At 40.8% G+C, this 63,455-nt stretch overlaps 5 protein-coding genes across 7 annotated transcripts in view; 1 reads left to right on the top strand and 4 right to left on the bottom strand.

Annotated features, from left to right (window-relative positions):
• Positions 1-1,951, bottom strand: part of SQOR (sulfide quinone oxidoreductase) — a 9,702-nt gene extending 7,751 nt beyond the window's left edge. The window contains exon 1 of one of the 2 annotated variants that reach the window (XM_065733905.1): positions 1,499-1,951. In XM_065733905.1, coding sequence (XP_065589977.1) covers positions 1,499-1,531 — 33 coding nt within the window. In that variant the 5' untranslated portion in view covers positions 1,532-1,951. Of the gene's footprint in view, positions 1-131; positions 1,200-1,498 lie in introns of those variants that run through there. The other variant, XM_065733907.1, reaches the window with a different exon arrangement.
• Positions 1,952-7,611: 5,660 nt separating this feature from the next.
• Positions 7,612-11,922, bottom strand: BLOC1S6 (biogenesis of lysosomal organelles complex 1 subunit 6). Its single transcript, XM_065733904.1, has 5 exons — positions 11,771-11,922; positions 11,240-11,384; positions 9,927-10,014; positions 8,995-9,081; positions 7,612-8,250 (listed from the first exon to the last, which is right to left on the bottom strand). Exons 1-5 carry the CDS (start codon positions 11,823-11,825, stop codon positions 8,131-8,133), a joined length of 495 nt encoding a protein of 164 aa, XP_065589976.1. The 5' UTR covers positions 11,826-11,922; the 3' UTR covers positions 7,612-8,130.
• Positions 11,923-13,504: 1,582 nt separating this feature from the next.
• Positions 13,505-27,620, top strand: SLC30A4 (solute carrier family 30 member 4). Of its 2 annotated transcripts, XM_065733927.1 has the most exons (7): positions 13,505-13,960; positions 18,480-18,626; positions 22,238-22,391; positions 22,641-22,854; positions 23,148-23,253; positions 24,919-25,053; positions 25,702-27,620. In XM_065733927.1, exons 1-7 carry the CDS (start codon positions 13,582-13,584, stop codon positions 25,854-25,856), a joined length of 1,290 nt encoding a protein of 429 aa, XP_065589999.1. In that variant the 5' UTR covers positions 13,505-13,581; the 3' UTR covers positions 25,857-27,620. The 2 variants fall into 2 exon arrangements, with proteins under 2 accessions (XP_065589999.1, XP_065590000.1); XM_065733928.1 differs by lacking the exon at positions 18,480-18,626.
• Positions 27,621-38,363: 10,743 nt separating this feature from the next.
• On the bottom strand, positions 38,364-40,462 carry CUNH15orf48 (chromosome unknown C15orf48 homolog). The gene is made up of 4 exons (XM_065733935.1): positions 40,407-40,462; positions 40,193-40,281; positions 39,457-39,517; positions 38,364-38,797 (listed from the first exon to the last, which is right to left on the bottom strand). The coding sequence occupies exons 1-4, from the start codon at positions 40,446-40,448 to the stop codon at positions 38,729-38,731; spliced, it is 261 nt and encodes an 86-aa protein (XP_065590007.1). The 5' UTR covers positions 40,449-40,462; the 3' UTR covers positions 38,364-38,728.
• Positions 40,463-40,932: 470 nt separating this feature from the next.
• AFG2B (AFG2 AAA ATPase homolog B) lies at positions 40,933-47,392 on the bottom strand. The gene is made up of 8 exons (XM_065733923.1): positions 46,325-47,392; positions 45,643-45,828; positions 44,243-44,401; positions 43,533-43,742; positions 42,900-43,127; positions 42,265-42,399; positions 41,486-41,611; positions 40,933-41,110 (listed from the first exon to the last, which is right to left on the bottom strand). The coding sequence occupies exons 1-8, from the start codon at positions 47,387-47,389 to the stop codon at positions 40,958-40,960; spliced, it is 2,262 nt and encodes a 753-aa protein (XP_065589995.1). The 5' UTR covers positions 47,390-47,392; the 3' UTR covers positions 40,933-40,957.
• Positions 47,393-63,455: the final 16,063 nt, after the last annotated feature.

Below are 63,455 nucleotides of genomic sequence, written 5' to 3'. Positions count from 1 at the left end.
TTACATCAGCAAAACAGCTGCAAACAAAGGCCAGAAATCCATATTTATCCCTGCTTTACAACTACATTTTTCATTTGACAAACAAGAGTTAAACCCATGAAGTGTAGCACTGTGTAGTGCAATTGTGTTACCTGAAGTCAGTCAAAGTTGATCTCCGTAAATTTCCCTCTCTCTGCTACAGTGAACAAGATCTTTTCCTCTTATGAATACATAGCTCGCACACAATGAATACAAGTTTTAAGCTTTTCAGCAATAAAGCAGGTATAAACTCATTTTAATTCATTTCCTCATTGCAGCATCACCAATAAAGTGTTATAACTTGAAAGGGAATTTACAGCACAATTTTCTTCTACATCTTTTTGTTTAATTCCTTGAATCATCGTGCAGGAACTCCAACTTTTTCACATTAGAAGTGCAGAACTTGTCTATGGCACTTACAGAGAGGAGTCTGAAAACTAAATCAGAGAATTCAAATATTTTGAAGAAAAGTTCCAAAGGTCAACTTCAAGAATTCTCTACAAAACTGTGGATGTAGTTGAGCAAATTGTTCTGCACCCTCATGAGCAGTCTTAAAATCCTTCACTAGGGTACCCCAATTTCTTTATAAGTGCTATTATTATCCCCAAAGCATAAACAGCTTGAGAAGGAGAGGAAGAAATGTGGGAAGTATCCTCAGTATAAATTATTTTACCCACTTTGTTTTAAAGGAAGTTCCCGAGATAAGATGGTGTTTTTCTGTGGGGAAGAGGAGAAGAACGCAACTCTGGTTAATTTAGTTTCACTTCAGCAGGCTGCTTGCTGTTTACCCAGTGCAGGCTGTCATTTGTAGCAGACAGCCTCGCTCAGCCATGGGGAGGGAGCTGTCTAGCCCTAGGAATAAAATCTACCTAGTGCAGATGATTTGTGCTCTCTCCAAATCAGAAGGAGGAATTTTTACGATAATTTCTGCAACTTCCATCTGTGACAGTTTTAAGGACAGTCTGTTTCTGGAAGTTCACGAACCCAGGGTTTAAGTTTTGTTAAGCAAGTGAAACAGGCACAGTGACCAGCTGGTTGGCCGCCCACAGCACACCCGACCAAGGCAACAAGACTTGTTTTTGTAATGCTAAGTAAGGAATAATAATCCTCCCTGACTGAACAGACTTTGAATTAAGCATATTTACAAACATACATGCAAGATGTGCCTTAACTAACAGCAGTCTAATGGACAAGAAAGCAGCATTTCTTTGCTTTGAAGTTGCTTTAGAGCACACATAAACAACAATCTGAAATGTCATTTGTAGGCAGATGTTCAGCAACAAACAGCAAAATCCTTAACATTAAACTCTCAAACTAACAGCTGCACTCCATCAGCAACACATCAGTCCTCTGGGTTGGGTGCAGGAGAGAAAGAGAGGAATAACAAAATGGAAAGAAGTAGAAAATCACTAACTAGTCTACAGAAATGAGCTGAAATCTTACGCTTTTGGGTGACCACTGCAACTTATAGCACTCTTACCAAGCATCCTTTGAACTGTACACAACAAAACATCCCTTATGTTGCATGAAATCACATTGCTGACAAAGAGCCTCATGCTTTGGAGCACTGCCTGGAAAGGCAAAGCCCGCAGCACTTCTCCATTCAGTGAGGGCTCCTCTTCACCTGTGACAGATCTGTTTAAAGCTAGTTCTGTCGCTGTGAGAGGTAAATCTATTCTGAATGCTTTCAGAATGTGGTTTGTTACAGTGATGGAAGCTTGCGTAATGCTACTGCAGCACGACTCCTGTAGCACCAAGTGAAAAACAGGTCAAAATGTGATTCATAGCAAGTTCACCAAAAGTGGCATTTCTATGAGGAAAGGCCTCTTTAAAACAAAGACTTAGCTTGAAGATAATCTCATAACTATTCTGTGCCCTTTACTGTAAGGCTATTTGTAGAAAAAGGAGATTCTGAAAAGGCAAATTATTTTACGTGAGAAGAAAATAAAGACTGTATACTGCACACTTTTGGAACTGCTTAATACCAAAGAAAATAAGTGCTGAAAAGCCACAGTTAGACTGACCAGGAGTGCTCAATATCATTTAGTGCCTGAATGCCATTAAGCAGATGGAGATCATATCAACAGAACAATACTGTCTTTCCTGTCAAAAACAAATATAGGAAACATTTTTCCAGAACTAGCAGCTTACAGACCTTTAAGGGATTGAGAAAACAGAACACAAGAACCATCCTCATTAACTTGCCCTGAAAAACAAGTGAACCACACTTCTATAAGCATAATGGAGAAAGTCACTGCAGACTTTCCATTAAATTTTGTTGTAAAGAAAAATCTGCCCGAAAGTTGACCTATTGGGCAATGCATTACAATATTTTTGTGCATTGTAAACAGCTTCAACCCCCACCTGATATGACAGCAAACTCAGCAGAACAGAGATGGTGTTTCTAAAGTCGTATCACAGAACAGTTTGGGTTGGAGGGGATCCTAAAGCCCCCAAGCCCTGATCTCTGCCGTGTGCTGGCTGCCTCCCAGCTCAGGCTGCCGGGGCCCACCCAGCGTGGCCTTGGGCACCTCCAGGGACGGGGCACCCAGTACTTGGGGCCTCACCTCCTTCTGAGGTGCTTCTCCCTGACATCTAACCTCAGCCTCCCCTCTTTTAGTCTAAACCCTTGTCCTGTCACTATCAGACCGTGTAAAAAGTCGCTCCCTCTCCCGCTCATAAGCGCCTTTCAGGCGCTGGAAGGCTGCTCTCCCCGGAGCTCTACAGAGCCCACGTGGAGAGCGGGTACCGACAGTGAGAAGTCAGCTCGGGAGCCCTCAAACGCAGGGAGCCGAGCGGAGCCGGGTGAGAGGAGTCTTACTGCCCACAGTAAACACCGCGCAGCCACCCTCGAGCAGCCGGCCGCGCTAACATGGCAGCCCGCGGCTTCTCGCACCTCGGAGCCGCGCACCTCCCTCGCAAACCCCTCCATTCCCCCCCGAGCCCCCGGCCCCGTCCCCCCCACGCCGCAGCCCGCGGGCTCCGCTCGCCGCCCCGCGCTCGCCTGCCTGCCGTTCCGCCGCCGCCGGGGCCCCTCACGCGGTGCTGCCCCGGGGGCGCGGCGGGGCGGAGCCGAACGCCGCCAGGTGCCGGCCGGCTGCGGGCGGGCAAAGGCCGAGAGGGCGGGTGGGCGCCCAGCGGGGCCCAGGCTGCGGCTGCTGGCTCCGAGCCTACCCCGTACCTCCGGCTCTGAGGAGATTTCGTTATCTCAGCAGCTTCGCCTGCTGGTACGCTGTGACTTATTTTTCCGCCCCGAAAACTTCTAGAAAGCAAACCACGAGAGCCTCAGAGTGAAACGAGGCTGTAACTCACCTCAGTGCGCCGAGCGAAGGATCCCGTCAGCCTGCTACAAGCTGCTGAGCTCAGCCCCACTGCGTTTTCCCCAAAGTCTTTATAGGGCCTTTGATTTATGGCACGGTGAAGTAGTAACAGTCGTTAATCCACTGAGTCATGTTTGTTGAGCCAAGAAAAGTCATGCAAAGATCAGAGCTGAGAGAAGCATGCAGAGAGAAAATTACACCAAATCATTGTAGGAATTGAAGAAAAAAAAAAAAAAGTTATCCAAACCATGTGGCAAACGTTTCCTTCTCTGGCTTGGCCTTCCCCTCCTGGCAAAGTTTCTGCATAGGTAGAACTGCTGAGCTGATAACAGCATTTACAGGAAGCTGTAAAGAATGGGGCAAAGGTGTAGAGAACTTAAAATGGAAAATACCATGAAGCTTTTCCACAGTCCTCGTGCAAGTGAGAAGCTGGAGAAGGGAAGGGATCACCTCCAGGGTGCTTCCTGCTGCCCAGCTGTACTCCACACTGCCTTTTTCACATTTTTCTTCTAAGAAGCTGATGCTTAGCTCTGTGAGAATATTTTTAGGCTTGTTTTTAAATATCTTTCTTATGTTTTCCCCACAGAGTTCTTACAGAGTTCTGCAATATTAATAAAGACCTTAAAAGCATTCCTTATACAACTTAGAATGCACAGACCAAATACAAGGTAGCTACCTTGAGCACAGAGCTGCCCTGTAGCTGCCTGGCTCCTACAGCAGCCAGGTCCAGGTGGGATAAAGGAGGCGTGCAAGGGAAGGCATGCTGCTGCCACCCCAAGGGGCAACACTCCACTCAGCAGGCAGCTGGGAAGCTTGGTGCATGCAGCCTAAAGCTCTCTTGGTCTGCTCATTATACCAATGCTCCACAGGACAATTTGGTGAAATCTAAGGTAAAAATAATGAGCTTCCACAAACAGCCATCTGCTTTAGTTTAGCTAAGGTGGCCAAGGCAGTTGCTGTCTTTGTGGGCAAGGGAACCCAATTCTAGTCAGCCCTGCTTTCCCAGCACAGCCCTGGATCTGCTGAGCATCCACCAGCAGCAATGGGTTACTTTTCTCATCAACTCTCATCTTCAAAGAGAACTGTACCTCCCTTTGCTTTTCTAAATGCAATTTATATACATCTCTGCCTAGACTTCAACTATGAGCTCTCCAAAATGGGGATTATCTTCTGTTGGAAAGTGCCTACCTGACAATAAGTACAATATCAAATGAATTCTAGTAACATCAGATAACATAGAAGAAAGCGGTAACCCTTTCACATCATCTCTGACATTTTCTTTTGAGATATTCCTCTGGCATAGCTCTAAATCAGCATCTGTAAGGCTAGCAAAAGAGCAGCAGTAATAAAAGCAAAGAAAAGCAGGAGTGGAAATAAAAATACATTCTTATACGCTACATACCTGCACGATTTCTACTCAATTTTAAGAACAGGAAAATCAGCAACTTCTGTAGAGCTGCTGAAGGACTGGAACACTGGCTTCAGGTGGTGGGGCAGCAATGGGTTCCAGTTAGCTGTTCTTTAATTATTCTTGCAGGCTGTATCTGCACAGGATATTCTTACTCATTACCTGGCACTCTGAGTCCCAGATGACAGGAAAAAAAAATAAAACCAAATCAAACACGAGTCTTGCTCACCAAGGCAATAAGCAGGACTATTAATTTGCAGGTCTAGTGTTTTCCTGACCAACACATGAACAGATGGTCTTGTTTTCACAGCAGTTCTGGGACATAAATTTATTATAATATGTCAAAACAGAGTAGCTCAGCGTTTTGTCTCACAGCTCACTGTTAATGACAGTGTCAAACTGATTACTGTTACTGTTTTAGAGATTAATGCTTTCAAATATGTAGATTTTGAAATTATTTGAAATTATTCTACATCAAGCTTTAATTGATTTGCTTCATTAAGCTGCAAGCTAATATACTTGTTGCAACAGTTCTACAGATTTATTTCCTCCCACTTTCATTCACATTTGCTAGGCAGGATGTTCAGTTGTTTTCTTAAACCCCATAACTTGACATCATAAATATAAATGGATGTCTCGTAGCAGAAACAAGGAGAAATGGAAGTACTAAGCAGGCACAGCCAACATCTATGCCTTAAAGCTTCATGACACATCCTGAGCAACACTTAGACTAGGGATTGGAGGCAGAGTGGTAATCTCCCAGATCTGTCACTGCCAGCAGTTGCTGTCTGGGAGAAAACAGTTACAGTTCTCCACATTATTCTCTGTTGTGACTCCCTTAGGTCTCAATTGTACAGTTTCACACTTTCCTGACAATTTTAGTCAGCCCAGATATTATTTATATAAGCCATATGCATCACATCATGCATTCGCACAACTAATCCAAGAGGGGAAAAAAATTAGAAAAAAAAAAACAATCAACAATTAAACCGCTTAGATTAAAAAAAAAAATTACTCCAGCAGGGTCAGAGCACTGGAAACCCAAACACTGAATTAAAATAACCAGCAGTGTTGCAAAGCAAACAGTAGGTGGCAGAGAGTGTCAACTAAAGCATAACTGGGACTAAATCATCCAGATGACTCCCAACAGAACACAAGAATCCCAACAGAACAGCTGCATAGGCAACCTGTACAGTGTTTTTTATACCCATTACCAATTAACAGGCATAAATAATAATGTAGCGTGCCATAACTTATCACTGAAGTCATAGCACACAGACTAAAATCAGGTAGAACATTGTTACTATTTTCCAAAAGGAAAATACAAGACAAATATTTGTCTTACAGGCATGGTAAAGTTAACACCATCAGCAAAAAAGTCAAATTTCACTGAATTAAAACAATTGGCTAAAGGAAACCTGAACAGTGATGGGAGTGGGTACCCAAATTAAGTGTACAGGTTAATTCTAGTGATAAAAGCACAGGAAACCAAGATTCCTCAGTCAGCATTTACAACCCATAAACGTGTATAACCTTGGAAAAACAAAATTCAAAATGGTACTGCACATTTAAGTGAACTCATTCCACTGCAATGACTTTATAGTTCAAATTAGCTCATTGGGATAATGAGTAAGAAAACATATAAAGGAATAAAAATCACTCAGTCCAGCAAAAAGCATCAATTTTTATGCTTAGAACTCTGTATTTCAGTAAAAGTGACCATGGCATTTGGGGGGGGGGGGGGGGGGGGGGGGGAGGGGAAACAATCAAACAAAACTCACAAGCTTCCCCCCTTCCCAAACAAGTTAACAGAGAAGCAACCAACCAAGCCAGAACAGGGCACAACACGAAACACTAAGTTGGATAACAGATGAAGTAACATCAAACAAGAAATATCAAAGGAAACAAATCCTGATTAGAATACTTCACTAAGGCATCTACTTTCATGTTATGCTTTAATAAGAACTGCTTAAATTCCTAAAATCTAATTTGGAAGTTACATTATAAAACAAAAAAAAAATCTTAAACAATATTCAGTTACATACATTTTGCTCCAAAAATGGACTGTAAAAGTTCTTTAACATTTCTTTTAGAAATACACATAAACCATAGCACAGATCAGCAACCCACTGGTAATTAAGACAAAACAAAACCCAACTTCAGTTTTAACCTATTGCTACTTCAGAAAAGGCATTACAGACTACTTAAATAGTTTGCTCTCCTTGCTCCAAACACACTAAGTAAACTGCAGTAATGTTTTGATGACAACATAACAGTAGATCTTTCAAAGAAAAAAAAATATATATATTATGAGTGGAAATTAGGACTTCAGAAAAATATAGCATATTAGAGTCCAGGCAGGTGTACAATGTTTAAACCACCTAAAACTGAAAGTAATATTGACTGTACCCTTTGGATGTCTTACCATACACAGTGTATGGAGAGCTTTACAATGCTTGGCCTTCATCTTGCGTACACATCACTCACACTACTACTTAAGTAATAGAGACAACATAACTTCTTCATTAGACTGTAGGTACAAGGAGCTTAAAGCTCTTTTACCAGTCTAGACAATGTGTACATTCATTTGAATGGGAGTTCACACCAAGCGCTGCAAGTAATTCTATTCAGAGAAATGGATATCAACATCCATGCAATATTTCTCATTGTGTTTGTTAATAAATATCATTTTAAGTAAGGACAGCATAAGACACTAGCTCACGTAGCCCCTAAATGCATATGAATAAATGAAAAAAAAAAAGTAGCAACTTTTTCCTACAGACAACCAAATTTAACCAGAGCTAAATAATTTCATCTGCATTATATGCCTCAGTTAGTCACACAAAATGAAAAAACAACTGATTAAATCTAGGTTGAAAAAAAAAGTCTGTATTTATGACTCACGGCACTGAAAAGAAGTTACAACTGCAAGAATCAATGCAGATTCAGTATAACAGATGGGCTCTGAAGTCCAGGGACCAGAACTGAACTTTAACAACTACAACACTGTATTTTGTGTGGAAAAATATATATGCCAATCACCAAACAGCTCTCAGAATTCTAAGCACCAGAACAAGAGATTAAGTAGTTTAGGTATTTAAATACCCGTGATGCCTAGGATCCCTAATATACATATATATATTTATATATAAAATTAACTTACACTGTAATAGTATCAAACTGCATAACATTACAAAAGAAGGCAACCTGAATGACTGAAGTGAAAAATTTGAATGTTACCCCCTGATTGTTAACATTCTGGAATTTATAACACCAGAGTAGACTGTTGCTAGTAATAATTATAGCCTGCTTTAATCAAAGTCCGCCTTAACTCTAGAGAATGCAGAAATGATTAATTTGGACAAGTTGTTGCAGGCTCCGCTTTCACGTCCTCCTTGCAGGTTTTGCTGTTAGTTGCTTCTCTCTCTCAAGTTCCTTCTCACGTTGCTGTTCTCTTTCCAGCTCTTCTTTCTGCTTCTTTTGTTGTAGTCTAAGTGCTCTTTTCTAATCAGGGAAAAAAAAAAAAAAAGGTTTTACAGTGGTATTTGATTTGTAACTAATGCAAAATCCCTCCCATTCTCTTAACACTTTATTCTCCAATTCACGGTGATTATGATTGGAGGTTCTTCCTCTCTTCTACTTCCATTCTTCTTGGAAACAGAAACTCTAATCTACATGATGAAAATATAAACTGTTTTCCCTTCAATCCAATTAACTCAACCTTTACATGTACCAGACAAGGCGTGTACTGCACCCAGCATTCTTTTAATTGCACATACTGAAGGACTGATCTTGCCAGAACTAACTAGCAACTGCTTACATAGCAAGAAGTTGGGGAAGCTGTGCCACTTAACAGCACATTATACAGGAAAAGATCTTACATTTATGACAGTCTTGTTCTCATTGTAAGAGGCACAGAAACTGAAACAATGAAGAGAACTAGTTGGAAAGGAGCAGATAAGAGAGAGAACAAAGTATGATTCTTGTAATGTACTGCTTAACCATGACAAAAACTCTGAGTCTTTCTGATAGTTAAGATATTTAAGTTGTTAAAAATTCGAAAACAGTAAGTGAAAGTTTAAAGAACATGGCTAGGTGCTACTGAAAGCATAGAAAAAACATTTATGAATGGTATTTAACACAGATTCTATTTTCACAAGAATTTCCACCATATACCCAGAAAGAGTTAAGTCAATAATACAAAACTAAATTGCTATGTTAGAAAGTAAGAAAAGTTACCCAACTCACTTTTAACTTAGATGTCTTCTCATGAAGCATCATCATTTCATTTCTAATATTCACTAACTTGCTGTGATAGTGTTTAGCTTCTGAAAACTTAAAAAAAAAAAAAAAAAAAAAAAGCAGTTAAGGCAGTGTCTTTCAAGTTGAAAAAGCTGTTTATTTATTTTTTAATAAAGATATATATCAAAACAACAAGTACAGACAGCATCACCAGAACAGTTTGATAATGGATTAAACATGTTCAAGTTGATGTTTAAAGCTTACGTACTACAAAAATACAGGAAACTATCTGTAATGCTACAGTCTGATGGAAATCACAGCAACAACAGCAGGGTAGCAAAGCCCTAGGCTGCAGCAGGTGAGGATAAACCTAAGTCCACTTCATAGGTCTGGGAAGGGGTGAATCCTGGCTCCATGCCATTCAGTCACTCAGGTGCACTGCATTGCTTTGCACTGCATGCACCTGGGTTGGCCCTGCCTTCCCACCAGGTGCTCCATCACTGCTTCAGCTGTGACATAGCATTTCTGGTCCGCTATTCCACTATCATATCTCAGTGGGTACACCTGGCACTCTAATGAATTCAGATTAACTGTAATGGAATAAAAGTATTCCCAATTTATGCACCACATGTTTTAAGCACCTTTTCTGCTAGGCTGGAGATGTACACAGAGCTCACCTTGGAACCTCAGACCTGCTGAACAAAAGCATACATTTGCTTTGGCTATTGGTTTTGAACAACTAGACTGAGTCTGTTCCTTCCTCCCACTCCCCTTTCTGTTTAAAGGAAATCTGCTGGCTCTGCATCCTCTCCAGGAGGAATTTGTCCCACATATCTCAACTGGTTGCTAACCTTCCTGCAAGTTAGGAAGTAAAAAATTAGGTTGCTACTAATATTTCAGCACTAGTAGGGATTTATACAAACATTAATTGTACTTACCAAGGCATTGATATCAAGAATGGAGTTACACTCTTTGAATTTCGTAATTTCTTGTTCTAATGTTTCTAGCAATACCACTTGGTTCTGTCTGAAACAAGAAAAGATCCATAAAACTAGAGTTTTATGCAGCACAGATGGAGTTTAGAGATATACTGCAAAAGCTAGAGCAGCTGTTTCTCACTCAGTAAACCAGGAGCTTCCCCTTATCAGCAAGTTCTTATAGTGTTACACTTAAAAAGGGAGTAAATTGTGTATTTTTTTCTAAACTGGCCCTTTAAAAAATACTGTCTTTGATCATTACGGCATAAATTAAGTGCTTCCCAGCATCAAGTTCTTATGGATTGCCTGCTGATCTCAGTAAAGATGCAAGAAAATGTTTTTTGAAAAATCCCAACTGAAACACACAAATTCAGTTTTTTGCTGCCTAGTATTGTACAGGCTGCTAAGAAAACCAGGATGACAACCCGAAAACCCTCAATGACAGAGGCACTAGGCATGTTTCAGCAACTAAACACCTCTGTATAGGGACAGGCTGAAAGAGTAGAAAACAATTCCCGTTTGCCTTTCTACTCAGTTGCCTCTGAGTCATGCTGCAGCATGAAGTTATTTCTGCATAGAACTTGCATGGATCCACAGTGCTTACTAAGAATCTTCCATCCCACACAGATCAGCTAAATTCCTTCCAGACACAAGCTGTCCTTGGAAGCAGCATAACCACATTACGAATCATGAAACTCAAAGCAACATACCCTACAGAACTGAGATGGCTCTGTGTAACTCCCTCCAGTAACTTCATATGGCAGACCCAGCCTACATTTGAAACAAAATAATCTCAACTATCAGTAAGATACCAGTGCATAAAGAATTTATATCTGCTTAGCACCTTAGCAATATTTTCTTAGAGCATCTTTTGCGACACAGTTCAGACCACACAGCAACAATATACTGCACCTATACAAGCTGCTCTGAACACAAAAAGGTTACTGCTACAAAGTAAGCCCATCGTTTTCAGCAAACACTGCACTAGGGAGCAAGTGGATAAGAAATCTGCCCATCTGCTGTGCCTGACTGATGGAAATTAAATATGCAAGTGCTGGACACTCTTCAGCCAAAGTTCCACCAGGCAACATTGCAGCCTGCACACCTCTCAGTACTCTGAGCAGCACTTAACTGCTCAAAATAGTTGTAGCACTTCTGTATTCTGACAGTACAAACTATCTTGCATTTAAGCTAGAACATCACATGAAAAAAAATAAGTGCCAAACAGCATGCACATAACACGTAAAGGGAGCTGCATTTAAAAACCCACTTACGTAAGTTCCTGCAGAGCTGATTTTGATCTCTGAAGATCAGGCAAATAGTGAGAAATCAGCCCTTTGGTCAGCTGCTCCACTGCTCTTTCGTCTATAATAGGCAGATCTGCTTCGACTCCTTCATCTGGGGAGGCATCACCAGCATCTGTGCGGAGAGGAGCAAGGTGGGCGGGGTCAGGCAGCTCTTAGGCTATCTCACCCACAGCAGCAGTACTTTCCTGCTCAAAAATAAAAGGCATTTCAGCACTGCAGTCGCGCAGATCTTCGCGCCGCTCTCCTTCCCTTCATTTTCCCCTCCCTGCGAGCTCTGCCCGGCGCGGTCATGTCACAGCCGGACAGCAACAGAACGGCAGGAGGCGGACGGGGCGTTCCAAAGACACCCGATGAAACCACGTTAGGTACCACAGCACGCAAAGCGGGGTGGGAATCCATTCCGACAACGTGGAGAACGCCCCAATTGCTCAGAGCACGCACTCACATCTGCCCAGTGGTGCTCCTCGGCCTCCCCGGGCCCGGACGCCCCTCACGTACCCAGCGTCCGCCCGCGCACGGCGGCCTTCTCCTCCTCGTCCTCCGCGCCGCTCATGGCCGCCGCTCCCGCAGGCGCGGGGTCCCGGCCGTCCCCACCGAGCGCGGCGTGGAGACTCTCGCAGCCCCCGGGCGGCCCGCACCGCGCAGCTCCGCAGCCGCGCCCGCCTCTCCGGATGCGGAAGCGACGCGCGGCTCGGGGCGGTGCGGGTGGGAGCGCTGCGCTGGAGGGGCTCGGGGCTCCGCGCTGCTTCTCGGGGGTGGCGGGAAGCTCCAGGTTTTGAGAGCGAGGACTGCCCGGCTTCCACATAGGGTTCCAGTGAGGAAAAGTGAGATAATCCTTCTGAAATAGCCCTGCTGGAGCCGTGGGCGGTTTGGATTTGTGCCCTGCAGGAATAGCCTGGGTTGGGAACTTTCATTTGGTGTCTGTTTCTCCAGAGGGGTTAAAACTTAACTATTTCTCAAACACAACGCTCCAAAAAAGAGGTTGATGGAAGTTGGTGTTTTTCCTTCCTGTGCGCCGCAGCGGTCCTTGTATCGCGCACATGGGGACTGCTGTTACAGGTGGAAGGTTTGGGGCCGGGACGTGCTGAGTCCGTGGACCTGTGAGGGGTTCAGTGAGAATTTCTTCTGCCAGGTGAAGGTGTTTGGAAACCTGCAATAAGAATCGTAAGCGTTTGGTTAAGAGGCACGCTCACCTGCTGCTCTAAATACTTAATTTCAGGGAGCTGTGAAAAAGCATTACTTAACATTACCTCTCTTATCTAAACCGAGCTCAAAATCGAGCTCTTTTTTGCAGCCTTACTTGGTAACTTCCTTTGACCATGACAAAAAATGGGGTGTGTGTTTTCCCCTCATCATGCTGCACTTTTTTTTAGCAAGGCTTATCAGTTAGGAACACGACAGTAACAACGTTTGGCCATGGGTATGTGTAGACCGGCAGTTAGACCATCAGCCATCAGAGCAGGCCAGTGCTGTTCTGTCAAAATCCGTAGAAGCAAAACTCCTTGTAAGCCACGGAAGGAGTTAGATGACGCTGGGCCCCTGCGGCTTGCTTCTCCCTGCATCCTTGAAGGAATGCGAAGAAAGGCGATGCGTCCTGCCGGGACACACCACCACCCTGCGGGAGGTGTTGGGAACCGTGCAAGGAGCGGTGCTACGGGGAAAGAAAGGCTGCACACTGCAAACCTGTGACCGGAATTTGGAGCCACAGCGCTGAACGACACAGTCGGGGCATTCGGCGCACGTGACAACAGCTGCTCGTGTACCAACACGTCGCGCCCGAGCTTTACAGCTTTCTCAATGCAGCCTCCCTACCCCCGCCGCCGCACCCCAGTGCTGCGGTACACCCCGCGGCGCTCTGCGGGACGGCGGCAGCGGGGCTCGAACCCGCGTCCTCCGGGCGAGCGGCGCAGGCGCAGTGCCGTGGTGGCGTCCGGCTGGCGATGCCAGCTGCCGGCCCGCCCCGTCCCTCCTCGTCCGCCGCCGCCGCCGTCCTCCGCGCGGCTCTCCCGTGGGCGTCGGGCTGAGGCGCGGTCACCGCGGCCGCGATGCCCGGAGCGCGGCGCTGAGCGAGGTGACGCGGATGGCGGCGGCGGCGCTCCCCCTGCGCCGGCAGGGAGGCGGCCCTGCGCCCGGCGCCGCCTGCCCGGCCGCGTCGTGACCGGGCTGCGCCAGGGGAGCCGCGCCGTGCCCCGCCGCGCTGCGTGGGACGGCCCGCGGGCTGACGGGCACCGGAGGCTGCGGGCGGCCGCGGTAGGGCCCGGCGGCGCGGGGCGGGGGCCATGCCCTGAGGGACGTGGGGAGCCGCCGCTATGGCCGGGCTCGGCCTGTGGAGCAGCATCAAGTCCGCGCTGCGGAGGAGCGAGCCGCCCCTATTCCTGAACGACTCCAGTGCCTTCGACTTCTCGGACGAGGCGGGGGACGAGGACTTCCCTCGCTTTAACAAGCTGCGGGTGGTGGTGGCGGACGACGCGGCGGAGGCGGCTCCCGACGCTCCGGTCAACGGGCTGCACCCCGCGCCGCCGTCCGACGACGAGTCCGCGGCCGAGCGGGACATCGCGCTGCGCGCCGGGCCCGAGCCCTGCGGCCGCTGCCGCAGCCGGAGAGAGCTGTGCAAGCTGCGGCTCGTCAAGAAGCGCCTGGCGGCCGCCGCCGTCCTCTATCTGCTCTTCATGACGGGGGAGCTCGTAGGTGAGTCGGGCGCCGTTCTGGCCTCGGGGTTCAGAATGGTTGCAGAGAGCCCTTTGGAGATCGGGGCGGTTAGCGGTGAGCTCCGGGGGCAGCGGGAGCGAAGTCCGCCTGTGCTATCTGTGCGAGGAAAGGAAGGGGAGCTTGCCACCTCCTCACCTGGAGCTCATCGCCCCCCCGAGATGGCACAGAGCGGGCGCGTTGTTGGCTCGGGGCTTTTTATTGTTCCTGCTCTGTAAGTTTCTAAGGTGTCGTTGGTGAGGGAGGACTGCACGGTGTCGCCCGGGGATGCGTGGAAGATGGATAATTTCATCTCCAATATTTTTTATTTACTGCCATAAAATCTTTCTGCTTTTGTGAGGACAGAAGGCAAATTCAGTTTCCAAGGGTGACCCTGACATTACAACAAAACCAGTATTAGGAAGTATTTTTCTTTAGCGATACACTCTGGTTTTTGCACCCAAGGAGACAGACTGCCCAACAATACAGTGCAGAGCTCTCTCTTGACAACTTGCTGATGTCCTGCAATGCTCTGGACTGTACATGCTCCAGCCAGACATAAATCATATGATAGAAGTTCAAACAGGCGTCATTTTAGCACTTCCTAGTATAGCAGTTCACAATGCAGGTTTCTTGCTTAAATCACGTTCTTTGTGAGCTTTATTTGTTAGTGCTTGGAGAAGGTATGCTGATTTTACCTGGAATAATGAACCTGGTACTCAAGTTCAGCTTTTATTACTCTCTTACAAAGACATATCATTTGCTATTAAGGTTGAATAGAACCTGTGCACAATAGAGCAGTCTGTACAAAACACAACTGTATTTATTGGCTACAGTGGCATGGGTTTGACATAAAATTTAAAGTTGAAAGTCCTCTGGATGTGTAACTAACCTATTAAATGTTATGCCTTTGCCATTATCTAACCATTTTTACAAGGCATGCTATTTGTCATGTGATTGCTTCCTAATGCAATGGTATCGGTGCCCTGTTACCACCTGGTTGTGGACGTGCCTGTGACGTTCAGTGTAAGCACTTGGAGCTGCTCAGCCCCCTGCAGAATGCTGAAACTCTCCTTCTCTTGGGCTGGTTTAAAGCACTGGGGAGCGATTCACAGTGCTCACACATGGATGCCACACACCCATCAGTCAATAGACAGTCTGTTGAGCCTGATCTTTCTAGTATCAAACAAAAACTGACAACTAGTTTAAATGGTTTGTGTTTTAACATACAGGTCCAAACAGTAGCAAATTTAGTGGCTGTAATTCAGCAGCAAAAAAAAAAGGAAAGATGCCTCAGGTACTGTGCCACAGAATGATACTGTTTGTCCCACATTCTTAGAACAAAATAAAAAGTTCTAGGAGAAATGGTCGTTTTTTCACAGAGAAACCTGGTAACTGACTGCATCTGCACCACAGTTTTATTTATTTGGGCCTTGTTTCAGGAATGCAGGTTAAGAGAAAATAGTGGCTTTGTCTCTCAACACCTCTTTCAGTATGTGGTTAGTTATTAGTAGCACTGCCACAATACATCAGCTCATCGTGGATCAACACTCGGATTCAGGCTTGCAGGGATCTGGTTGAATGCCTTCATTTGTCCTCCAGCAATCATTTTTTCTCTGGCTGAGATCTTGGCGCAGTGTGAGCTCAGGTAGATTTGATGATGGATGTAGTGTTGCATCTCAGATGCAGACATCATCTGTGTTAAGTGTGACTTCATTTGATTGTACTCATATCAGCATTCTGATACACACTGAATTTAGTCCATCCGAAGGGCACGTTACTGAGTAATGTTCCCAAGCTGTTGGCAGCTTGATGCTGAAGTCACAGAGCCTGTGTTTTACACTGTTGTAGACATCGCCATATCTACTGCATGGTCAGCTCTGAAAATAATAGATGCTGAGAGTAAAAATACTCTCACCACTGTCATTTTATCCGCTGTTTCTCCCTCATGGACAGGACTTCTGCAGCCTCAGGTCAGGGTGACTGATTTCTCCTTACGAAGCATTGCTGCTGTAGTGTGGACTCATCATTCTCAGGTTCCTGTATGCGGTTATCGGTACCGGTGCCGTCTGTGGGCACTGCGGCAGGCTGCACTAAGGCCCAGACCCATAAAATATTCAGGCATCCAACTTCTAGAGAGAATAAGTAGGACTTGGGTATCTATGTACTTTTGTACATCTTGTTGAGAAAGGTTTGTCACAGGACAGGCAATCAGCAGCTGAACAAGTGAAGATGGAGCCTGCAAGCCCTGGGTCAGCATACAATTTGTTCGGTGTATTTCACTGCAGCCCAGCATTGAATTCTGTCCCATTTGGTTTGAAGTTTTGACACTTTTTGGACAAATCTATAGCCCAAGTATGTGGGAGACTTCAGCTGTGTGGGACAGTAGTGGACCTCTTCCTATCTTTGCCAGATGTGAATTTCTGCAGAAAAGGCAGAAGTGCCTGTCAGACAGTTAGGTTGTTCAGTAGAAAACTTTCTGCTGTTTGGTACTAACATCAAGATGAAGGCAGTTGTGTTCCAGCAGCTGCTTTATGAAATCTCAATTGGTGTATGTTTTTTTTTTCCAATTACCACCAAGCTCATTAATCCAGCCCACATCAGCATTGATTATTTAATTGATGAACAGTCATTGTAGAAGTCAGAGCACTTTGTGGGAACCATTTTGCATGAGCAAATAGAAAACAAAGCAAATCCAGATACTTCTGGCAGGTTTTTGACGTGTTCAGTTACGTTCAGAGATTTCTAATTGATCATTCACAAGGAGGACCACTGTCCTTCAGTTTGGTGAAAACAGCACTGAGCCATCAGGGCTTCTATTGGTAAAGGTCATAGCTCTCTGTTTTCCCCCCCTCAAGTTGTTGATGGTTTCAGCAGCCCCTGGGCAGCGCTTCACTAAGCGATGAGCCAATACAGTTAGAAAAGGAGAGCCTTCAAATTCAGAATTTTATTCATCTCAGTGATACTTTCTCAGTCCACATGCTAAATTAAGACTACTTTTAATATCCAAATTCTCTGTTTATAGTTTTTATAGTCTGGAGAGACTAGGTGAAATAGAGTTTGCTCTTCTTGAGCCAAAGCACTTCTCAATTTAATACTCATGAATTAACATATGTATTGTAAAAGATCATTCACAGAAAGTGTTGAAGTGAATATCCTTGGATACAGATTGTTTTCTTCTGTGCTGACTATAAAACAGGCTGAGTTGCACATTCCTAGGGCATAATTTGCTTTCCCACATAATTTCAGAAAATATCTTTGAGCTGTGAGCGCCTGTGGAGAATTTCAGCCTGTGAAGAATGTAACTCCCAGACCTGACTTCGATAAATAAAGGGTTTGGGGGACAGGATCAGGTGGAACAGTGCTGTATTCAGTAGTTATAGGCAGAACAAGCAACTCCTGTCAGCCACGCTGCTTGTGTGTGCCTGGGAAGAAGAGTGTAGCTCTGTCTGCAGGTGGGCACTCTCACATGGATGGATGCACATGTTTTCTATTAATCTTGAAAGCAGTCAGCCTGGTGTGAATTTCCCTTTGCCCTTTCCTTGTGGTCAGCCTCTTCATTAAGAGGCTTTTAATTGTGTACATAGATACCTTTACTTGAGATGTTGTCTGGAGCCTGAAGCCTGCCAAATGGCAAAGCAGCTGCACCATCTGCTTGGGCACTCTGCAGTTTGAATGGGTCTCAAGGTAAAAGGAAAAATGAAATAATAGCTGAGCTGACACTGAAGATGAAATCTTTTCTGAGAAAGTGGGCTTATCTTCATGCAGATGGAAGATGACAGGGCTTGTCCTTGATTCCCCATTTGGATAAGGGATGCTTGAGAGAGAGGTGCATTGTTTAAATCTCTCTCAACCCTCTATCTAGTGGTAGCATTTAGCAATTGAATTTTGAACAAAAATATTAACCTTTGATCTGAGATTGTTTGTCCCAAAGGGCTCATAATTATGAGAAAAAAATATGGTAATAAAGAAAAATGCTGTGAAAGTTATTGAGGTTAATATATATTTGCAGAATGTATATACTTCTGCCCAGACAGGGAATGATGAAGGTTAAAAGATAATGCAATAGAACTGAAAAGAGAGCAGGGTGAATTACTTTACTTTGCTGTCCTCCATTCTGTGAAAATATTTAACAGCCATAGTTCAAATAAAGAAAACCATCAACCAGTTAAACATATTTAATAACATACAGAAAAGGTACCAAACTATTTTGCAAATAGGAGATCTTGAACATGTTATCAAGCAAGTAAGCTCAGTGAGAGTAACAGGACTAACTCCCTTCTATGCTGCTCTTACAGAAGGCACACTTCACTGCATTTCTAACTAATGGTAGCTGTAAATTATAGCATGGCATGTTGATTATAATGGCAAAAAAATAACCCACAATCCTGTTCAGTGATAAGAGGTACTCTCATGCACTTAGTGCAGTGTTCTGAAAATAAGTAAGTGTAAATTGTGCCAAGAGGATAGCATCCAGAATCACTAATATCATCTCTCTTGACTGTTCCAACTTTGTTTTCAGGTGGATATGTTGCTAACAGTCTAGCAATTATGACAGATGCACTGCACATGTTAACTGACCTTAGTGGTATTATTTTGACCCTCCTTGCTCTCTGGCTGTCTGCAAAGTCCCCCACAAAGAGGTTCACTTTTGGATTTCATCGCCTAGGTATGTAGATATCAGCTTTTGCTAATAACAGTATTTTAAGCAATAATGCTAAAAATATGTAATTCTGGAAGAAGAGGTAACTAGAAGGAAAGCAGCAACAAACCTAAAAGTAACTTAAGGTTTAACTGCCTATCTGTTGTGCATCCACTACATGGGTTGTATTACCACAGGGGAGTAAATAATTTGATCAGAACAGTACAAATGTTACATCTGGAAACAGAGTCCTATGAAATGTGATTAATGACATTTTAATCCTGAACTTGTGGAAGTTAGAAGTTCTATAGAGCATAGGATCAGATAGCTCTGCAAGAAGTCTCATAAAGCGCTATTCTTGATTTCTTCTTTGTGCAAGTTGTCCCTTTGTATCCAATACAGTAAGTTAGTTAATTTGTGCCCATTTTGGGTGTTCGTAAAAAGAAATATAAGCAGAAATATGTAGTGAATGTTGGAAGTGTAATTTCAAGACTCATTACTTCAACATTTGGAAGTGTAATGATGATAAAGGGTCCTTTCATGTGGTTGCCATCTGTACTGGGTATTAATAATTTATAACATATAGATGAAAGTCTAGACTTTTCCCCAAAAGTTTCAACGTATGCTTCACCAAATAGATCATTCTGGATGTTAGAGCTTGCTATCTCTATGCTTTCTATTATAGGATGCATTTTTCAAGCAATTTCAAACTCCTGTGTGCCTTTACTTTAAATTCTTACGATGTCTGCCAGAACAGCAGTAGAATTCAACAGCTCCATCACTCCTAGTCATTTGTCATCAGTTAGTCACTAATGCATGAATGCATAACTGTACACCAGCAAAGATCCTTGGGCTTTAGCAAGAAAGCATTAACAATGCCAGCATTTCCCATTACAAGCTTTTCTTTCAAGAAGTTTTAATTTTGTGTTAGGAGTTCCCCCTAATACTGAAACCTGACCTTGCAGGTATGTCCCTTGCATTTGTTCATGCTTTCCACAAAGGTGTTTGCTAGTATTCAGACTAATCTTAACCTCATTTAAAAATAGTTTTAGCTTATGTATTTTTAACTCTTCAAAAAACACATAGTACAAAGAAAGAGCATGACATAGCCTGAAAACAGAAATTATTCTTAAAGAAAAAAGCTTTATAATATATTACTCAGTTTATAAATTTTCAATTATTAATTCAGGATCTCCATAGCATTCTGCAAACAGGAATCCCTTCAGGCTTCTGCCACCTCACCTTAAAAACAAACAAAAAACCAAACTACTTTTCTCCCCATTTTACTGCCAAAGACAGTACTGACCAGATCGATCTGGTGGTGGCCTGTGGGCTAGATCTGGTCCATATCTGTTATCACCCATCATTACTCCCTAGAGAAGAGAGGTAGTGACTTCCCACTTCTGCAGCAGTTCTTCCTCTCTTTCTGCTGCCCAGTGGCAGGAGGCTGTCAGACACTGGGTGAGGTTGCACAGATAGGTCATGAAGTCTCCCTTGCTGGAAATACAACCCAACACCCCAGAACAGCCTGCTCTGGTTGATCCTGCCTTGAACAGGGCACTGGACTAGACCATCTCCAGAGGCCCCTTTCTCATGCATTCTGTGTTAGCAGAAGCAGTACAGAGATCTGTGTAGGAAGAAGAGGACTAGAGCCTGCGAGAGTGGGAAGGAACTTCTGTGGCTGCAGCAAGGAATGGGAAGTTGATAAGGATCCCACAAGAAGCCATCAAAAGCTTGATCTAGGCTCTGTGAATACTGATGATGGGATGGTTGAAAATGATGGTACACAGTTTTTTTTTTTGTGAAGCTTATTTGCATGATTTTAAGCACCCTTTCTGTATGCTGTAGCTTGAGCTCAGTTTCACACATCAGTGAATGCTGACAGTGGAACAAAGCTGAATCTGGATTACATCCTTGCTGCAATATATTTTTCCAAATATCATCTACAGTAAGAAGCTTCTCAGCAAAATAATTTGAGCCATCAGTGGCCTGAATTTCATGTGATGTTAAAACATGACAGCATGTTAAAAATAGGGTATTGATAGAGCATCTGTCACAGAAAAAGTTGGAGCATTTGCTTAAAGCTGGGAGTATGTACAAGAACTATCTCATGACCAATCTGCTTTGTGTTAAATTTTAAGATAATCTGTACGTTCACAAAGCACAAAAACATTCCAGTGAATAGTGTTTCTAGTGCTCATTTTCACTTTTGTTTGCAGAACCATGAATTGTCATACTTGTACTCAAAAGCGTAGCTTTGTCGAGACAGCACACCTATTGGCTGTCTATTCAAATTCCAGCAGAAAGCACTGTTCTTCATCTTTTTGAATTCTCTTTGAATATATAATACGTATGCTCCATCTTTAATTTCTTCCATTTTCTGTGGTGAAAGGGAAGCTGACAGATTCAGGAATGAACAAGAGAGGTGAAGATGAAAAAATGAAAATTACAGTCTTATCTGAACAGAGTTATATTCTTTAAGCCAAAAATAGTTCTGTTTCACTGAGTTGAGATACCTCCTTCTCAGAAAGACACTGAACAGATTTAAACACAGATATGGAACTTGGCATTTTTCCACTGCTGCAGAGACAGCATCAGTAATGACAGATCCATCAGTCCATTGATTCAGTGCATACTTCATTTCACAAGATCTTAGCACAAATCTGCAATGTCAACATGATAATGACTCTGTGAAAGCTACTGCAAAGAGTACACTGGCTTCCACTGCAGAAAACATACTTTTAGATTGTAAAACTACAACATGTTATTTCTCTGATAGATACCAGCTTACTACAGTTTCACAAATTCAACCACCAGCAACAAACACTCTGCAAACTGAAGAAATACCCTAAAACATGTAAAAAATGGCTGTTGCCCTGAATAACCTTCCTGATCTGTAATGAAAGCTACTGCTTGCACGGATGTTTCCAGGATTCCACACTGCTCTGCAATCAGGAATTAGGATAGTTGCTTTTTGAAGCCTTGTTACTGCCTGGTATCGCTGGTGCTCATCCAGGCACTGACACACTGCTGAGCAGCTGACTGCTTCGGTGTGAGTTTCCTCTCCCATAATGTTGTTACCAATTCAGTCTATGGATCAAATGATTCTGATGCTATGAAGTGCACGTTCTGTACTGTAATAATGCCTTTTTCAATGAATAAGGGTAAGTCTGTGTTCGAACTGACACCTTCAGTACTCAGTACTGTGCTACACACTGACAGATTCAAAGCAGAGGGAAAATGAAGACAGTTCTTCTTACAGCTCCAGTGTAGCTAAGAGCTGATTCCTGGGGAATATATCAGGGCAAAAACGTGCGGGAGCAGGGAGGAGAACAACAGGTAGAATTCAGTCCAAATAAATTCCAACCCTGATCTTTGAATTCACAGAGGAAGTTTAAGATCCCAGCAATCCATCTGATAAGTGACACTAAACACAAAAGGATATGTATATGTCATCTTTAAATCTATAGCTTAATACTGTAGTTCTGTGATTAACCCTATTTGTTACTTACAATTTACTAGTTGTTCATTACTGCTATAGTACACAAAAGTTTAAATAATAAAAGCTTTGTCCATATTACAAATAGGAAATGGAAGTAGGTCTGAGACTCACTTTCATGTTTCCTTTCTGTTTGCAGAAGTATTGTCAGCCATCATTAGTGTATTGCTGGTCTATATCCTTATGGCATTCCTTTTGTATGAAGCTGTTCAAAGAACCATCCATATGGACTATGAAATAAATGGCGATATCATGCTGATTACAGCAGCCGTTGGTGTTGCAGTTAACTTAATGTAAGATCTCCCTTTCTCTCTCTATTAACACAAATGTATTTCTGAATAAGCTGTTAATTCATTAATTGCCTGTAACTTTCTCATGGGATGTCATTTTGCTGGACCTCTTCCTTCTCATAAAATAAGACAGGAAATGATACTCCTTGCTTGTTTGTTTTTTGTTCCGAATTAAAGAAATCAAACAAAATCACCAGAACCTCCCACCAAACTCCCAGACTGTTTCTTGGAGCGTTTTTCTTTCAATTTCAGAATGGGTTTTCTGCTGAATCAATCTGGACACCTTCACTCCCACTCCCATTCGCACCCTCAGTCCCACGTACCTCAGTCAAACTCTCCTAGCACAGCCCGCAGCAGTGGCCATGGACACAGCAGCCTTGCAGTGAGAGCAGCATTTGTACATGCCCTTGGGGACCTGGTACAAAGCATTGGTGTGCTTGTAGCTGCATACATCATACGTTTCAAGGTAAGGAATGGCTAATCTTTGAGGCAAGGTGTAATATTTTTGTTTAAACTGTAGTTATTACATTAAAATGGACTTCTTCAAGTGATAAAAATGGCATGCTTCATTGTGTTCTATTATAAGCTCCATATAGTCCTGCAAAAATAAGCTATGACTTATATATTTTGCAATTATTAAAAAAAAATTCATGGAAGTTGTAGCTCTAAGTAACTGTATTTCCAAGTCACTTTTTTTTTTTCTTAATAAGTAGGTTTACTTTCATGCACCTTCTAACACTTTGGACCTTCCTTTTCCAGCCAGAATACAAGATTGCTGATCCTATTTGTACGTATGTATTTTCCATACTGGTGGTTTTGACAACAGTCCGAATTCTGTGTGATACAGGAGTTATTATTATGGAAGGTAAGATCCTCACAGCATGCAGTGCTTTATATGTCAAGTGAAGCACTGGCACTTGGACATCACAGCCACTATCTCTAGCAATGGGAGCTATGTCTGGAATTTGGTTGATCTTGCTTTAGGGTTTTGGTTATTGCTGGTTCATCTAAGTTGCAGCAGTCTTCAAGAGTCCTTAACCTTTACCAGAAAGGCACAGGCCTTAGCGTGGCTCACAATTTACCATCAGGAGATGGTAGAAGAATTTATAAAGCTTTCATCTAAAATAAGTAAGCATCTGCCCGGACTCAGCTACACACTTGGTTTAATTACTTGTAAAGTTAATGTGAATACATGTAAAAGGAGGAGACAAAAGACAAATTCAGGCCAAATTTCTGAACACGTGGTTCACATTCAGTCCGTTTCTCCCTTTTCCACAAAGGAAGTAGCTTTACTTACATGTCAGATAAAACTGGAAGTAAAGACTAGTGTAAAAAGGAAGGAGGTGAAGAAAAGAAGCAGTTAAACATTAAGCTTAACTTTGGACCTCGTGTGGTGACTTAAAGAGAAAAATGCCAGCAACATTCTTTGCATTATTGTAGCTAACTTGCCCACGTTACTGCTTAATCCAGTACTTTCATGTTACAAAACTGAAAATGTAGGGATGAGGAAAAAAGCATTGTTTTTAATTTACCTGCACCATCTCATCTGTTTCATATGAGTTATCACTGACTTTTGCAAGCAAGGATCTCAAATCTTCAAGTGCTTTTCTTATCATTTAAGAATGGAATTTCACTGTGAAGGAAAAAATGGTGAAATACATTTAAATCTCATTTAGCTCCAAGGCAGTGGCTGAGATTTAGCTGAATAGATGAGGCAAATTACTGGTGTATTGAATTCCAGATGTTTGAGTTGTACCTGTTTGCATAGGTATCCCAGATGTTACAAAGGCATCTGAATTAACAATGTTATTAAAAGTGACAAAGGATGGTTTTAATGTTAGAGAATTTTTCCAGCTAGTACTCGGGAGCTCCAGAGGATGGGCTTTCAAGGCAGACTTTCTGAAGTATCGTTTCAATTTTAAATGGAATAATTTTTCCCACTGTAAATAGGCAAAACCCTAGCTTCTTGAAGTGTTCTGTAAAAGCAGCAAAAGAAAACACACAGACAAACCTGACTTTGATATATCCATTCTGAAGATTATTCAAATACTTCAATGAAAACATTCAACAATTTATCTTTCAAACGTATCCTGTTATCTTTGTCAAGTTCTAGTAACACAGCAAAGTGCTTTTCAGGATGAAAAAGTAATTATGGGGATAATGATTTATACTTTTTGTGAAGTGCTTGAGCTAAGCAGTTATTAGGGACTAGAAGCTATAATGAAGTTGTATCTACACAAATACATTGCTCTAAGGAAAGCGGTGTTGGCTACTGTCAGAGACTGGATTCTGGAATGGACAAACTATTTTTGAGACAGCAGTGCAATTCATGTACTACTTTGGTATCCATACTGGAATCAGTGTCCCAATCTGCATATTCCTCTCTAATGATAACTTAAAGTTACTGAACACTCCAGAAGGCACAAATTATAAATCCCTTTAGTGTTTTGAGAGCGATCATGACATCTTATTGGAAAGACTACAGACTTTGCAGAAGACTGTTAATTTTATCGTGCATTTGGCATCACAGGAGTTCCGAGGCATTTAAATGTGGATCGTATTAAAGAAGACTTGATGAAAATTGAAGATGTCTATTCTATAGAAGATTTAAATGTTTGGTCTCTCACTGCAGGAAAAACAACTGCCATAGTCCACTTGCAATTAGGTAAGCTCCTGTATACATAATTTCAGATTCAGTCCAACCAGAGGTAGAGAGGATGACAAAACTCAAGTCACTTTATCTCCCATCTTGATATTCTCACTTACACACATCCAGGAAATAGCATTCTGGTGAGAACAAAGGTCTATTGTTTGTGCTTTCATACAGTGAGGTCTAGAAGCTGTTAACCCATAAGGACAAAGCATAAATAGAAGTTGGACAAAGAATAAAATATGTTTATACTGAGACATACTGATTCCTTACTGATCTATACGGAACAATTTTTTTTCTTATTTGATGGGGTTAAGTACTTCTCTTCAAAAATCCCCTTACAGAACAATCTGAGTCATAAAAAATTGAATGTTTTGACAAAGCATGACAATTTTGACATCTAGCACAGCATGCATATCAGTTCTTAGATAGAGAGCTCTCTCCCTACCCCCACCTAACAAAGTTTTACCAAGATATAGTTCTGGGCAGAAGACAAAGATGTAAAATACAGTGTATCATGGCCATGGAACAAGAGAAAATTAATAAGGGGATTCAAACAAAGACATTTGACTTGGTAAGATCACATGACAAATATGAAGTCAGTTGGACTGTCCAGTTTTATTAAGGATGGAATTGTATGAAATTATTTCCTGATTTTTCCAGTTCCTGGTAGTTCATCGAAATGGGAGGAAGTTCAGTTCAAGGCCAGACAACTGCTGCTGAACACGTTCGGAATGTACAAGTGCTCTGTCCAGCTTCAGAGTTACAAACAGGAAACAAGCAAAACCTGCGCAAGTTGTCAGAGTTCCAGTGCCTAATCTCATGTGTTTTGGGAACTGCTGCCTTATTCTTTATCTTGTAGTCAAAGACTGAGAGCAATAAATTCAAAATGAAAGTGAAAAAAATAATATGTGGATTTGTACGATTTAACGTGCAGCAGGGAGAACTGGTGCTGCAAGAAGTGCAGTGGTTGCCCTACAGAACATGTATTTCATTCTCTCCCTCGTGCTGGTTTATTAAATTTATTATGGTTTTGAGACAACATTGTTTTCAGATTGTTTACAAACTGCAACATGGTTCTGCAGATACCTCACAAATTACAGTTAGAGATTGTCTTCTGTGTACCACAAAGTACCTGCACTCCAAACGGAGCAATGAGTATTCAGTATTTCAATTAACATCTCTAATATTATTGATCATGCCAGGGTTCCATATATTATATGTCCAAATTCAGACAGTATTTTTACAATAGTCATTTTCATATAGTATTTTAAATTATGATGCATGCAGTGCTAGCTTAATTCTTTTATAAACTGTCTTGGAGACACTGCAAAACACAGGATTTACTGTAACCAGATCAGAAACTTAGCTTTAATCTGGACGTTCAGAGATCTTGACAGGACGATCCTTGCCCAGACTTCTGGTGTTTAACTGGCGAGCCAGCACTGGACCCAAAGTGTTTTCAGCAATCAGTTATCTTTAATGTATTTTAGAATAGGGTTTATACTTTAGAAGGAAGTTATTTATTTTACAAAATTTTGAGCTGTAAGATGAAATTTATTATTAATAATTTTGAATGTCTGAGCCAGCATTTGATTCACATTAGAAGGCCAGTTAATTAGCATGCATTCTAATTATAGTTAATACATGTGCTATAATTGAACATTTTCCATGATTGCTTTGTAGAAAGAAATAAAATGATAGGAACTATGCTTGACATGAAGGTACTCAAATACAATCTACAGACGTGTAAAATACTTAGATGTACTAAAAGGCAAGGGAGAGCAGAAGTTTTAGATACACTGTTCCCTCAGTTTTGGATGCCTGACCTTTTCACCTTTGCTGTGAGGACAGAATGGCAGTATGTATCCTCACAAGACAGGAAACATGAGGAAATCCAAGCAAGCTCAGTGACCTCACGCACACTGGACAATGCTATCACAGCAACCTACCAGGATAGAAAAGCCTTCTCTTTCTTATTGAGAATCAAGGCAACATGAAAAGACTTTTCACATCCTGATGCTTTAAAGTCCACTGAACTGAATTGCTTTTCCTCATAGTATAATCCCTGTACTTTGAATGTATGCAGGATGATAAAACACAAGCCTTCTACCTGCCACTACTCTACCATACATCAAGGTTCACATTTATGCCCATTACTGACATTAACTGCATTGAAGAAGCTGAGGGCAACAAGAATGACCTGCAGTGTTCAATAAACAGACAGAACTTTACTGTGAGGATTTTTTGCTTATTCCACACTTTGATTTTTATGCAGAACTTCAGCTGACATCAAAAGTATTTCTGTATGGAACAGAAAGGAAAGTTTTGGATCAGTAAGGGATATAGTGATACTCAGCTGTGAACACTTAAGCTATTGTCTGCCTTGAAACTTGTTAGAGTTTAACATGTTCATCAGGGTGATTTATAGCTGCAATTGGTGGTAACAGTCTCTGCTCATTTTCTCTCTTTTTATTAAGATAGGGACCTCGTGATGAATTTGCAGAGGTGAAAAATCACAATACAGTATTACTAACACTGGACTATGTTTGTATTTGCTCTGGCAAGCACTGGGAGCACTTGAGTACGTACAGCACAGACACAATAGAACACTGTTCTTGGAAAGTTGATGCTTCAATACAAACATTACCACTGATTAAGCCATATCACAGCTCATGAAAAACGTGCGTCCCATTTTTACAAATTTCCTACAATCCAAGTAAAAACCTCCCACCACAACAGGTATTTTGCACACACTAATACTCAAGCAGGTTTTAATTAACTTGGGATTTACAATTGATGTAATTAGAAGTATGGTAGATATGTAATGTATTTGGAGTTTTTTATCGTAATGATTTACTACACTTTTGTTTAATTGAAGAAAAAACAGGAATGTGTTGCTTTATTGTGGGTTTTATTAAATCAGTTATTAAACTTAACATTCTGCCTTGTGAATTATTTGTTTGCATTGAGGCTCTTTGTTTCTTACAGCATTTCTTTTTCCAGGAGCCTACAGACACTCAAGCTTGACTCTGCTTGGTGGCACTATTTAGAATGAACTATGGCTCCCCCTCCAGTCAGAGAAACTGAAGTCTTGTTATTTCCTATGCAGTAACAGTACTTATATATATAAGCTGACAAATTATAGTGAAGGAGCAGCTTCACAGCACCTGGCAAGGCAACCCTGAGGCCATTCAGTCACACTCAAGGGGCCCTTGTTATCAAGGCCTGCAGGGTAACTGGAAGGACTTCAGAGAAAAAGCAGCAATACAAAATCTGAATCTAGGAGAAAAGAATCAGCGTGGCTATCGGGGAGATCCTGATGTGGAGATTCTCTATCTTAAGGCCTATCTAAACTCACATGGAAATCTACATCTGTGTGGTCCACCTCTAATTCATTTTCTTGGTGTTCATAAATTCGGGCAAAAGCTGCGTAGCACTGCTACATTTCACATAAGAACCCAGTACTCTTCTGAACCTGTTATTAATCAACACCAAAAGGAGTACACGTAATTTGTAACACTCCCAGTGATGGAGAAGAGCACAACAGAGCTATAACCAAATAAAAGCAATCAGTACACTTTGAAGGAAAGGTATGCAGAAAGTAGCATCACTTAGAAATCAGCTACTGGGAACGTATGGTTAAATATGCATTAACATCTGCACTCCAGGAAGCGTGAAGTATATATGAAGAAAGTGAAGTTTATAGATATTGAAGGGTCATTCTGAGTATCACCTTAGAGGAGAATAGCAGTAGTAGGAATAAGAATCAGGGCTTGTACCTTCCCATCCAGCTCTACAGCACATCAGTTTGTTTTCTCTGTCCATCACCAGAACATCTACATGTTTCTATATCACTACAGGAAATCCTTCTGTAGGAAATGAGGATATGTTTATTTTTTGTGATTAGTCTCTAACCAATAGATACCTAAGATCAGAGGTTTCCACAGAGAGCTTCCCTACTTTCCAGGGCTGTACCAGATTGCTATTAGTGACTGAACTGCTAAAATCCTGTGAAAATTCTGCCACCTATTGCAAACTGCATGGAAGAAATTTGTCCTGAACTATGATTCTCATATATCCTTCCCTGAACTACAGATATAGCTTTAATAACATCTGTAATAGAATAGAAAGCACAGCAATAACAGCGGAGCAGCAAGGTCCCAGGCTGCAGCAAGCAAGAATTCACTCAAATGCAACAGCCATGAACACAAAAAAATAAACTGCTTACCTCCAGAAAGCCTCAGATACGCAGGGATATGCAGCAAAACCCCCCCTTGCCTCCACTGCCAGCCCATAAATGAGATCTGGGAGGGGGTGGGTCCTGGCACTCAGGTACATTGCACTGCATGCACCTGCACTCACCTGGGTCGGCCCTGCCTTCCCCCCAGGTGCTCAATCACTGCAGGGATTTTAGTGCAGCAGAATAATTCACACAAGGAGCCAAGCAGCAAGCACACAGCAACTCTTTTTCAGCTCGTGCACGTGGAGAGACCACAGTTCCCTTCCTATTCCTATAACACACACAGAACTTCACTAATCAGTCCTCAAGGGAATTGATGAGGTGCAAATAAAAATAGATACTTGATTATAGTAATCGGCCTTCTAAATTCAGATTGAGTTTTTGAAGCAAAAACACCATAATTAAACATTTTCACAGCCGAGATGTCGCTGAATACTTGGGCCTAGAATTACAGGTATTTGTTATTTTTATAGATTTCATATGGTCCTTTCTCCCGCGGCTGTTCCCCAGCTCCCCAGGAGATGGTGCCCTGCCCGCAGCCAGCAGGAGGGGAGCGCTGCTTAGCGGGATGCCACTTGGTGGGGGTAGTGAGGGAAAGCACAAGCATAATGCTCGTCTGCTGTTTGATTACTGGGGAACGTTTAAGATACTTCTTAAAGTTATATACAAATAATATCCATAGGATACAGAGAAGAGTTGCTACCTCCACTGCTAGGTGTGCAATAAAACCGTTTTATGACTGGAAATTGGCCGGGGATATGGCTGTCAAAGGCAATTAGAACAAAGTATATTCATTAATCTAAACAGCACTACCAATCGTGCAAGCTGTCAGTTTCTACAGGGTGCTGAATTCATGTTACCAGAACAACTCTTCTAAAATGTTTATTATTAAAATAAGTGATCTGATGACACTTTGAATCAAAGCCATACGCAGAGCAGTAATTTTTCTTCAAATTAGGGAGGAACAGAGATAAATATGGAACACCACTTGCAGTGCTTACACTGCTACAGTTGCTAGCATTGTTTAATCTTGCCCTACAGGCTTCACACAGAGGTGGAACATCTCAGAACCACATCTTCCTTCCTGTAAAGTCTTCTTTCATTTCTTCAAGCTATTAAGCAATTCTGTATTTTCCAAGCTTATGTAGAGAACATGACATCAGTCAGAAACTGAAACTGCCCAACCAGTTGCACAGACTGTTTTCTTAGGGCTTTGATATTTCTTTTAAATGTTGTTGATGGTTTTAAGGTAAGCTTGCTGCTTGGACTTGCCATGGAGCAAAGGTCAAGGCATAGCATGGAAAATACAAAAGCAAGCAACTCCTTGGTATCAGAAGTTAAGGAGTTCATGATTACAGCAAGCTGTAAATGAAGATGTGCTTTAGATACGCTCACTTGTTGATAGCCATACAATATATCTTACTACATTAGATCGATAAGCTGCCTTTGTAAATGAGCAGTGAAACCTGAATGCCACTGTTCCTCTCAGAATTATTACACTTGAAATTTCTCTGGAGGAAGGAGAGAGGGAAGAGGAAGCACCTCTACTAAAGGGAAGTCTCTCTACCCCATACAGAAGTAGCTAGAAAGAAGCAGCCCACAGAGCAAGTCACACACCAGTGTAACATCTTATTGCTTAGCCCAACTGCCATGGCTCAGTAGGGATGCTCATACTGCAGCAACATTTCTTTTTTCTTTTTTAAGTAGTTCGTACTTTGTTGCTGATATGAGGTGTGTTTGTGTACAAAAGGGAGTTGGGAACTAAAAGCCAAACAAAACAGATAAAGCCAGAGCATGATGCTCTGGACTGCAACCCACACTTTGAACTCCTTCCTATCACCACACAGCTAACCATGGAACACACCAGCACTTCTGGACCAGTCTGGTGGTCACAAGACAACACCAATTTGCCTACAGAAAGCCGCATTTCTCAAACTCACAAAAGACCTGTTGTGCTGCTACACTGGAACATTTGATGTCCGGTTTTAAATCATTTTTCTCTTAAGCAACATTTCTTGCACACTGCACACATTCAATTTATTCCTGACACTAATAAAGGGAAGAGTTGCCCATGTCTCTGTTCTCTGTTGGGTTCCATACATCTTTTCATCTGTTTAATGAAGAAAAAAACCAACCAACTAGGTAAAGAAGTTCCCTTAGCTCATGATTTCAATAAATGATTATACATTCTTCCAACAGAATGCTCATCTCTAGCTACAGTAACAGGATTCTTTAGTACATCTTATTGGGAAGCATGTATTATGTCTGCAGTACTGAGAAAGAGACAACTGTGAGGAACAGACTGACGAAGCAAACTCAACTTTTTCTCAGTAAAACTCAGCCTTTCCTGAGTAAATACAGTTATAAATTAGGTGGGAACTTGCTTTTTCAAAGTGCTGCCCCATAAGGGTGTGTACTCCTTGTTGTTTGTGTGTATCAAGAAGCAATATGCTTGGCACGTAGCTCAAATGGCAACATCTGTACACCACCCTGCTTTGCATACAACAAAAGCTTCCTCTTTGAACTAATGAACCCAAAGGAACATAAGACGCCCAATTCTTAAACATTTTTCTTTTAAGAAGGCACTTTAATAAACAGTCGCTTTCATAGGTACATGAGGACTGCAAGCTTTGTGGTAATAATTCCACATTGCCCTGGAATCCATAACTTCAAACTAACTCTGTGTTACATCTACTTTGCATAACGTGTTATTGTAACATAAAAATTACAGCTCAGACCTTGGCAACGAGGCAGTGGGCAGAACTGCAAGTCACTGTGACCAGGATTTTGGTAAATACTTCTGCTTCTGGGAGTAAGGTGGGTATCACAGCCTTTAAGCCAGATTCCCTATTCTGACTAAATGTGTTTCATTCAAAGCACTTCACAAGAGGAAACATAAATACAGTAAAGGCAGCATAAAGCCAACATGTTTCACCAGATGCAGAACTAAGATCTCACTCAAGTTCTACCTGACTCTTCTGGAAACCTGCAACATGACTTGAAAAGGGCAAAAGACATTTCTGGCTTTACAGAATTGTAAAAGAAGTCTTCCTACAAGCAAGAGAGATGGATCATTAAATGAAACATGAACAGCTTTAATATAAAAAAGGAAGGATGTTTTTATGTAGTTGATCAGTGATTCACAACAAGTTCGTGACTTCGCTTTTCTTTGTCCATTTGATATGATTTTCCTGTAACTAGCAGTGATTACAAGTAATGTTTTTTCAGCCCTTACTTCCTTGTTTGTGCTGCAGCAGCACCAAGGCTGGTACGGGATAGCATTTACTGGTCACCATCTTACTGCAAATACACTTTGAATAAAATAATAATAATAATAATAATAATAATAAAATAATAAAAACAACAAGCAATCAGGAATGAAAGAGCCTTGCTGAAGATGAAAGCTTAAACACATTATTTATCATGAATAGGTTTTTGAGCTGGTGTGGTTTTCTAACCTCTCCGCTAATTTGTTTGCACCTATAGCTATCCCATTTGCTCTCTACACATCACGCCGTGTAATAAATGTATTTAAACAAACTACATCTGATAATGCCTGGTATTGACCCTACATAAAATTTGCAATTAAAAATACACACATTCTAAAATGTTGAAATGGGAACACAAGGAGCTCCAGCTTTTCAGAGCTGCAGGCTGTTTAATCCACACAACGATCCGGCGGGACGAGGCAGGTGCTCGCTGCACCTCACAACGTGCATCAGTCCTTTCAGAAGGCAAAGTACAGCTCTGGCCTGTGAACCACACAAGCCCCCAGTCACTAGAAGCTGTCACTACCTCTGGCCTACCAGAGAAGATGCACACCAAGTGCCACACAAAGCACTGATAGCAGGAAGCGGTTCGCAGCTGTACCTGAGAAGTGGGACAGCCAGCAGCACTGCCTTGTGACCACATCACCTCTCAGTGTTCCTTTAGGCAATGCTCTGCTCCCCACAGTCTATTTTTGTTGCTATTGACATTTCATCCTGAGTCTGTAGATACTCAGTTTGACACCATCTGGTATCATCAGTGTCTGTACAGAGCTTCTATTCACTCAGGCAGACAATTCTGCTTTTAAAAATAAGTGAACTAATAAATGAATTAAAAAATGAAATTGCTGTTACAGAGTCCCGTATTTAAAAGCTATCGCACTCTGCCTCTGCTTCAGCAGCACTTGGAGGAGGAAGTCAGCAAAGCCACCCAAAGTCTGTCGAAATGAATTGAACTTAAAGAAATAACAACTCCCAATTTACTTAAAAAAGTGACAACAAAGAAAACATGAAAAGAAGGAAAGCTGTTTCACAGCCTGTGCCTGGACTGCCAGTACCGTGTTCTACCAGACTCCGGGAATCCAGATGATTCGCAGTGCTTAAGAATACAAAACTGCCTGACCACTTCAAGTTTGGAATCACACAACATCAACAAATTATTTCACCATTTTCCTGTCAGGAAACAGCGAGATCAACCATATTTTGGTTACAGAAAAGTCCTCACCCAAAGCATGAGATGTCGTGCAGCTGGCAAGGGACAGTCCCTTACCTTGTTAGCAGACACTGCCTTTACTTTTTTTTCTGCATCTGCATAATTAAGAAGTAACTCTCAGTGGAAACGAACCCACCCAAGAATATGAAGTCTACTCAAGCTACTGAAGTCATGCTCATGATGAGTTCGTTCCAACACCTCTTTTTTTATTTTTTTATTTTAAGTTCAGAGTCTAAATGACCAGGATAGAGAGAAGTAGGGGTGTACTTGTAAGCTGCAGTAACAATATAAATAAGTTAGACCAAGGTATTTGTTTCAGTTGTGCAACAAAGGGATGAATCAGGAAGAAGGAGAAAGGAGTTTTTGCAAAAAAAGAGGAGTGCGTGAGAGACAGAACGCACGTAACACCAGGTTGTGCTACAGCCAGGATTAAGTCTTTGAAGTAGAAGGGACTGATATTTTGTGCTACTTGACAGCTCATAAAACTGGGAACACGTTTATCTGAGTTGAGGCAGACGAGCACAAACGCTTTCTGAGTGTTACAGGACCAAGGTCACAAAGATGCCTGGCTTTACCTTAAAATCTTACACCTCTAACTCGAACCTGTTCCCACACGTGGCTTTGTAAGAAGCCTGCTGCTGCCTCCAGCCAGGCCAGGCCACCTCCAGCAGCTGTGCCACATGGCTGCCACGCAGCACAGCCGTGCAGCAGCACCTCCTGCATTGCATACACAGTGTAGTTCCAGCAGCACTGACCTCTGCTGTGCATGGAGCACAGGGACAGAGAGAGGCCACGCCTATGTCCCACAACACATGGTTTAGATTAGATGCTGGGGAAGTTTTTCACTGAGAGGGCGGTGAGGTGTGGGCACTGCTGCCCAGAGCTGTGGGTGGGCAATAGGCAGCAGGAGCTATGGGGCAGCCAGCACATGGCAGAGATAAGGGCTGTATGATCTTGAAGTCCCTCCCAACCCAAGCCATTTTATGATTATACAGTAACGTTATCTGAAAAGAAGACATTATTAAGCTGAAATCTTTTGATCCTTAGGCCAAGGTGCAGCACGGGTAGGGTTTATACAGCCTCCATGAAGCGTCCTGCAGAGTTGTATGATCTTTGGACTGGGTGAGGCCTATCGGTGCCTATTCACATCAGGCTTCCTCTGAAGAGTTCAATTGGTGGTGATGGCTGATTTATGAGGGGAACATGCTTTCAGCAAATAATCCACCTGCTCTCTATTCAAATCAGCACCTGAAGGTAAACAACTGCTGAGTACAGCTGCAACTCCCACAGTCCATTTCCTCAGTAGTGCTTTTTAATTTTCATTCCTGTTAGGCTTTTTAGGTGATCACGTTATCTCATGTTGCTGCTCATGTGGGAGAGATATGCTATACTCTGAAGACTTTGGACAATGAATTAAAACTGCTTTGAGTAGTGCGGCCATGTTTATTTTATCTGAAAGCTTTTTTGGGAAACATCCAACACCAGATACTGCCCAGAATCAGCGAATCGTCCCCATTGCTCATGTTTGTTTTCTACAGCTAGTCCTGGTGGCAACAGCCCTCTGTGCTGATACAGATGCCAACCGGAGTTTGAACCATTTCCTTTAATGACTGCACCAGTCCCCTATGCTACTACCACTTACTACAGAAGCCATGTGTGCAAATGAAGTAGCTAGGTAGTAAAATACAGCAGAGAACCATCAGGCAGAGAAATGCTGACATGGGCTATCATGTGCAAAGACCAAACAAGGAACTCAGCATAGCTCTTGGATCCTGCAAATCTTATATCATTGTGGTTAAGGCCTTTAAGTACTACTGTAATAACAAAGATTTGTAGTTAAAATAAAAGTGGACAGCAAAAAAAAAAAAAGTTATTAGGCTTTTTTATTATTATTGACAAGCTTCGCCTTCCTTTTCAAAAGCAAAAATGAATTCAATTTTAGAGCATTTGAATGTTTTCTCTAAGACATTTTGAACTTATAGAGTTCATATGTAAAATGATGGTCCTTACATTCAGGCCACCAAGACTGTTCCATGCCATGGCTTCTTTAAGGATAGCACCATTTAAGGGTGCATCAGATAAGCTAGAGAAAGGGGAGATGCTAAAAGGAGGTAGACAAGTGTGTTTTATCCTTCTTGGGCCCCCTCTTATTAACTCAGGAAAAAAAGTAGGTATGTTAGTGATAGGCTGAGTAAGTGAAATGCAGATCAGGAATTTAAGATGAACTCTTAAAATAAAAAGGAAATATTAAAGAAGGCTGAAAGAGCTGTCATGTCATAAGACCCGATCCAGATCCCAGAACAGACACCAGTACTCAGGTTCTGCTATGTGGTACTGATTGATGAAAGCAGGTATTTTTAATATGTTATAAGTTTCTGCATGTGGACTTGCTCATTTATTTACAAAGTTACATCAAACGTATGCTTTTAGGGGGAATAATTATTCAGTTTGCATGTATACTGCAGAAAGCAACCTTCTGTTCTTCCAGAAAACTATTTACCAACAGGCTGTAATAACTATCAGCCAGATACAGCTAGAAAAGCATAACTGTATAGATTCTAATTATTTCATATGGCTTTCAATCCATAATTGAAAAATCTAACAAGGCAGCAAATATTATAATGAAACTTTGTAATTCATATGAAAGGTGGAAAAGTACAGGAGGGGGTAAGTGAAGATGGTTATTGTTAAGATCTTAAAAGCCTAGAACACAGGAAAGTAGAAGAGTGAAGTAGAAAAGAATGGAGAGAAGGAAGAAAGAATTGAAATTATTTCAACAGCCTCTAAATTGCACAAGGAATAAAATGCCATGGGTTTGCACTACATGGGACATGGAAGACCTACTGTTCTCACAAAAGTCAGCTCATAAAATTCAACGGATTACATCTCTACTGTCTTAATTATGGTGTTTGTATAACAAGGAAATAGTCTGTATATTGCTTTACAGTCTTATGTTGAGTAGTTCTGGGGGGTGGATACATTAACTGGCCAAGGACAGCCTGAGAACTCACCAAGCTGTCCCAAGGACCTGAACATTCCTCATAATCATTTTGAGGTACAGAAAGAGATTTTTATTTCTCTCAATGTAGAAAAACAACATCAACAACACACCAAAAAGCAGCTACAAAGCAGAACATTGCATTACTTTTACTATAATGCCTCAGGAGAAAATGAGAAGTGATAGCCTGTGAATGATGGCAGGTACACTGCCCAGTGCACTACTGCAGACAACACTGAGAACTGCGTAAGTACAAAAAATAGGTACAAATGACTTACATTTGTTTCCCTGATGTTGTTAGGTACTTAGGTCAGAAGAAACAATGGTATTCAAAGACCATACCAGTGATTTACTGAAGGATAAACTCATTTAATTCATGTATCAATTCAGAGCACAGCACTGTATGTTTTTGGATTGATACAGACAAGTAAAATACAGAAATACAAAACAACTTACAGACAATATTCTACAATACTTCTGTTTAAATGCTTTAAAGTTGTATTCCCCAGAGAACTGGATTTGTTTGGGTACATACAGCCCAGTTTATCTCGTACTCTTATTCCCTAAAATGAAAGCCAAGCTCGTACTCTGAACTCCTGTAATTCCTATCACTCCTAAATGCTGCTGAGTCATACTTACTTGTTCAATTTTTATGCTGCATCTTAACACAAGTGCAGGATAAAAAACAATTTTGACTCTTCTCAGCATCAAATGTATCTGTAAGAAAACATAAATCCTCTGAAGCTGCACTATTAATTTGTTATATATTCGCTGCAGCAGAATGACCTCTGGCAGTAGGTTTGCTGTTACTCACTGGAGAAGGGGCTTCTTCAAATTAGTTTAGTCAAATTAGTTTCAGTTTTCTTTCTTCCCCTCAGCCAGTAACATGCATTCTGACCATCCAGTGTAGAAGAAACTGTGTCATGGGTGTGAAACTGCATGAAATGGGACACCTATGGAAAGTACTCAGAACAGGATTGTTCTACTGTTGGATGCAGATGGGCCCTCGCCAACTTGTTGAGGATTTGCCTGTTGCATTTTCCTTAGCCAATCTATCAGAAAAGAAATGTTTCAAGAGGAAGTGTCTCTCTAAAGAGTCATTCCTACTTTTAAGCTCTTTCATTTTCTCTTTGTTGAAGAAGTCATCTCTAATATCTTGCATGTAAAATGTCAAAAAATACCCACCTGTTGGCTATGCAGTAAAATTAAGTTTGAATGAGAACTACCTAGCAGAAGATGAAGAAATTAATGTTATAAGTAGTTTTGGTCAATGTAGATTTTCTAATTCTAGTAACATGTTTACCAAACTCTTATGTACAACGCACATGTAACAATATATGTGTTCTGGTATCAGCAGCAGAACATTAACTTTGACTTAAATTGTCATTGCATCTAATGTACCAAACAAATGCAAATGTATTTTTTTGGCAACATAAACATCTTCTGGCTACAATCACTATTTGCTCTGTATACAGTGCACATACAACTTAAAAGCATAGGAGAAAGAGGGAGCAAACCAGGAACACTAATTTAGAAGAGCGTATGCGTAGTCTCTTTAGGATATAAATCAATTATGCGTAGTCTATTTATGGAAATCACAAAGAATGTTGCAAAATGTTAAACAGATTTTATTACGATGAAACTACAATAATAATTATGAGAAAACGAACTACAAAATTCTATTAAAAAGAAGTTTGATAACTTTTTCCATATTCAATTACCATCTGAATGTTCAACATCTGACATCAAATGCCTGCTGAAAATGAGCTCTGACACAGATTTTTGGACTAAGTGGATGTTCTACGCCAACTTCTAAGACAACATGAAACTCCTCATCCAGAGCCCCAAAAATGTAGGGAGACCCTAGAAATGTAGCAGAAGCATTTCCGCACACTGATTTCAGTAGTCAAGTTTGTGCAGAAGTGATTCCACTAGATTCATAGAGTACCTCTAGAGGCAACAGAAACTTGTCACTTTGTAAGCTTTTTGACATTTTCCAACTCTTCTATAGGTTTCCATTTCTGATGGATCGTTAATAGCTGGAAGAAATTAAAAGGAAAATATAACAGAAATCAGCAAAACCCCGGAAATCAAGTCCTCTCTCAATAAAGATTAGTCTTCCCTCCTGCAATATTGTAGATCAGTTTATCAGTGAAGGATTTCTAATAGCTTTACATTAGTCTATTAAAAGTAATCAAAGGATAACAAGGGATATGATACCAATAATTTGTTGAACAGAATCACTTTGATATAAAAAAAATATTAAACTCAACTATTATTCCCAAATCATGTTATTTTCCTCATTACCCCAGGTGCTCCACTGAACTAAGATGTTTTTCTTTACAGCTGCACTACTCCAAAGCATCCTTGGTCAATTTCATAATTCAGGAACAAAGCGAGCGTACCCAGTACTCCCTCTGCAGCCCATACATCCACTGCTGGCAGTGGGGCTAGCAGCCGTGGGGCCAACACCACCAAGCAGGCACAGAACTAAATACCTGAATTCCCCTCTTCAAATAATGGGGGGGGGGGGGGGGGAGATTCATTATGCAATTAGTTCCACTTTTAAATAAGTATCAGCTTCATAGTTGTTTTTTTTTTAATTTTTTATTTAATATTATCTTGGTACTTGCACAGTTATTTAAATGTACTCCTGTTGGAAGCACACACCATTGGCACTATTATTAGTATTAATTACCTTTTGAGGCCGGGTAGGATCAATGGTTTCCCATGGCTCTGGATTTCCACTCTTGTTAATGCTTTAAGAGAAGATAAAGCAAAAGAGGTACTGTGTTTTAGGGTGTGAACTTACACACATTTCTCCTGCATGAGCAATCTATGATCAGCACAACTATTCCTGTAGGTGAGCAGTTCCCCGAAACACGTAATACAGCTTTGGGAATTTCTTTTTAGTGCTGGATATAAATCAATTACAGCCTGATTTCCTTGTGGCATCCAGAGCACCAAACACAGCCAATCTCGTTCCAGTATAATGTGGCATCCTAAGGCAAGAAAGCTGAAAATCAAAAGCAAATAAAGACTCAAATAAAAGGAGATTTTGGTCCTGATGGCTAAAAATGTTTGTTTCCATCACTTTAAAGTAAATAGAACATTTCCCAAAAGCTGTATGAGCACGGGGCTCGGCTGCAACGAGCGGCTGAGCCATAGGAACAGTAACGCGTGGGAGCACACGCTATCACACACTGCGTCCCGCAGCACTCAGTGCCCCTTCATGGGAACACCTAAAGACAGTTCACCTAAAGCAGAGAAAAAACGTGACCATTCAAAGCTGAGAAAGCATTTGCTTTAACCTAAACGAGCTAATTTCTCCATCATTTAAAATGCACAAGTAACTGAAGCTTTCCCGGTGCTCTGGAGCTTGGCTCGGACTTTCGGGTCTCCCCCGGTTCGGATAAGCAGCAGCGATCGCTTACATCACGTCGGATTTGCTGACGAGGGAATAGGCTGAAAAAGCGACGGCCCCAACGGCAGCGCAGGACACGACTCCAACCAGGGGGATGAGCTGAAAGACACCAAGCGGGGACGTGAGCCGCCCGCAGCGGGTACCGGGCACGCAGGAGCGATGCTCCCCGCGCTGCGGTGCCACGCACGGCGGCAGCCCCGAGCGGAGCTGCTGGGAGCACTTACTTCTTTCTTCGCTTTCAGCAGCTGGAAGAAGCTCGCGCTCATCCTGCCCGCGGACCCGCAACAGATGGTCCCGTCACCGCAACGCTCCTGGGCACCGCCGGGACCCCGAGCGGGAACGGCACCGCGTCACCTGGCGGGGCGGGGCGGGGCGGGCAGCACCGCGGGGCAGCGCACCCCGCGCTCTATATACGCGCTGATAACGCGCGGCGCCGCCCACGCGCACACAGCGCCCCTCAGCGCGGGGCAAAGGGCGCCCCCTGGCGGGAAGCGGCGCCGCTCCCTCCAAGCGCGGCCGGGGAAGCAGCAGGAAAACAACGCTGGTCCGTGGGACTGCACGTATCCCAGTTCCTCATCTCAGCCCACCGAAACAGAGCCCCGGCAAACGCAGTTTTATTCATTACTGACACCGCAGATTTTTCAAAAGTGATCCTTTACTGTATTTCATACCAATCCAAAATGACAGCGGTATGAAAAAGCAGAAAATACAGCAGAGACTGCAAATCCGTCCGCATCGTACACTTAATACTCAGAGCGCATCATTCCTTTATGATTCAAGAGATTAATTCTCGACTAAACAGTTTTTCATAAAATTCCAAGTCTCTGGTGCTTAAAGATGGCTTCACAGTCTTCAGTGACCTCACAAAATGTTCCTGTTTTACAGCAGTTGCCTCAAGTCCATTTTCCTGCAATGCCAGCAAAGCAGCCTTTAAAGAAAGAAAAGAAAAGCATGAAGCACTTTCAGCATTTTAAGTTGCATGGAAGTTACTGCGTTCCAAAATACCATACACAACTCCAAATTTTAAACAAACCATCATGAAACAGCACTGCCTGGTTTATGGTGTTTGTGACACGTCAGATAAAATCAGCGTGTGTCCCACATCTACTTCTGCTGTCTGAATCAGAACACATATCTTTGATCACTTTCAGATTTTCTTCCTTGAGAATACCTGCTGCTTTCAGCTAACAGCACCACTGCTGCTTGCAGTACATGGAGTACAACTTCTCTGGACCTGAGCCCAAGTTAGTTCTCTTTTTTCCACCAAAAAGTCATATTTGGATCAACCTCAAATATTTCTTACCTCCCTGCACAGATTTTCAATATCAGCCCCAGAGAAGAGGTCCGTTAGGGCTGCTATATCTTGCAGAGACACATCAGCATCCAATGGAATTTTTTCTGTGCAGATTTGCAAAATGGAAAGCCTTCCCTGTAAGGTGGCAGGTATCAATGAGAAAACAAAACCAAACAGAACATTAATCACTCCTACTCCAAATCAGTTCAAAATGTAATGTTAGACCCAAGGAAAATACAGAAATATACAAAAACAGAGTTACCACATTTTTGGTGAAAGAGTAAATAAAATATTAATGGAGATATTATTCACTCCCACGGTTCTCCCATATTTATGTCCAGTATTCAGTCACTCATTACTTCATGAAAACAGACTATTTTAGATACAATTCTGTATACATTCTGCTTTGAGTCATTTCTTATCCTTTAGTGTTGGGGGGAGCTCAGGACAAACACTGAACATTTACAGGGAACAATAAAGATTTGAAGAAAGGACAGCCAAATTATGATACTTCCTGCAGTTTGCTTTTGTAAATGGATAATTGTTTCAGACTGTAGTCTATTTTATATATGAGTAGTCTATCTACATAAACAGTTTAAACGTTACTGTTATTTAAATTACAATCATTCCCTTCTTTGTGTACCTTGAGTTTGCCATTTTCAATGAGTTGTCCATCAACTTTGAAATACATTATTGAATTATGTTCTTTTTTTTTTTTCTTAAATTAAACCATGCTAGCAAATTTTCTCTCTCCATTGAAAGCCCTGTACAGACTTGTAATACATCACCTTTAGGTCTGGAGGTGGAACATAGATCACTCTGTCTAATCTTCCAGGGCGCAGTAAGGCATCATCCAACATGTCTGGTCTATTTGTTGCAGCAACTACCATGAAATCTCTGTCCAAAGTTTCCCGAAACTCTAGCTGAGGAAAGAGATGTGAAGACGTTAGTGTAACACGGTTAAGATAGGTATAGGTAGGTTAAGACATTTACATTAAGACTATTACAACTACGACAAAAGAAAAGGAGGAGGGAGAACATAAAATGCACCTCTGCATGTAATTATTCTCCTTTCAGTACTAGTACTTTGTTTTCCTTGAGGTGAAAGATGAATCTGTATCAACACCAAAAATGGCACAGTTAACTTAATAATGTTGAGCAAGATTTTTGTGACATGGAGTGTGCACCAACTATTTCTGCTCTTGAGCCCATGTGGGTGTTTGGTTCAAAGAGTTTCACTGAGGAACAGATTATATAAATACAATGAGCAGCCTAAATACGGTGTTCTATAAAAATCAGAAATGATGATGAAGTAGAAGAGCATCTTTTTAAGGTTGAGAACTTCAAGTTTAAAAGCATGAATGACTTTTGGAACATCTGGGCAGCACTTATTCTTCCTATATAGAAAACAGAGCACAAATACCTGTCTTTCTTCATCACTTATTTCTTCACACTGCCCCTCAAGCTGTAGTTTATTTCCTCTTTGTTCTGTGACTTTCAGCCCAACACCATCCAACTCATTGAGAAGAACAGACAGAACCCGCTCTGAGACACCATGGCCAGTTTTACTGTGTGATCGAGACCCCAAGATAGAATCAATTTCATCTAGGAATATTATTGCTGGAGTGTTTGCCCTCGCTTGGCGGAAAACCTGTTTGGGGGATTTTTAAAATAGAATGTTAACACACACTTTCTTTCAGGAAAGGTAAAACCACCTCATTACATATAATCTTGATTGATTTAAAGACAAATTTATTCACACACACAAAAAAAAAAGATATTTATTCAAAAAGCCATTCTGGCTCACATTCACTACAACTATGCTTCTGAATTGAATTCTTAAATGAACTGAACACAAGAGAGTAGAAATACTTTCAGAGCTTAAAACCAGCATCATTTTAGGGCTAGACTTCCTGCTCATACAAATGGGAAACCATAAGTTAGTTCTCCATTTCACAATCAGAGTTTTAACTACCATTTTTCAAGAGCAAAATGTAGAACTTAGAAAAATCAAGCAAAAGCAATCTTTGCACCTCATACAAATTGAAAACTGTACCTGAGATAAAATCTTCTCTGAATCTCCAATGTAAGGTGAGAATAGTTCAGCACCACTTACAGAGAGAAAGGAACAGTGACAACTTGTGGCCACAGCTTTCACCAGTGTGGTTTTGGCACACCCTGATGGCCCATACAGAAGAACACCCTTTGGCCGAGCCAGGCCCATCCTTGCAAATGCCTGAGGAAATCTCATTGGCCACTCTACACTCTGTCAACACATAAACAAGGGATGAAATTCTCAGTAACAGAACTGAAGATCAAAAGCAACCAACAAAATAGCTGAGCACAACACTGCTTTTTAGTACATACATTAATTTGAAAGCAACACTGAATGTTATTTCAGTTTTCCCTGCTTGAAAACACACACAGTGACCTTTCTGGAAGGTCCATCTCAGTCACAAAGAGGAAAAAAAAAAAGGCAATTCTTGAAGGATGATATGCAAGAGCCATCTCTGGCTATAGATACAGAAATTGGCCACTGCAAAGTATTTCTGTTTCTGAGAAGCATACTAATTACTCAATTCTATTATGCTTGCTGCTCTTATCTTGCAATCCTATATGACAAGCAATGTAGTAATTTAATGTAGGAGAAAATATAAAACCATGTAATTTGCAAGATAATGCAGTTCCATAATGTAATATACAGAACACCTTGGAGGATAGGGTCATCAGAAAATGTCTCTTTATCTAAATGCATTTACATGTTACCTGTTTTAACTTCAACTTCACATCTTCAAGACCACCAATCTGTTCCCAGGTGACTGGTTTACACTCTTTGAGTCCAACTGCACTTCGAAAAGAGGATGGTTGAATTTTTCTAAAAGCTTCATGGAAATTCACCATGTTAATCACTGCTTCAGATGAATCCTGAAGAAAACCAAAGTGTATTAGCAATACTCTTACATCATAATTTGTAAAGTTTTATTAGCACACAAAACACTTCACAAAAGGCCAGACAACTCATAAGCAATTAAATTCCTCCCCTAACAAGCTCAAGCAGGGCATATGCAAAGATGTAACAAGGTAGAACATGTTCTCTTCATGGCAAGTTTATATAAGGAAAAAACAACTTTATCAGATGTATTGTAGAAAAAATAAGACCAACTAAGAAAAAAAACTTAGACCAACTGAGTCAGGGTTATTGCACACAAATTCCTAGATTCTCTTGAATAATCAAATACAAAAGGTCTAACATTCATAACTCTCAAACAGACTGAAAAGTTCCAATATTAAACTACAGATACAATAACAGAACTGCTGTGATGTACTTTACCAAGGAGCTTGCAGCTCTCCTGGCAAACAAGCCAGCTACTTGTTTGTTATTTTTATCTGCCCATCTCTTTCTTTCTAGGATACCAGGCTCAAATTATTTCATTATTTTCAATATTTTTATGGTATTGGGACAAGACAGATATTCTAGAATAACAGTATTCTTCTCTTTCTACCACAATGAAGGTAGAGGGCACCCCGCAGATGCTAACACTGGAAATTCTGCAGCTAAGGCTTAAAATTTCCACTCAATGGCAAACACATTCCTCTCAGTTCTTGTAAAAGTCAGCATAGACAGAAAGAATTAAAAAAAATACAACTCGCACATTCTCTAATTTTCTATTTACAATATCTGAGAAATTCAATACTTGCACACTGTGCTACGGTATGACTTGTTTCTGTCACTTAATGTTATATACAACCATACGATCCAAAGGCTACATTTTCACTGTTACACAATTATATCACAACTAATTTGCAGTTATTAAGAAACAAAATTCTAAATTGCTGAAAATTTCAGGAGAGCTTTGGTGAACATTATTTTTACTTGCCAAATAAAACCCTAATACTCTGCTCCACACAATCATAAAAGCATATGTGTATACAAATAAAAAAAGCCTGCAAAACCTTTCACCCAACTAAGAAGAAAATTTACTTTCAAGACAGGAACTTAAAGGACTAGTAAAATGGCAGGCTTACATTCATAACACACTTGTTTTTATCCAGTGCTCTAATCTCTGAGTTCTTCACTTTGTTCAAATTTTCAAGTAAAACTATGTGCTAATGGAGGAAGGGTGTTAGACAGTAATCACGATTTTCCTCTTGATTTGCAACCATACCAAATTGCTGTGGAATACAGCCTGCATAGCAGCTTCTCTGCAGAGTGCTGTAAGGTCAGCTCCAACATACCCAGTTGTCATTTCTGCCAGTTTAACCAAATCAACGTCCGCAGAAATGGGCATACTACATGTGAGCACCTGCAGGATGGACGTCCTCTGCGTAAGTGTTGGTGTCCCAATAATAACCTAATCCAAAGAAGACAAAATTTTCAAGTAGTTACTTTGCCATATTTCTCTCATTTCCTAGACCTGGCCAAGAAGATCCATCTGTCATGTCTAAATCAACTTCTGAAAATTTATATACACTTACACTGCAACTAAAGAATTTAGGAGAAACTTAATAGCAGATAACAGATGATGGACATTTAAAGCAGTTTTAATTTACACCTACTTCCCAAGTGAATAGCTGTTGTATAAGCAGTTGTTCGTAAGACGCTGCTAGTTACTGCCCATCAAATCTCATTCCAAGGTAACAGAAACATCTGACTTAGCAATGAGGTCATTATTTCATTGTTCACAAAGGCTGAATTAGATAACAATTAGGTTTATTTAATCAAATGCATTACGCAAAATACAAGCCAAAAGGAAAAGCACCTTCAAGGTTGAACTAGGGGCTCGTCTTCATTAACCGTTCCCAGAACAGAACCAGAAGGACTGAGCACAGATAGCAATGCTTGCTTACTTCTCTGTCAAACCTGCCCGGTCTTCTCAGCGCAGGATCCAAGGCGTCAGGCCTGTTTGTTGCTGCCACAACGACCATCCTGTCCTCACCACCGACACGGTCCAGCAGCGTTAGCAGCTGAGCAACGAGGCGGTCCTCAGGTGCACTGTTGCAGCTCCCTCGCTTTGGGCACACAGCGTCAATCTCATCAATAAAGAGCACGGTGGGGCCCCCGCGGGACATCTCCCTGCCCTTTTCAAAGACGCTTCGCAAATTCTCTTCGCTTTCTCCTGGCCTGGAGCCGTACATTGCGGGGCCGCTGATGCACAGCAGGTACGCACCCACCTCTTTTGCCACCGCCTTTACCAGGAGCGTTTTGCCCACTCCCGGCGGTCCCACCAGCAGCACCCCGCTGGGGACGGCAAGCCTCAGCTTCTTCAGCGTCTTCGGGAAGCGGAACGGCAGCTCGACCACTTCCTTCAGCGCCTCTCCCGCATCGTCCAGCCCCGCCACGGGAATTTTCGCCGTGCCTTCCGTGAAGCGCCTGTACCACTCCAGCGCGACCACCTCTGTAACGGCGATGCTCGTCTGCGCGGTTATCAGCCCGGCCTCCTCCGTCACGGGCTCTACGGAGAGGATTTCAACGTGCACCACGGGACTGCGGACGTTGGGGCCCACGGTAACAACGTAGCGTGGGGAAACGTAGACGTTCTTCAGCACGTCCCGCACCGCCTCCCGCAGCCCCGCAGCCCGCCTGGGCGCGCCGCAACGCAGCACCGCGCGCACGGCCACGGCCCGCAGGCGGCGGGAGGACAGCGGCTGCAGGCGGCCGGGGCACAGCGTCGCCCCGCGCAGCGCCGCCGCCGTCAGCCCGGTGCTGCACGCCGGGTCCGCCTGCACGTACCCGTCCGCCAGGTCCGGCCGCGGCCACGCCGTGCACAGACAGCAGCCGGCGGGCAGGGAGATCCGCAGCGGAGCGCCCAGCCGGAGCCCCAGGAAGGAGAGGGCGGCAGGGCCCAGCCTGCACCGCTGCGTGCCTTCATCACCGGGGTCCGAAGGGAGCAGCTTGAGGGGGGCCGGCTCCATGGCGGCACGCCGCCAGCCCGCGCCGAGCGCGCAGCCGCGGTGCTTCCCGCGCATGCGCACGCGGCGGGCCCCCGCCTCTCCCCACACGGCGTGCTTCTTGTGCCCGTGGGCGCTGTCAGCGTCTCCTTTCGTTCGGGCTGGCGGCTGTTTCCCAAGGATGAGGCAGTGCTCCTGGTTTTATACCGCATCCTAGCAGTATAAAGCCATCCCCTGTGAAATCTACAGTGCGCTTAATTTCAGTCTGTGAGTAGCTTAATTGTGAGCAAAGTTACATGCACGGACTCCATTTGAGACCCCGCACGCAGCAGGGCTGGGATCTCCGTCACACGGGGCACGCAGGGCTGCACAGCAGGGCCGAACAGCGTCTGTTCTGGAGGCTTCTGCGGGATGCCATACAGTCCTCTTTCTGGCGGTGTGCTGCTTTGTCGTGTTCCTGTGTGAGCCAAGGGCTGCAAACAAAACAGTACGCAGTATAAACAAAAAGAGGCAGTGCGGTGGTGCTCGTTCAGCTGATTCTGAGTACTTCATAGGAACTCATTGAACTCACTAGCCTCAGCATCATCATTAGTACAGCTATTTTTGGGGGGCAGAATGGTAGGATAGAGACCTTATTTATGAATTTCTATGGGAAGTGTTGCTGAATGGCTGCCCTGATACCTTTGAGTTGTCATGCTCCCAAAACTTCTGCAATCAGTGCTGTCAAAATGGCAAAAAGGTGTTCCACCAAGAATCTAGCTTAAACTGTCACCCACCCCTCCCAAACAACAGCAAACCAATATCAAAACAAACACAACACAATTTTCTCAATATTCACTAGATGGCAGCTGATCTTCAAGAATGACTTGTTCCTCCTTGCAGAGTTCCAAGGGAGTACTCAGCTCTTAGAGAGATCGAATGCTGCCCATCATTGTCTTTGCTGTTTTTCAAATATCAGACTGAAAATCCAGCACAGTGAGTGTTCAGATCGTTTTCAGCTTCATTACTGTTCCCGCTTTTTTATGTTCTGTTTCTTGCTGCTAATTTATGGGGAGGAATGTTCCCTTATTGTTTGCTTTCCTAATTTGTGGGCCAGATATACTTCTTTTAAAGACCATCTACAGTGCTGCAGTAATATTCTAAAGAGAAGGAATGTTGGTGTTTTACTCTTGGATATGCCTGTTGATTTTTGGTAGAATAAAATATTGTTTGTAATTCCTAATTCATTATAACTCACAAAAATAACTGTCTTGTTTTAATGATTATTTACATTTAAAATAAACAAGCTATTAAGCTGAATGTATTTTTGGTAACTGATTATATTTTGCCAAACTTTTTTTTTTTTACTAAAACTGTCAATTTATTTATCATTTTTTCTTAAAGGCAAGTGGATTAAAAAATGTATGGTAATAATCTGTAAACAGAATAAAGATAACCCATGGTGGGTACATAGCATGTTTACACTTTAGGACAGCATCTAGTGAAGGTTCTCTGGCAAAAAGTAAATGTGTGTTGTACCTACAGTAGATACTGTGCATTTGAAACGCCACATTCCATTATAATAAAACTTCACAGATAAATTGTAAAGACATTCATAAAGGATGGGAACGAGCTGCACGTTTTTATGGGAGGGCCACCCTCAATGTGTTTACTTAATTTTCCATCTTTATATGTATCTTTGTATGGAAGAGGTTCCCTTTGCAGTTAGTAGGAATTTTTTGTGTGCAAGGCATGCGAGGTTGAGCCCTGTATTTCTCAAAGAAGGGCATGGAAAATTTCTGACTGCTGCTGGACAGCTATTGTGAGGTTACTGCATCTTAGATAACACACCTGGAGCATCTCTGTTGGAAGTTATTGCCCTCACTGCAAACACATCAGAAAAGAATGGAGCCTGCACCTGAATTCTTCCAGTGGAGAATCTGGTGTTTTTGCTTAGGTGGACAAGGAAATGCTAAGAGACTACATTTTCATGGGAGTAACTTCAGACTGAGCTGCACATGGCATTCCCTTCACATATCTTTGGAGTAGTTTCCTTTCTGAGAAGGAAAAAACAGACAGCTGCAAACAATTTCTTAAGCTGCATTTGTCACTTTGTCAATATTTGGCCTTATGCCTTTTGATTACCACTTAATGATGCTTGGTTATCTGTTTCTGCTTAAAATATAATCAGTGATGCATTTATTTTGGATATGGAGTGGCAAGTGCTATCCAATATAGAAATGAGAGCATGTGCAGGTGGAGAATTATACAAGGCCTGTGCAAGACTGAGTGACTTAGCAAAGAAATGACAGATGAAGTTCAGTGTACAGAAGTGTGAAGTGATGCACAAAGGGAAAAGCCATCCTATAGTCACTTTTACAACATCAGGGTAGGTGATTCCATGAAAATGTCAGCTCAGTGCTTGGAAAGCAAAAAGCTGATCAAATGATAGAAAAGGAACAGAGATCATAATGGGAAACATCTCAGTCCCACTGTGTAAACCTGTGGTTTATCTATACATTAGATGCTGTGTGCATTTCCAATCTCCTAACTACAAATATCTCTGTTAGGATCCGAAAAGGTTCAGAGAAGGCAATAGGAATGATCAGTGGTAATGGCTTCAGTGCAAGGAATGACTAGAAGTAGGCTACAACTATTCAACATAACAAGATAAAACTTTGAGGTGAGGTGAGGTGACTATGGAAGAGATCTCCAAAATTGCAACCTGAATAGGAAATGCCTGCTTCAAGTGTTCCCTTTAAGAACAAGAGTTAAGTGGGGGTACTCAGACCTATGTTCAAAACAGAGATAGGTAATCCATCATGTGGTGGGTGATAGTTCTGTAGAACTTCAGTGAAGGATAGTGTGCATGCAGATTTGTTTGTAGGTGCCAGGGGAAACCGGACAAATGCTTAAAAAAGAATACTGCTTACAAGAGCTCTCAGGACTGAAAAGATCTGTGTGAGAAGAAAGCTCATGGAAAATTGTTAAAGAGCCATGTTTACATTGGTGTCAGAAACTGCTGTAAGCTGATCATGCTGGAGATGGAGTCTTTGAGAGTCTCATGCATGCTTCTTCTGACTGCCCGTTTTTGAGCACTGTCCACACTTCTTTTTTTTTTCTGTTTAAAGTGACATTCTTAAAGCATCAACACATGTTTGTTCTGTACCTTAGGCAAAGAATTGTATAAAAGCAATTAGTTCCAGGCACACGAAGTGTTAGTAAATGTTCTGTATGGACAGTTTTTCCTCTTAGAAAATCCCATATAGGAGTTATACAGAGGAATGTATGATACAGGATTTTCTTGCAGCTTTCTACGAATTTCCCACTGGTTTTCTAGGAATTTTCCCACATCCTTTCAAGGAATTCCCGCTTTGTTTATAGAAAATTTGCTTGCACTTTTCAAGAATTCAGCTTAGACTTGATATAAATTTTCCTGGTGCTTTCTGGAACTCTTCTTCCCTTGCTTTCTGGAGAACTGCCCCAGTGCTTCCTAGGGAATCTTCTCTACTTCCTTCTGCTTTCTTGAAATTTCCTAGAAATATAGATTGTATCCTAGGTTTTCTCCTGGTGATAGGTAGGCATTTTCCCCACACTTTTAGGTATTTTCCAGTGCATTCAGGAATGCTCCCTGCTTTCTAGGGCTATCCTCCAACTTTCTAGAAAGTCTCCTGCCTCCTAGGCATTCTGTTCTTTGTGAGAACATTCCTAGTTCTTTCTAGGAATCTGCTCAGCTGTCTAAGAAGTCTTCCCAAGCCTTCTAAGAATTCTGAGTATCCTTTCTGGGAATGTTCTTGGTGCTCTCTTGGAAAACTTACCTCATAAGTTAAGAATATCTAGTATTTTGATTCTACTTTCCATTGGACTGAAGTATTTATTTTTGCCTCACAAGTTTGTATGAGTTGCCACCTAATATAAATAGCAGATCACCTTGTTGTTTTCATTCATGTAAAAATGAATTGTCCATACATTACCAGCAGCTTCTTCATTGGGATATTGTTGCTGTTATTAAAGACAAGCATTTAAGTTATTCATTACTTTTTCCTTCTCCCAGCCCAACACAAACAAAAACCACTATAGTGTTTCTTGCTTTTGGAAACAAATACAAATTGATCAGATACACTAAATACCTGTTGTGTTACTCTGTGCATCATTGTTGATACAGTGTTCATTTGGTAAAACATATTCTTGCGCTTTTCCAAATTGCTCATTGAGCCTCTTAAAACTGGGAAACCTGATCATATGTTTGTTCAGTACCTGCGTATGTCTTCAGTAGCAGTAATAATTAAAGTAATGAATGAAAACTGAAGAAAACAAGTGACTTAGGTGACTTTTTACTACTAAAGTATGTAATATACTACAAAATGTTTTGTTTCTGAGTGTTCTTGCGTGCTACCTCATCTGTAAAGACTGCTAGAATTAATATTTAAGCTTTTAAAAGTGATAGCTCTTATATACTGCCATTTCTTCCTTTTTTAGTGTTAGCACATAGAACCTCATTCCAAAGGGTAGAAGTTAATGAAAAATTATTAATGATTTGACAGACTTTCCAGAAAGTTCCTAAAACCTATCAGATCTCTGAATCCACTGAAATCTTAATTACTCTGTCCTCACCTGGGGCCTCCACCTGCACCTGTGCTTGTGGGTGGTGCTTTATTTAAACCCTTGCCTGGGCATTGTTCTCTGGTTGCCTGAGCTGTGTTGTAGGTGTTTGTCACCAGAAGTGGTTGTAACATAGCTATGCCTCTTGTGGGTGAGGGCCTATCCTAAGATAAGCTTGACTCGCTTACCCATCATCTCTACAAGTTTGTCTGGTGAGCTGAACTCCTGGCTGACTCCTGTCCTGCATTGCTTGCGTAGTGTGGACTTGAGCCTATCAAGTTTGATTTTTCCTCTTACAGACTGATAGTCATTGTACTGTGACAAAAGTGTTTTTTGCAGTGTTGCTGGTATACTGTTGTTATGTGGGAATGGATGTGTTGGAGATATTCTTTATGAATATGGGCTTTCTTTTTTAAGAACTTGACCTGTAAGATTTTATTTTCTTTCATGTGAGTGTACTGTATATAGAGTGAACAAATACTGCCTTATATTTAATTAAGTGGATGGTAGGCAGTTAATTTTATTGCTGGTATGTATTTGCTGTGAACTGGATAAGCTGGTTTCTTTCAGAAAGCAATAGGCTGGCTGAAAACACTAATGTAGATTGTTCCATTTAATGATCACTTTATCACAGACATGTACTGCTGGAAAAGCTATTTATTCTGTCACTGCTTGGAAATTCAGTTAGTTATAGCTTACTTCCCTCATTCTTGTTTTGCTGACTCAAATGAAAACATATTAAAGTGTTAGTTTTAAACTGCATGAGATTAAACAAATTCCTTCATATGCTTTCACTGATTTTCCTTCTAAAGAGGGCAAGAATTCTAGGAGAGGTAATATTAGGATTTAGTTATATGAATATATATATATTTTAATATTCATTATACTGATCACAAGCATACTTCATTAAAGACACTTATGTGAATTCAAAACTCTTAGTAGCCTATGGCTGTAGATCCTCCCTGCAGGAGTGGAGGAGTTAAGCATACTGTTTAGTCAGAAATAGAGAACAAACATAAAACCAATCACAAGTAGCCTAACTGTGGGTGGTGGACAAGCACCTTCAACTTCCCCAAATCACTGAGGCTTGACACTACCTAAGAAATGTTAGTTATGTTGGGAAATCTGACTTCAATTCATTACCAGTAATTTGATACAGATATACCACATAGTGGTAAATCTTGATTTCTGTTAGGCTATTGTGTTCTGAACTAAGTACAATGTATTTGCTTTTTCTGCTGTACCAATTGTCTTTCAGGCATTGAGTATACTACAGTATTAATAGAAGTCATCTGTGTTCCTGAAGAGGAACAAATGGTCCCTTTCTACTTACACTGCTAAGACAGCAAAGAAAGGTCAGGAATCTTGGAATAAGCTCTTATGAAGAGTAGTACAGAGTAGAGAAGACTGAAGAGAAATCTAGTAGTTTTTTTGGATAGGAATCTGCATTTCTTAGGGGAGTGTGAATGCTTCTGCAGATGTTACTGGAGTATTCAATATCAGAGTTGCTATGTATTTTCTTCATCTCTTTATGGTCAGCTCAAGAAAAGCTTCTGAAAATCCTTGGAGGGACAGTCCATCTCACTGCTGGTAGGAGTGATTATCTTTTAGTAATATTAGTTTTTCCTTCTGCCTTTGGGAGGAGTCTTATGGCTTCAGCATTCTTCTTTCCTAAAACAAAGATCTGGGAACACAATCATGCCCAAATATCAGCATTTTTTCCCTTGTCATCATTGCTTAAAATTATACAAATTATTCTGGGTATTGTCGCTTGTCTGTGTTCTTGCCTTTCTGTTTCGAGCTGCTGTGTTTTCACTTCTTGGCGTTTCCTAATACTTCTGGGATGAGTCACCTTTTCTACCTGCCACCCCAGCCTTTGATTACCGAGCTACCAGAGTGAGATGGGTATGATTTACAGGGGAAGTGGGAATGATTGCAACACCACCAGAAGAGTTCTGTATCTTCACGTTACAGTGTAGAATATTTCAGAGAATTAAATGCTCTTTAAAAACATACTGACTTAAATGCTAACAGTTAAGTAACATATCCCAAGTGCTCAAATCAATAGTAACGAAAGAAGATGGCAGCAGGAAATTCCAGTGGGTTACTTCCTTAGCTTATGCTAGGCCTGACAGTGGAAGTGAGATGTGTTTTTTTTAACAAATTAATGTTGAAGGGCTTCACAAATGCAATGACTGAGTCTTGTTTTTAGATTTCTAAGTGTGAAGGCCTGTGGAAAGTAGTTGTGTAAGTGCTCACACTGCACCATTGTCAATGGCTTTGTTTCTGTTTCTGCTTTTAGGACTTGAGTTAAGCTCTGTAGCCAATCAGGTAAATAATGCAGTTCTCCTTGTTGTGTTGTTGGCTTAGTTTTTCTTTAATTTGAATTCAGATACTGTGTAGCAATAATTTCAGTCTGTCACTTGTTTCTATTAATGAGCCGTTTGTTTCCTTAGCATTTCATATGGCTATTATTCCTGTTCTGTCATAAAGTTCAGTTGTTAAAGGCATTCAGAACAGTAAATATTGCAGGTACCAAAATAATCCACCTAACACAGCTATTGTGCAATACATTTACTGATTCATTATGGTGACTTTCAAGTATTCAATCTGACACAGTTCTATTACTGTCTAAACATCAAATTATTTTAAATTTGATGCCAAACTAACTCAAAACAACGTTTCTAGTTTTGGTTTGATCTAAAACAAGAGGTCACTTGAAAAATTCAGCTTCAGATGTTCAAAATTGGGATTTGAATACTCTTATGGAGTTATAACATCACTTTCTTGTGTAACAGAATTCCTTCTATTGAAAAATAAACCAGAAGTCTCAATAGTTAACTTCGTATGGTTTTTATTGTTCTAAAAATCCTTTGTATGGGCTCCAAGGGACTGAATCTCTGGCTGGGATTTATCTAAACAACAAGTTATTGAATGGAAAATTGAAAATAATGTTTTACAACTTTCCTACTGTTTAATGTAGAACTCTAGGGATGTTCAAATATATCTTTGATATTTCAAAAAGTATTTTGTGAGATTTTGTTACTCTTTTTGTTGCTTTCTTAGAACAAGACATTACAGAAAAAGTGAAGTAGGTAAGATAAGTCATGTAAATACACTTACATCTAAGAACTGGTTTAAATTGCCAGTCTCTTGATGAAAACTGGATATGTTTGGTTTCTCAGGCTGTGTAGTACTGTCACGAATGTTCTGTTGTTCTGATGAAAGCATCTATTGCTTGCTGCGATCTGCTTTTCCTCCTGTATAATTTCTGAGAATGTGACAGCAGGGTTTTTCAAGCATTTAACAAATGTCAACTAGTGTATGTGAGCTTGTTATTTGAATTTACACAGTGAGCTGGTAGCATCAGAAGTGTTTGTAGTGCTTTTTGTCTTCCCCCTGTTAGTATGTAAGATAAGGGACAGAGCTTTTTGATTTATAGTAAGGCCTCACAGAGTTCTTATCACTGTACCAGTATCCCTCAAGAGACCTGGCAATCCCATCCACATATCTGGCAATAGTAATCAATTGATTCTGTTAGAAGCATGCTATTGCCTTAATTTTAGGGGAGAGAGAGGTAGTTAAGCATGTTTCATTGTAAATGTACGTGAAAGGTAGCAATGAACAGGCCTCAGCAAAACACCAGCTTAAGTTCAGTGCAACATTCCTTTCCTAGTGAGTTAATGTGAAAATGACACAGCGAATAAAGTGACATTGTTTCAGAATGGATTTAGCTCTTCTTCCAGAGTGCTCTAGTTTTGCATGTTGTTGGTATGTTGTACAGAATAGAACATAAAAGAACTCATCCTATCTCTTTGCATAATGTTCTCTTGAGATGATCATTCAAACTCTGTAGAAAATATCTATAGCGTAGAACAGAAAAAAAACTTAAAAAAAATTGTGTTAAATATAGTTACTTTAACATCTGAAGTAATGTTTTTATGTACTGAAATTTCTAACTGCTAGCACTGTAGTAGATGTAACTGAACGCATGGTGCATAATTTAGTAGTGACTGCTACCTAAATACAAGGGTTCTGGCAGAGCATTGCCTTCTAAAGGTTGAGCTGCTCAAAATAAGTTTTCTGATCCTTTAGTTGGTACTGTGGGAGCAAACTGAGTTTTATAAGGTCTAAATTGGAGACATATCTTAATGGACAACTGATGGTGTGAGATTTCATGAAGATAAATGGCTGTTAGTGCATCTGGGATAAGATGATGTCAGACCCAGGTACAGCTCTGCGTGAAGGAATCTGGAGGTTCTGACTGACAAGTTCAATGAGCTGACAGTGTCCCCTGGAATCTAAGGAGGGCAAACTATGTTTTGGGATGTATGAAACCCAGTATAGCCAGCCAGTCAAAAATTGTGCTTCTCCTGCTCTTACCCACATTAATAACTTAGAGATTTTGATGAATGTCAGGGATCAAGCATGCAATTACCTCAAGTTTACATCAGCTTTCTGATATTATCAAGGTCACCTCTGTTCTTCTGCAAGTATTATGGACATAGCTTATTTTGAGAAATAATTGCAGTGAGGGTCTCCTTTTCTTTTTCTAGTAGATGACACTTTTCTTTGGTAACTTTTCCAGCGTTTATCCTGTATATGATACAACCTTAGTGCAATGATGCAGATGTTATAGTGAGACTTTAATGTTAACTTTTTCACTGAAGTGACTGAACCACATTCTGCTTTGAGATCTTATGCAGTGCTTTAGGAGTGCTTCAGGGAGTTAGCTAACTAAACCCTTGCAAAAGATGATTTGATTCAGATACCTTCCTTGTTATTTTGAGATCATTACTTAACTGTACATTCAAGTGAGAATCTCTTTTTAAAGAGGCTGGAAGTATTTGCAAGAGAACTACTTCTTCAAAGTTTTAAGCATCTGTTTAATTTGTGTAATGAGTAATTTCTTTGAATGGAATGTCAGAAATATAAGAATATTCTTCCAAACTCATTTGTGGATGAGTGTTCTAACAGTCACTGACATTGAAAATGTCTTGTATTTTTGTTATACCAAAGAAAACAGAAGTAGCAGAAAAGAAAATGGGGACTAATTTTTATTTTTTTTCCCATCTATCAACTAACCACATCAGCTCATGGGTAATCTGCCACATCACTCAAATTGCTGTGGCAACTTGAAAAGCATCCTGACTATTACTAGCCTGAAGGCAGTTTTATTTCCAGAATCTCTCCCAAAGAGGGGTTCCTGTCATGAGTAGCTTCAACTGTAATTGAATGTGATACTTAAGATTTATGAAAGATTGAAGTGTGTGATTAGTCAGTAATGAAGACATTTGTCAAATAGAGTCTTGATAGTGGTAAGCAGCTGTTTGTTACCATTGTGCTGATCTATTGTCTTTGTAGCAGTGTTAGGGAAATTTACCTACTGAGCTTGGTGGAGCTGCATCCAGAGCTTTCACTGTCTAGTTAAAAACAATTGATGTTTGTGAACATAACTAGCAGTCAAGATCTTTTGTTCCTCTAAATGTGTTCTTCTCTATTGGCTTATTTTTTTGGTCCAAAATGGTATTGCCTTTTAATTTACAAGGAAGCAGTGCTCTCTTCTTGGAAGAGTTGTTAATGGTGAGATGGAAGTATTTTCATGTATTTCCTTTTTAAAAGGAGCTGAGGACCTGCTGTATTAATAATGTGGCTAATGGAAGAAAGCCATTGAATAGGGAGAGGGAGAATAATCAGCTAACTGATACAAGCATTGTGAGAACACCTACCCAGAGGATTTCTGTTCCCATTACATCCCAGGTTTGGGACAGAGAGAAGGTAGAGTCTTCCAGTTTCAGATTCTCCTGTGTCTCTTAATGTTTTACTGAATAAATGTATCTGTGCTACATAGAATGATATTTCAAAGTAATTTGCATATTTTTGCCTCTTTATTGTGCATTGCATTATCTGAAACTAATTTAAAACAGGCCTTTACAAAGTCATCTTTCAGAAAAATGAACTTTAAATGGAAATTAGAAGTCAGTGTCTTAACAAAAAGCCAACTACAGTTGACTTCTAGAAAAATGACTCCACAATGGGAGTGCTCTGAAATTTTGCAAGTCACAGTACCCTTCACCCATATTCTGACTTCCATCAGCTGCTGCTGATGTTCTTCTGTCAGATTTTTTTCTCACTCTCCTTGTAAGGAAACCTTTCTTCTTTGACTTTTTTTTCTTTTAGCCATAGTGAAATGCTGGAATATTATTTCAAGTCAGTCATTTAAATTTCCAGTAAGTATTACTCAATAATATACATAGATGATGTTTAGCAAGCAGACAATATGCAGATCTTTCACTTTATTAAAGTATTCTTCAATCTTTGTTACCAGTAATAAACAAGAACATGCAGTAGGGAGCCTGAGAGGATGCTCCAGCAGCAGGGAAAGGCATGGTGAAAGCCATCATTGTCACTATCTCCTGCTGCACTGGAGAAAATGCTGGAGGGAGGTGGCTGTTTGGGAACTCCCACTGCTTCTCTTGCCAGCTGGCTCTAGGGGAAACTTTTTTGTGCTTCCCCTGCCTCTGTCCCCTGCAATGTGTGGCATCACTTTGGGGACCGAAAACAAAATGTTATGCATGCAAACCCATCACACTATCCTTTGTACAACAGGCATGGAATAGGAAAATGTTTTAAGGCCTTAAGAGTCTGTCAAAGGAAACTAATCCATGAGAAAATTTGTCAGAGTGCTCTAATTATGTATCAGCTCAGTGCCACTCACTGCTCAATTCTTCTGAGCCAACAATGCATGGGATGCAGCGTTGCCCTCAGATGTATGTCGGTGCCTCACCAGGAGAGCTTAACTTCTCTTGAGCTCATGTGTCTCACTTCCTTTTCATGACAATAACTTGTACATTGTATACTATGAAAATGTGTATGAGATCAGGTTTTTTTTGTCTCTAACATCCACTGTAAAAGATTTCTGGACTTATTTTTGGCTCGTTGCTGCATTTTTTTTACTATTATTTCAACTTCAGTGCCTTCTCTGCACCTGCCTTGCAGTGACATCTGCTGGGAGAAGCAGGAAGCCTTTATTGTAATTACTCTCTAAGTTTCACGTTATCTTTGTCTTATTTCCTTTTGCCTTTGATTCTGTTTTTTTTCCTTAATAAATCAGTGTTTCTTATTTATGACAAAGGAATCTTTTCTACACTGAGAATTCTTACTATACCAAGAAAACTTGATTCCTATACTGCAACTGAGTTTTATCCCTGGATTTGGAATTCATTTTTTTTATCTTGCCTCTTTTTTTTTTACCCCTTTATTTTGAGATATCTACTTTTCTGCTTTGTATTCTTTTCTCTGATTTATCATTTTAAGCATGTTTTAGATGAAAATGCCAGTCTCAGAGATTTACTGGCTTTACATAATGGAACTTTATTTCATATTTTATAATCAAAGTCATGCTTCTTTTTAGTTGATTCTGTTAGAATCCTTCTTATCTTGTTTTGCTAATGTTGTCTTTAGCTCTAGTGTTAGTGATTATTGCAGTTGATGATGCCACAGATGACCAATTATTTTTACAATTTACAAAGCTTTTGGTCATCTGATCTCAAACCATTTCTGTGTGATATTGGTACTTAATCTGAGGGATTTCAGTGTGCTGAAGAGAGGAAGCTGTTTAGCAAGCTTCTCAAAGGAGGTAATAGATACCTCTAAGGATTAAAGACAGTTGATAAAGAATGTGTAATAACAAATGTTAGAGTTCACCTAAGAAGGAGTTGTAAATAAGATGTTAATGCCAATATATGCTGTAATTATTTATGTAATTTAAAGAGGAGATGAAAAATGAGGAAGGTTAAAGGCCTAAATATGTACTGTTAGATTCGCAGTCAGCAAAATTCCTTATGTTAGGTGACTTCATAAGTGTCAAAACACCCCATCTTAAGGTGGTATTTAGGAAGACTGCTTAACCATGGACTCCCACTTTTGACTGGCTGTGTTTTAAGTGAAACAGTGTATCTGAAGACAGTTCACAGAAGTCTTAAATGTGCTTTAGTGAATTAGAATTTGGAACTGCTTTTTAGATGACCCAATTGCTTAAGCAGACTAAAATTTGGCCAGTCCCTTACTTGATAGTATCTGTTGTATGGCCAAAGCAGATGGACTGTGTGATGCTCAGTAAGTTTTTTTTCCTATCCTCTCTGATGTCTTGCCCTTAATCTTTCACCACTTGTACACCACACGCCCCAAAGCATCCATCAGTGCAGTTAGTCATAACCAAATAAGTGAGATAAAAATTCCTGATTTTTTTGGTATATACAGCTTTTTTTTTGAAAATAAACAGATGCTAACAGTTTCTCAACTCTTCTCTCAAAACGTATTTGCATAGCACACCACGTTAAAATCATGCTGCTATTATTACACATGTAAGTCACACACAGCAGTAATGAAAAGCAGTCCAGTTCTGAATTTTGGATGCTGCCACTATTACAACTATATACTTTGTATCATACAAGTAAAATTTGAATAAACAGGATCCTTACTGAGAAGGTTATTATAGACAACTGCCATGAATGTACTTTTTTAGTGTTCCTCAAATATCTATCCTAATTGATTTGGCAACTCTGGCAACACATTCACTTTTTCATTAATAATAGTTTCTGATGTTAAGTAGTTTGGAAACTTAATACAGAGCTTAGATCCACTGTCCTTTAATAGTAAACCATGTGGATAACTGTCAGCCTTCAAAGAAGTTCTGTGTTTGAATATGTCTGTATGCATATATGTACTTTAAATGCATTTACCCAGGCTTTTAAGACAATGATTTATTTCCCAGATAACTACATTCTCTTTCAAAGCACAAAAATTGTACTCTCATTTTATTTCTACTGTCTAGTACAGGCAGATTATATTCCACTGTTCAAATGTAAAGATAAAAGCTTCTTTTCCTGCAATATTTTTAGATGTACAAGCTCAGTGCGATTACATAAAGTCTGAGTGGTGTCATGCATTTTTAGTTCTCCTTTCCAGTTCTCATTATGACAGAGAATTAATGTCTAATGCCAGGCTGATTCTCCTCTGCTGGGATTTTTCCTGATTATTTCTTCTTTCCAAACCCTGAAGTATGGTGTTAAGGACCTGATGAATCTCCAGTCAGTCTTTACTTAGTGAAATTATCTTTTGATCCCTGCAATGAGGTACCTTTCCAGTTGTGAAAATAGTCAAAATGTATCTCTCACTTCTCATCTTACTTATCTTAATTCTGTATTCAGCACAATTACTATGTAAGAAAGTCCAGAACTCTGTAATTTCATTTGTTACAGATCTTGTGAAAAGCACTGTCATTTTGTTGTTCTGAAAACTAACTGTTGGAAGCTGCAAGAGTAATAAGTTGTTTTATAATGGAAAATGCTCACATAGCAGGGGGATGCTACTAGTGAGCTTAATACTCAGGTTTCCACATCGTATCTCCTTAGCTGTAACTTTCTGGTCAGAGCTGTTGCACAGACCAACAGACTGAGAAGGTGAGATTTAACTTCTTCCCTAACTATTCAGTTATCTGTAGTATTGCACTTCTGCTGCTGAATTGGTTCAGTTTACATTTGTTCCTTACTCTTGTTCTACCTATCAGGACATGAAAACTCAGTAGTTTTTGAGATAGTTCTGGTTGTTCGAGTGACTTCCTTTGTGGTGAGGAAGCCCTTAGTAAGAGAGAAACACCATCAACTTGGATTTCTCCTGAATTGCACTCTGTCTCTGTTGAAGTCAGGGTATTAAGTGGACATAGACCTCTCATTATCAGTGTAAGTTTTATTTCATCAATGAGTTAGTTCTTTTATTTACAGGCATCTTTATCCATCCTCACAACATACCTAACAGATTCATTTTGGAAGTTATGACTTCCCTGATTTTTTTTGTCAGCATTCACAGTAGCTTCTTTTGGGATTGCTTGAAAGTATTCATAGTCAGGCTTTGCACAGAATTGAAAGTTAATCATTGATTTCCCTGAATGTTTCTGGTGTTTAAAAAGATGTGAATTAAACTATAAAATATATATATATATTAAAAAAATTGTTGTCATTTCAATTTTTCTTTAATTTCAGTTTAAGAACTCTTAAATATAAAATGTGATTGCTACAATTATTGAATTCAAGTATTTAAGCTTAATTTTTTAATTTTAGAACTACATCAATTTTTTTTACAACCACAACGTAAAAAAATTCTCCAAGTACAACATCTAAAAGCTTTTTTCCATAAGTAGATTGGCAGCTTTGGAAACATTTCTGTAATCATCTCTCAGAGCTCTTCTGACATGCTATTTTGGGTTTATTTTGTCTCAAAACAAATATTCAGAATATGTAGCTAGATCTTCTGACTATGATATTATTCCCATAAAAGGAAATCTGAAGTAATGTCCTGCTCATGGTCTGTCTGCAAAATCTTGTAAAGTGCGTATTAGAGAAATGAGGGAAGGTGAGAGGATTCAATCTGGAATGGATTACTGAACTGGCAAAGCTTAGTTTGCATTTTGAGATATTCTATTCCACTGTGATTTTGTAATTTGTCTTGGTCATTTCTTTGTCATGGAAAAAGAAATCTCTTTGCAGGTTTTTTCAGCAGACTTAGTGTACACGGGGTAGGTTCTCTTTTACTAATACCAGATGTCAGTATTTTTCTGACTTGCACAGTTTCATACTGAAAGATTCAAATTTTTCAGTATGTATGGCTTAATACTTTAGTGAAATGCTGAAAAGTTGCTCTTATTTAATGGGTCCTGAATGCCTTACATCACCAGTCCTGTTTTGATTGTCTTTTTTTTATAGTAAAGAGTTTATCACCATAATTTTCTGACTGTAGGGTAGATCATGTTTTGGGGAAAGGCAGAGTTGCTGTACACATATCTACTTGGAATGCAGTGAAATGTAGGGGGCAGATCTCCAGCTGAGGATCTGCTCTTAGGAATCTTAATGATAGATGGACCACTTTTGATTCTTTTGGGATTTCTTTGATCCAAATTCTTAGCTCATGAGACACCAACACTTTTCATTTTCACATCAATTGTTATGTCCACTCATGGACTGGAGCTCCCTGACAGCTTTAGACTGTCTGATCACACTCTAAGAGGAACGGAACGGATAACTTTATCATGGACAGAGCACATCACTAGTATTGTCTCCTGCTGCTTTTGCTGTTTCTTTTAGAAGAGAGGACCTACTTTAATGGTTTGGTGGAGGCTGATGGGCCCTAGAGGAGCTTTGGGGCCTTCATAACAGAACAGAGAATAAGAGCCTACCTTGGGAACTTAGGAGAAGACTGTTTCTTAGGAAAGTTGTACTTTCTCCTGTATATTTGAATCCTGTTCTCTTGCTGCCTTAGAGTAGTTGTGTTCAAAACAAAAGGAGGAATTATCTTGATAATGTGAATGAAAATAGACCCATATAAAGTACACAAAGCATTCTTCCTTCTTTACTATAGAAGGAATAAAAAGTCATTTTGCATTCCAATAACTTCCTGACCTGTTTAGGTACAGGGACATTTTCATTTTGCAAGTACTTGTGAAATTTTATTT

This window comes from Cyrtonyx montezumae, unplaced genomic scaffold (assembly GCF_038088225.1).
Source record: "Cyrtonyx montezumae isolate F1298 unplaced genomic scaffold, pur_monq_1.0 scaffold_17, whole genome shotgun sequence".
Lineage (NCBI taxonomy): Eukaryota > Metazoa > Chordata > Aves > Galliformes > Odontophoridae > Cyrtonyx > Cyrtonyx montezumae.
Note: the sequence above shows the minus strand (reverse complement) of the source record. Positions and strands in the feature narration are given on the sequence as shown.

What these genes read in the sequence shown, in the direction of transcription:
- CUNH15orf48 (XM_065733935.1), bottom strand. Translation starts at nt 40,448, where the DNA reads ATGAGCGCGAGCTTCTTCCAGCTGCTGAAAGCGAAGAAAGAA. An exon ending in GTCAGCAAATCCGACGTGAT is followed by an intron (nt 39,518 to 40,192) that starts GTAAGCGATCGC and finishes CTTCTCTTAAAG; the next exon opens with CATTAACAAGAGTGGAAATC. An exon ending in ATCCTACCCGGCCTCAAAAG is followed by an intron (nt 38,798 to 39,456) that starts GTAATTAATACT and finishes AATTTCTTCCAG; the next exon opens with CTATTAACGATCCATCAGAA.
- AFG2B (XM_065733923.1), bottom strand. Translation starts at nt 47,389, where the DNA reads ATGGAGCCGGCCCCCCTCAAGCTGCTCCCTTCGGACCCCGGTGATGAA. An exon ending in CGGGCAGGTTTGACAGAGAA is followed by an intron (nt 45,829 to 46,324) that starts GTAAGCAAGCAT and finishes TCTTTGGATTAG; the next exon opens with GTTATTATTGGGACACCAAC. An exon ending in CAGAGAAGATTTTATCTCAG is followed by an intron (nt 43,128 to 43,532) that starts GTACAGTTTTCA and finishes TCCCCCAAACAG; the next exon opens with GTTTTCCGCCAAGCGAGGGC.
- SLC30A4 (XM_065733927.1), top strand. Translation starts at nt 13,582, where the DNA reads ATGGCCGGGCTCGGCCTGTGGAGCAGCATCAAGTCCGCGCTGCGGAGG. An exon ending in CATACATCATACGTTTCAAG is followed by an intron (nt 22,855 to 23,147) that starts GTAAGGAATGGC and finishes TTCCTTTTCCAG; the next exon opens with CCAGAATACAAGATTGCTGA. An exon ending in AGGAGTTATTATTATGGAAG is followed by an intron (nt 23,254 to 24,918) that starts GTAAGATCCTCA and finishes TTGGCATCACAG; the next exon opens with GAGTTCCGAGGCATTTAAAT.
- BLOC1S6 (XM_065733904.1), bottom strand. Translation starts at nt 11,825, where the DNA reads ATGAGCGGCGCGGAGGACGAGGAGGAGAAGGCCGCCGTGCGCGGGCGG. An exon ending in TCAGCTCTGCAGGAACTTAC is followed by an intron (nt 10,015 to 11,239) that starts GTAAGTGGGTTT and finishes TTCTTGTTTCAG; the next exon opens with ACAGAACCAAGTGGTATTGC. An exon ending in AGAAGACATCTAAGTTAAAA is followed by an intron (nt 8,251 to 8,994) that starts GTGAGTTGGGTA and finishes TTCCCTGATTAG; the next exon opens with AAAAGAGCACTTAGACTACA.